Raw genomic sequence first — 60,948 nt, 5'->3', positions numbered from 1 at the left:
TTTATTTCTCTTATTTCTCTTTGCTATTTGGGCTTATTGGAACCTAATTAGAATAAAAACCTAAGTATCATTTTTTATATGATGTACTTCTAGAGAAAAATTATGTCCATATATGTGGACTCGTGGTCTGAATTTACATAAAACACTTTTTCCTGACTGTTTTAATGCATATTTAACATATACATATTTTCAGACTATCAGAGAGTAAAAACTATTTTTTTTTTGCCTATTTTGGACAGTTAAAAATAGTGTTTGGGACCTTTCATATGCTGCAAAACAGTTGCAGAATGACACTGTATGTCTGTAACACCATATCAAACATTCAAAGTATTTTAAATAGGCACTTAATAGCTAAAATGTGTTCTTATAATGGATGTCAATGGCTGCTTTATTCCAACATTTTTCAGAAAATATAGTTTTGTGCTCAACAGAAAAAAGAAACTCCTAAAACTTTATAACCACTTGAGTGTGAGGAAATGGTGAGGAAATGTATTTTCAGCCTTTAAATGTAATTGCTTTACTTCTTGAGCCGTCTAAATGAGATCCATGCCACGGCTTCCACATAAAATCAACTAATTAGAATGAGGCGGTGTTTTGGTATGTCCACACTCATGAAAATGTTAGGAATTCTTGGGATGTTTTACTTTTGTATTAATTATATTAAACAGCACAGCCACTATGACAAGTGTTTTGAGAGTGCAAATACCTTCAACTCAAGGAGGCAGTGAACTGAACTTTGGTGGTAAACTTCTCTCTGTTTACTTGAAGAATAAACAGATCTAGTCAGTCCTTTTCATCCCAGTGCCTTATTATCTGCAGCCTTTTGCAATTTAGAATGCTATAATTTATGACAGAATCACCACAACAGGCAGGAATTAATAAGATATGACGTAGTTTGTTCTGTGACTTACTGAAAAGTTCCACTTGTTTTTGTGGTGCGCATGGTTTAAGTGGTTCCAAATCTCAAATGTGGTTCAAGTGGTTCCAAATCTTTATGAGTTTGTTTCTTCAGCTGAACACAAAAGAAGATATTTCGAAAAATGTTGGAAACCTGTAACCATCCATAATATATAGAATACCATGAAGTACAATGGTTTTCAACATTTTTCAAAATATCTTATTTTGTGTACAACAGAAGAAACTTATAAAGGTTGGAAAAAAGTGAAGGGAGAGTAAATTATGACAAAACTTCATTTTTGGGTGAACTATACTTTTAAATACCTTAAAATCTACTCCTGACACAAATATGCTTGACATTATCTCATTTTTGTAGCTAATTTGAAAAAAAATATTGCTATGGATGGGACATTTTAACACAATCTAGCTCTGTTCACTCTATATTTGTTGTACTATTGTATAATATTTGCCTTCATATTTCAGATTTTGATTTAAGACCTGGGCCCAGTTTTTCAAAAGTAATTCAGTAGGATTTTGTATCTTAGATTGGATCAAATCTTGAAAATGGGTTTTCCAAAAGTAACAGAGAGATTCTGTATTAAGATCAGACCATGTAATCCAATCTTACATTTGATTTGGATCAAACCTGCCCTTTGGATTATTCATAACTTTGAACTCAGATTGGGATCTATTTGATCAGGGTGGGTTCAGTTGTGATTTTGTTTTTGAACCAAATAAAATAAAAAAAGGTTTATTTTTAAGTGACTGATCACAAACTTAATGGTTACTGGTGATATATAAATTCCTTTTTATTTGAAGCCTATATGAAGCTTGTCACATCCAATGAGACATGGTAAACAACAACAACAAATCATTATCATAGCAGCATTGTAGTCTACAGAACAAACTAAAAAGTGTATGTTAATTGCAGTATTTCTGTTTCTTACCATTAAAGTAACAATGGCTTTTTGTGGCCACTGGTATTTTGCATACCTGTTGTTCTTTGTCAAGCCAGTAGTCTACACTGTTGGTTCCATTTAAGACTCTAGTAAACAGGATTTGACAATCCTGAAACTTGGATCACAATGATCCAACCCAATGTACCTTTAAAGAACTGTCACAAAAGTAAACCCTGGAGTTTGTATGCATTGTTTCTATTGTGTCAAGATGGTAAAACTGAAATCAGAAACTACTGTAAAATCAGCTTCTTTCATAAACATTTGATGTCAATTTTTAGATACTTTTACTCTCCAAAAAATTTGCTGTTAGTTCAAACTACCTATTTATAATGAGCTGAATCAGTTTTTTAGGAAAACTTAATTGTTTTATGTTCAATGCACTCAAATTTGTAAAAATAAACAAGTTAACTTAATCGATTTCTGTTGGGACAACATGAAGGAATTGTTTGAAACCCAGCATTTTTTTTGTGTATACACTGTAAAAATGCTGGAATTCACACAATCGATTTGTGTTGGGACAACATTAAGGAATTAGGTTAACTTGTTTATTTTTACAAATTTAAGTGGATTGAACATAAAACAATTAAGTTGTTCCAACAAAAATCTCATGAATTGTTTTGTTTCAGTTTATTTTAAACAAGTAGTTTGAACAAGCAGCAAAAATATTTTTGAGTGTATACTTGCTCTGTTAGATAGAGGAAATGATAATCCCACAACAAGTATTAACAACACACCTCAAGAGCATTGTCGTGATGGCCAGCATGGTGTCAGGCTTGACGCCAGGACCTTGTTTAAAAAAATAAAGAGAGAGACAGAGGGAGAGAGAGAGATAGAGAGAGAGAGAGAGAGAGAGAGAGAGAGAGAGAGAGAGAGGGAGAGAGAGAGAGAAGCCCTGCATGTTAGCACCATCTAATTCTAAAAGAAATATTTCCACTTTATGTCAATTTAATATTAGTCATGTATTCTGACTGATTGCATCATTTAACATTATTATAACATTACAACATATTATACTAGATGCTTCACCATAATAAATGTGAAACTTACATATTTTCCCTTCTCTTCTTTTGATGTCACAGCTCAGGATAATTAGTAGTGACAGGACTGTGTGTTTTTGTGGTCAACAGCCCGTCAGTGTTTTTATGACATTATTTTTCCTACAGCTTTAGAGTGATTAGTCATAGCTTGGGTGACTGTCTGCCACTGAAAAACGGATTTTATTGCAGGTTTTTGTGTATGTGAAAATGTATGTAATATGTAAAAAAATGTTTTCACATGTAAAAGTGACATTTAAGGGAACATAATTGATTTCATCAGTAAATCAACATGTAAAAGTAGAAAATACAAAAACTTTTATTTTATTTCGTAACATATATATATATATATATATATATATATATATATATATATATATATATATATATATATATATATATATATATATATATACCGATTTTTTTTGCAAACATGTTCTTTTCAAAATGGTCTATTGCGTTCACAAATCCTTTGATCCAAATCAATACAGTAAATGAGGGAAGTTGTGTTTCTGCCTTTTTAGCTGAAAACACATGCAGCATATGTAACACAAGAAGCCTGTTTTTGCTATGGGATTTACAAAAAAGAAGAAAAGAAAGCAATCATCTCATAATTTTTATTTTTGTAAAGTCATGAGATGTAACCTCAGAAAGGTTATAAAATGTAATTCTGAGTATACATTCCAGGGTGTATCATAATTAGGAGATCTCTGTTATTGAAATCTATGAACTTTGAAATATTAAGGGTCTTATTTAATTTGCAATTTTAACTTTTCATCTTTGAGTTTGTTTTGCAATTTTGACTTTGTATGATACAGTTCTCACTTGCTATTGCTAATCTCTGTATCACAACTGAGAAAAAGTCAAATTTCTATGATATTTCCCACTTGAAAAAAAAAAACTAAATATAGTAATTTATAGTGAATATTATAGTGTTTTTCAACCATATTATAGTTATGTGGATCATACTGTATATAGTGGATCATTTAAGATCTTACAACACTTTGTTAATGAATGCTACAGCACACTGTAGTAGTATTAACTACAGTGAACTGATAAACTGTAAAAACACTGGAGTATACTTAAGTTTTTACTACAGTAAATTTGTTTTGTGGTATAATTTATTTGTACACTATTGGGTCATTTGTTTATATTTCTAATGTTGTATAACCATATAACTATGACATTACCTTAACAGAATTATTCAAGAACTTTGCTATAGTATGGTTCTAAAACACAAGTATTTACTATAAATTACTATATATTATTATTTTTTTCCTGTAGGTTGCGAGAAAAAAAGGCAGAAATGTCAGAAAGTAAATCAAGGAGTTTATGTCTCAAAAGTTTGATTTTTTTCTTAAAAAAAGTAAATTAAATATTATCTTTCAACTTCAAACAATCAAAATTGTAAAAAAATTAAAATTATATTTATTTATTTATTCATTCATTCATTTTCCTTCGGCTTAGTCTCATTATTCATCAGCCACTGAGCCACCGTGTCGCCTTTATTTATTTATTTGTTTATTTATTTAAATTTTTTCTTAATATTTATTATATATTATTGTTATTTAAATTACATATAATACAATTTGATTTCATCTATTTTAAGCATCAACATTTTTTATAGTCAGAACTGTGAAACAGAATCGGTTCTATACAAACAAGTTTATATTTTGCAAATCTGCCTTTTTTTTCTGTAAAAAAATAAAAACGAAATATAAAATCTATCACTCTTATCTCCACAGAATTTTAAAGTGCGTTCAAGCTTTGGGGAAGTGGAGCTTTTCAATAGCGCCCCTGATTAGAGTCAGCACACAAACAGACTGCAGTTTTGCGACTGTCCTATATCACTAGACAGCGACGAGCAGAATGAGAAGAATGTGCTGAGTCATTCATCCACCTTCTCTGCTCCCTCACTGAGTCATTCATAAACACTCCCTCTATAATCCAGTATCCGCTTGCAGCGGCCAATCAGTCCAGGCTCATTCATTAACCTCCATCACTTCACCAATATGAAGCACATGTCCTATCTCCCTCACAGGACCCCCTCTGTCTCACTCCGGGCTGTAAATTTCTGTCGCCTTTTATGTCTCCACAACAGCAGAGCTAGAATCAGCAGTAGAATGAGTCCCACCACTCCGCCAATAATGCCCAGTTTCAGGGCTAATCCAGAATCTGCATGCTTGGGTTCAAAGTTGGCACATGATTGATCGTCCTCTTCGCTGACGCCACCTTTATTCACCGCTTCTACACACACCACTGCTTGAGCCTCCACATCCTCCAACACCAACGCCCTCTTATGCTGCTCCACCTCCCTACTACTAATAACTCTGTCTTTGTTTTTCACCAGGACAATGTAGCTGTTGATGATAGAGGTGGGAGCACACCAGTGCACCACAACTCCTCTGCCACCCTGTTGAGTCAGATGGGAGATGCGTGGGGGGCTCGGGCGCGTGAAGAGATCACTCAAACCCGGGCAGAGGCAGTTTTCCACCTTTGCAAGATCCATGCAGGTTTGCTGCTGCTCCACACACATGTCGTAGTCACACGGGTTGAGATCCAGAGCGCTGGTGGAGGATGAGCTGGGGGATGCTGTGGGGGTTTCTTCATCATATTCATCAAAACTACTCATCACTTCAGAGTGGGTGGAACGGGGTTGAGTGGCATTCTGAGATGAGGATGAGGAAGATGATGACACAAAAGAAAAGTGGTGAAAGCTGACGAGGAAGAGAAGAGTGACGGGATATTCACACACCAACATGACTCCTGGTGAAACAAATGAATTGATCAGTCAGTCACTCGTATTAGAGTTATAGATGAAGCTACGGCTCAGAGAAGTCCACTTAAAGGAATCGATAGTTTCATAAAATATATAATAAATTAGTCAATTAATCATTTTAAGTGATTTCATTAACATTGTTTTATATATGCACTTAAAGGCATAACGATTTTGTTTTCATTACAGTTTTTTACAATGGCTATGACACTTTTTTCAATACATTTAACAAGTTTGCTAAAATCTTAACGCAGCAACACACCTAAAAGACACAATTGGCAAAAGTTAATTTTATGCTCAAAATCACACATTATAAACTAATCCTCTAAACTACTTATCAAAATACAATAATAAACGAACACACTACACCATGTCTAACAAAACACTGCAATCATGTTTCAAAATAAAATTATTGTTCAAAACACTAACACATGTTCTCTTCCAACATAAACATTCAGTCAATCAGAACACACTGACAATAAAAACACTTTCAACAGCTGACATTACAGAAACTCCATTAGTTTATGTGTCAGCTCTGCCCTTATATTTGAAGTCTCGTTACAGTTTTGTTTCGTTGGGTTAAGTAAATGCATGGATTTTCTTTCGTTTACTGCTGTTTCTCATTGGCAATTGAATAAAATAAAGGGAATAAACTTGTGTTTCAATTCACAATTAGAACAGCTGTTCACTTTGACTTTATCCTATATAATTTCTGTTTAGAACATGTTGTTATCTGTTCTGACATACTGTGCTAAAGCATTTGTAAATTTGACTGTAAAATTACATTGTTTTGTTCTTGGTTGTGCTTGTGTGTAAAAGAAGTTAAAGCATTTTAAATTTGTGTTAACTGGATGCATTTTGTGTCAAAACAACAAGAAATGTGTTACAGTTTTTCTCGATTGCTTGGATGTAGTTGTCAACTGAAACTCCACATTTTCAAAACAGTTAACACACAGGCCTAAACAGCGGCACTCATGGTCAAAATGACACATTTTGCTTGCAAAAGGCACATACCGTGTCAAAACATTTAACATATGCAACAAAAGCTAGTTTTACCTTCAAACAACACAACTTGCAAACAAGTATATAAGCTCTTTCAATTAATCATTACACAATGGACAACAAAATACAAAATACAGAACTCAGTGCACCACCATTGCTTGTCATTGTAGCCTATTGCCAATGCCATTTGTTGTCTTTCTATTTGGGCTGTCAAATTTGCCTTTTTGCAAAGAATTGCATCCAGAATAAGAAATGCTTTGATTACATTTATATCGAATTCATGACAATTTTTAAACTGTGGCTGAAAACTGAAATACTGTAAAAACAGACAAAAGTAATAAAATACTGTAAATATTAGAGAAAACACATGTAAACCAATATACAGTCAAATCTATTGTGAGTATAAGACATAGCCACTATTGACCTCCTCCATCCATGCTGTCACAGAATAACACAGACCTTCCACCGTTTTATAAGGTTTGCAGACTGATTGCTTTTTGAAGATTTGTGTGAAGTAGTGTCAAGCCGGTGCTTCACTGAATTCATATTGATGTTGGTAGTTTTTAATGGTTAGGAATAGATGGTTTCTGTTTAGTTACCATAACTAAAACAATGGAGTTTGGACTGCTTGAATGACATCCGTGTTAGCTGTTTTGAAAAATGGTGGGGAAAATGTGTCAACCCAATGAGAAAGAGTTTACACATTTGCAAGACCGGTCTTTTGCTCTGCTGGGATAGTGAAAATGAAAATGAAGTGGAACCTAGTTTCTTTAACCAGGTCAAAGCAAACTAGAAAAACTGTAATTGTATAGCCCACCAAGACGGATGTTGTGCTAACTGTGTTAAGAGTTTAGGAAACTTGTTAAATGTATTGATAAAAGTGTCATAGCAATTGTAAAAACTGTAATAAAGGGACTAAGACAAAAAGAACATGAATGAATGAATGAATGAATGAAAGAAGTGTTTGCCATTTGATGCAAATGCTTCATTCTGACATGTGTTTATGGTGTTTTAAATGCATAGTGTTACAAGGAGATTTGCAGACATTTTGCATTTTGTGTGCAGTTTTGAGAATTGTGTGTAAAGTAGGGTTGTAACAATATACCGGTATGACGGTTTACCATGATTTGAACGTGCACGATTATCATACCATGAACAATTGCATATCAACGGTTTTAACCCTTAAAGACCAAGACAGCCGCCCGCGGCTAAAAATAAGTATTGCTCTTAAATGTTTAATAACTTTTGATCCGCTGATCAGATTCATACAATTCAAATGTATCACATAACATTCGCGGACTTTCAGAGGCTCCGGAATCAGTGCGGTTACGTCATCAAAATTTGACAACGCTGATTTGACAAAGAAACGCTCGTCACTGTGTCTCCGGACAAACCAGACATGATACATTGATGCATTGTCCCTCCTCCATGCCCAGATTGGTTCAAACTCGCTAAATCACAACCAATAAGCATAGGTTTCACTTTTGTTTGTGGACCAACAATGAGCTTTTTGAACAACACGGAATGAGAGATAGGCTGTACATTTATGCGCGGCTAAATAAAACGCAAAAAAAAAAAAAAGTTTTGCATGAAATAATTCTCATACTAAGTACTTTTGCATGCACAGCAGCACAGAAACATGACAAAACAGTGACACAGCAAAGACAAACTGCTGCTCTTGCTGTTTTCAAAAGACGCAAATGAAGGTGCAGCTGTTTGTCTGCATTGCAGACAACCATATCCAAATCCATATCCACAGACAACCATATCCAAATCCATATCCACAGACAACCATATCCATGCTGGCACATAAAACCTAAGGATGTTCCATATTGAATCTAGTTTCGTTATGTAACTATTTATAGTATAGTAAATATTTATATCTATTTTTTTACTGAGGATTTGCACCATGTTTATTTGGACTTTGACACATTATTTATTATTTTCTTATTTTTTTATTTGTTCATTGTACAAGTGGACACATTCTCTCACCTCAGCGGTCAAGATTAAGTCCTGAAAATCTCAACATGCTAACATTTCTTTATCACAACCTAGACTGAAAAAAACAACGCTTTAAATGTTTACAGTCATAAACTTGGTATTGCACTTTTGGTCTCCCATTTATCCTGCTTATAAGGAAGGACAGTTTAAGTTTATTTTTGTCTAATCTTAAAAGACCTTGCTTGTTTATTCCTTCTAATTTAATTTATTAAAATGGTAAATTTTTCAGTTTATTTTTATAAAAGACTTCTATAGTTCTATTAAAATGGTTCTTTCACAAGTTTGGTGAAAAAAAACCTTTGTTCAGTCAGAAAACGTGTTCTTATTCTTTTCAGGGTCTTTGCTATGAGAATTACTATTTAATACCGTATACCGCGAAACCGTCAAACCGTGGTATTGTTTTAGACGATTATCATACTGTAAAAAATTCATACCGTTACAACCCTAGTGTAAAGTTATGAAAAATGGGGAAACTGTTTAAAAAATGTGTGTAAGCAGTTGGAAAAAAAGTAAATTGGTGTAAACTGTATGCATTTTGCACCAAAGCAACAAGAAATGTGTTAACTGTACAGGCTACAAATACGGATGTTGTACTAACTGTGTTAAGAGTTTAGGAAACTTATTAAATGAATTGACTGTCATAGCAATTAAAAAAAAAAAAACTTATATATATTTTTTATATTTTTGAACTGATATCATTGCAGAAGCAGAGGGGTTTTAAATGAATCTAAGGTTTGGAATATTGTTTTTGCTATTCTGAGGTGTTGTGTGTTAACATTTGTAAAATATTACAAAAACAATCCAATATTTTTTTGGGAAGCATATTGGACTGCATATTGGGTGAAAACAACATGAAATGTGTGAATGATATGGCCACAAAAGACAGATGCTGTGCTCATTGAGTTTAGAGTTTTAAAAATGTAACAACTGGTGGGACAAACGCTTAGTTAGCCAAAAAAAAAAAAGAAAAGAAAAAAAGAAAAAGTCATTTTTCTATCAATTTTCAATCAACTGATTTCATTATTCATGCTTGACTTAAGGCAAGATAATGCAGAGTTCAAAGATATAATTAAAGTTATTGCCATACTCCTGCAGCTAATTTTATTACTATTTAATTAAATTATTTCTTTAAATATGCATATTAGACATAATTTTATTAAATACTTGTTTATTTGTAGTTGCATTTGTACTTTTATATCTAAACATTAGATGAAGGCAGATTCAAATTTCTTTCTTTCTTTCTTTCTTTCTTTCTTTCTTTCTTTCTTTCTTTCTTTCAAAGAGTTTTGAATATCTCCTTTTACTATTCCATAATTCAAATAATTTCTGTGTACATTGTAAGTTTATTATGAAAATAAAAGAATTCCAAATATGTATTCTATTTTTACTATTTTTATTAAGTTTATTGGTATTTTATTTCTTTATTTTGTACTAAATTAAATGATCTCACATATTAATTCATGTTTAAGTGCAAATTATCAACATGTGCTAATTTCACTGTATATTATTCAGCTCGTTCTCAACATAATCACAGACTCTAGTCTTCACCACAGTCACAATTTAACACACCTCTTACAATATTATTACAAAACACTTATTTTAATTTTTCAACTTATAAATCTGACCTTGACTATGCTATAGTTTAAGTTTAACCCAGTAGAGTCAGATTTTGAGTTCATTAAATCTTTTATCTATTAAGACCAACTTTTTTTTATATATTTGAGTGGTGTGAACTATAATTTATTGATGCTATGAAAAAATAGGATTTAATCGCTTAATCAACCTTATAGTAACTTAGTCAACCTGACTACTTATAACAATAATTTAGAATTAGTATTATTTGCTTATTACTTTTTTTCCTCAGTGCTTTGTTTAACTGTAAATATATTTATATATTGTCACAACATTATCATCATTTTAGGTCATGGCTAGGGCCAGACAGAATCTGCGGACATTGTTTGCTATTTCTTTCAAGAATTTTGTGAGAAAAATAAATCTGGGGATTTATGCGGAATTGTTTTGGGAGTATCTTAAGTAAAATTGTAATATATCAAATAAAATAAAAACTTTTTAACTTTAATTTCATGTTTACAATGCAAATCCAGTGTTATCCACTTATTTGGTAAACAAAGCAAGTCATATAAAATATCTACTAAAAGACAGAAAACATTACTTTACAAAGAGTATTGTAAATAAATCAAATAAACATTTTCATATGTCAATAATATTACTGAAAAAAAAAACTAAATTAAAATAAATTTACACAAGCGAATGAATAGACTCAAGGATGGTCTAAAAATATTTTTGCTGTGTTTACTAACTAATGAGTTTTTTTTTTTTTTTTTGGTATTTTGTACTTCAAAATAATTGTACTTTAAACATAAATATAAAGTGTTATACATACAAGAAAGTTCACATGCATACTGTATCTCCTGCTACGTCTTTGACTAGGACATTTAAAAATACCAACCATAAAATACTACATTGAGTATGTTTATGAATAAACCAGAAAGGATGTAAATTAAATAACCTTAATAATAAATAAAACTGAATTCCACAAGACAGTAAGGTGAAAAAAAAAAGAAATATATGCTATAGACAGCAGAGCTTTAGAACCTGCTTAAAATTCCTCATGGGACATTCAACAGCTTTGAGAAAACAATTTACATTTACCAGACTGAATACAAACAGTTCAGCTGTCCATTGCAAAACAAATCAGTTAGCAAACTTCCACACACGAGTGTGAGTCCAGTATCTCTGTGTGTGTGTGTACCACGCAGTGTCAGCTGCCCTTGAATGCGATATTGATTAACATACTTTTGAATGGGTAAACTAGATTCCAGCTCATTTCACCATCACCATATTTTTTTTAGAGAAAATAAAACCAGCCAGCCACGTGGGAAAGGAATGCGAAGCTTCAGGATATTTTCATAAGTATAAAAGGCTTTTGATTGAGCCTGTCTTTGGCTTGCAGTCTCTCAATAACTTTAGAGACAAAATTACAAAAGTTGCAAGGTTAACATATCAAATAAAGCATTCAAACAAATATATAACAGTGAGAAACTTACCCATATTTACTCGGCAAGTCCAAGGAGTTTTATCTTACAATCTGTTATCCTCTTTCTTTTGCTCTCATTCTCTTGCTAAACAACTCTCTCTCAAACTCCCCTGCAATCACCTCCTTTTTCTTGCTAACCCCATCCCCCTCTTTCTCTCATCGCTCCACCTTTTCTCGGTTTCTGGCTGAGAGTTTGTGTGCAAAATGTGCACATGCTTTTAATGAATCACAGCAATTACTGCTGCATGAGCAGGTCTAATTCCTGAAGTGACACACATCATTCACAGCATCTAAACTCATGTTGAGTAACTGCTACTTCTGAACTCTCTGTCATGGCATTGCTAAAGAGAGAGCTATGCATTTGGTTGGTCTGCTGGAAAACATGCTCTTACAGTTTTATAGCAGCAGACAACATGTTTGAGTTCAATATCTGCTTTCAGTGAGCACAGTTCAGTCATAGTCCATCAGATTCATGCTGGTATGAAGCGAACAAAAGGCTCTTTCTTTCACCGAGAGATTTGCAGACATGCTTGCCACTGCCAGCATTCAGATTTAATGAAAAGCTTCACGAGACACACATTCAAATGAAAGAATTGAGGATTTGGTGTCGCATTGGAAGCATTTGCTAAATGTTCTGTAAACAGGCTTGTTTGTGTGTGTACTTGTTTATGTGGTTTACGGGGTCAAAACTGTATAATGACCTACACAAAAAATGTTGTTCCACACAATCGATTTGTATTGAGGTAACATGAAGGAATTAAGTTAACTTATTAGGTTTTACTAATTTAGGTGGATTGAACATAAAACAACTAAGTTGTCCTCAAAAAACCCTCAAAAAGTATGTTGATTCAGCTTATTTTAAATAAGTACACTGTAAAAAAAAAAGTATTTAATGCAGCCCCCACCCCCAGTAAATAAAGGCAGTTAAATTACATAAAATAACAGATGGTAAATTACAGAAATTTACTAGAAATTTAAATGTAAGGAAAAGTCTGTAATTTATGGACATTATTTGAGGTTTTTTTTCCGGCACCTCAACTGCCTGAAGTAATAGATTTTTTTTAGAGTGTAGTTTGAACAAACAACAAACAGTTTTTTGAGTGTCGGTGTAACATATTTAAGGTGGTTTATGAGACATGCATTGTGTCCTCGTAATTCTAAATGTTTGAAAATCATACTCAAGGGGGTCTATTGATGTTAAATTTTCTCAAAGGTTTCTTATGACGGTTTGGGAAAGGGGTAAGGCCATAGACTCAAAAAATGACGTTTCCTGTTTGTTCAAACTACTTATTTAAAATGAGCTGAAATAAGACAATTCTTGAGATTTTTGGGGAAAGTAATTGCTTTACGTTTAATCAACTTAAAATTTGTAACAACTAATAAGTTAACTTAATTTCTTCAAACTAATTGTGTGGAACCCAGCATTTTTTATGGTGTACAACATTTTTAAAGTATTAAAGACATAAAGACTATGGAGAGTCCTCATAAATCACACATACAAGCATGTGTGTGTGTGTGTGTGTGTGTGTGTGTGTGTGTGTGTGTGTGTGTGTGTGTGTGTGTGTGTGTGTGTGTGTGTGTGTGTGTGCAGCTGTTCTCTCCACAGAAAGGAAGTCTGTTTTTTTATGCTCTGAATGACAGAAAGAGTCAAAGATCATGTCATTCACAAACTTACACACTTCCGTGCACTGCCGTAACACGTTTGCCCGATCAAAGATGCTGTCATACCGTACTGTGGTCAAGGTTATTTCATCACAATATACTTTTCGTAATGAGTCACAGACTTTATTGTGTAAAGCTTCGGTGGAGACAGACTAACTTTAGACAGTCCCTAAAATACAGTGATGATTCACAGCTCATAATTGTAAAACTGTTGTTAAATGTTTTTCAGTTTTAAAATGCTATTCATATGTGTAAACAATAAACTAACCTGAAACTTAAACAGGAAAACCATTTGATGAAATGATATTGGAAACCGATGACCTCAAATTCTGAAGAGACTAACAATTTGTATTACTTTACGATCAAGTTATCAAGTTAGTATTTTGTTTCTTAATCTTGTACTAAACAAATAAATGATCTTTCACAAGTTACTAGTTCAGTTTTATTTAATTAATCTTCATTTCTTTAGTGCTTTTACTATGTAGATTGTGTCAAAGCAGCTTAACATAGAAGTTCTATTAAAATAAAACTGCATCAATTTAGCTTTCAGAGTTGAAGTTCAGTTTATTCAGTTCAGTTTTGGTTTTTACTGATGAAAATTCAAACACTGAAGAGAAAATTCATCGATGTGCAGGTCCACAAGTCCAAGACCAAGCAAGCCAGTGGCGACATTGGCAAGTTGAATTGGCTAGGAACCAATTCACCAATTCAACCAAGCTCAGTCGGACACAACCATTTCTCCTCTGAGACTTTCACTGGTAATGTGCACTTTTTGAGTACATTTAAAAATTTATACTTTTAATCTTACTCAAGTAAATTAATAGTGATAAATCACTACTCTTACTTCGTTACATTTCACGGCGTTCCTCCCTTACTGTCAAATGATAATAAATAGGATTTGTTAGAAAATAGGAATCAATTTTTTATATTTTTTTGTCTCTTTTACTTTTAATCAAGCAATTATTTGTATTGGTCATGTAAGGGTCATATATTAACTGAACTTCTTCTGTTGTGTGTGAGATGCTATGCATACTAATTAGCATTTTTGCAGAAGTAGATAAATGCTGGTCCGAAAATAAATTCAGCTCTGCAGAAACTTCCTGTGTGAAGAAAGGTGTTAAAACTGAACACAGAGCACAAAAAGTTTTATGCTTTTATTGTTGTGCAGAGAATTCGTAGAAAAAGAGGACTTATGTCTGGTGTTCGGCCAATGGAGGACTGGACAATGATTGACAAATGACGAATTTCACTGAACTCCACCTGTTAATATCAGCTGCCTATATAAGTTGAAGTCAGGAAAAGAAAGTTGTTGCGCACCTCCTTAATATAACTTTTGCATTCCATTGAGGATAGCAGAACTCTGTGAATCGAATTATTCAGTTGTATCCAATAAATTGTTAAAATTTTTGACATTAAATAAAAACCTCTCCTGACCTTTTTTTTCTTGAATACGCATGGAATTGATTGATATTCCAACAGATTCATAAAATTTGTTTGCAAATATCACAAGATGTCGCAGTGGAGAGGTTGTGTCACGAGAGGTCTCCCTCTTTTGGTTAGAGGGCGCGCGCTTATGGTTGAATGATGGTTGAAGTCGAGGAAGACGTGTTTAAACTGCGGTCAAGCCATGGCCTTTCAAGTGATGCTCACTGCAGGCCACTTGGGCAGAGCTGGGGTTCAGCAAGGGGGAGCTTGAGCTCCAGCTCCTCCTTCCTTGCACTTGTTCTACAAGTGATGTCACTGGGGGTTGGCATTAGGGTTGGGGTGGGTGTAAACAGCTTATAGGAGGAGGAGTTGGAGCTCAAGCTCCCCCTCGCTGAAGCTCAAGTGGCTCTGCAGCGAGCAGTGTCTCTGGCCTTCTGCGGTTCTAAGAGGACGGTCACGTTGTCTGTGTATAGTGACTTTATCAGGCCAGGTCACCCACGGCCTCAAGTTCAAGTTTAACTAATGGGCACTATAGGCACAGGCCCAGGGGCCTGAGCGCACTTGAGGCCCCTGCCAGGGGGGAAAAATGCTGATTTTGGATTGACTGTATGGGCAAAATGCAAATAGCGCACCGCGTTGGAATAAGCTAACTAAGTAATTCCTGCCCATAATCGTTTCACTGCAGAGACAACATAACTAAAGAGCGCGACACAAAGCAGTGTGAGTGGCGTAGCTCGTAAAGCGCATGGCAACTTGTTTTGACGCTATCATGAACCCAGTTCGAATCCGAGGAAGACTAGTAGGAATCATTAATAAGTGTGTGTATTAGAAAACTCAGATTCATAGAACTGGATTAGAGAGGTGTTACAGGTTTATCCAGATCATATGCATTATAACTGTGTAGAAGTTATACATTAGAAAATACTCTTAAATACCCTTATTTTTTACTGCTTCAGTGAACTTGAACAAGTATATTAAAATCCATTAATTTTCACCATTTTCACAAAGTGTGCTTTAAATGCTTTAAAACTTAGTTAAATCTCTGTAGACAAGAAATATATGTACTGTATATCATTTACTTTAAAAATGCGGGCAATACGTTATAGATTAATTTTATTTAAAAAATATTATGTAATTCTTATTTTTTAATTTAACAATTGGTGTGCGACCAGTTAGGGGGCCTACAACACATTGTGCCCAGGGGCCTCTGAATTCTTAATCTGGGTTCAATCTATGCTTTTACTCCAAGATGTCAACAAGAATGCTTTAATAATGCGATGCACGCTGTACTTTACATCGAACTGACATCGCAATATATAGGCTTCTTAAATTACAGCTACAACCTGAAAAAACACAGTGGTTGTAAGTGTCAAAATTATCCTAATTTCAACCTTATTAACTATGGGATAATTAAAGAAACTGCCGTTTAATTGATAGCTGATTAGCCCTGCACATATTAGTCATTCACACTGTTAACCATTAAAATATTATAAGATTTAAACATTTTTTTCAAGAAAAAATGGTGTTTATTTAGCCACCCTGTATATTTTTCTCAAATTTCTGATAAACAGAAAGAAGATTTTATCACAACACATATCTTTGCCATGATTACAGCACATAATATTTTACGAGATATTGTTCAAGATACTAGTATTCAGCTTAAAGTGACATTTAAAGGTTTAAGGTTAATTAGGCAAGTTGGGATGATTAGGCAAATCATTAACGATGGCTTGTTTTTTAGACAATTAAAAAAATTTGACTTAAGGGGGCTGATAATATTGACCTCAAAATGGTTTTTAAAAATATTAAAAACTGCTTTTATTTTAGCTGATATAAAACAAGACGTTTACCAGAGTAAAAAAAAAAAAAAGGAAATACCGCATACACTTCCTTGCTCTTTTAAACGTCATTTGTGAAATATTCGAAAAAGAAAAGTTGACCAACTGTATATAAAGAAAAGTAACTAGTACTATATGAGTAATTTTTTCATTAGATACTTTTTTACTCTTACTCAAGTAACTTTTAAGATTGTTACTTTTACATTACCTTGAGTAAAAATTTCTGCAAGAATTGTAATTTTACTTGAGTATAGATTTTGAATACTTCGTCTCCTCTGGTTGTACTGATTGAGTAGCTTTACATGGAAAAGGGAAATTTAAGACCTGTTTAAAAGTATGACTTACATACAACACCATATTTCAGTGAATTTACAACATTTTAGGGTCTAAATTTTTGTTTGTAAAATTTAGGACATTTTAAGATCCCTTAAATATATATACACATGTAAAAAAAAATGAACATTACTCTGTAGTTAAATGAATAGTTTCACTTTAACAAGGGCACCTTAAAATGAAGTGCAACCAAATTCAGTTTGACCTTTACATAGCAAAAAGAAGGTCAGGAGTTACCATGCTAGTTAATGGTAAACAGGTTTTAATAAACTTCTAGGACATATCTGTGCCTAATTTTGAGGAAACACAGTGACATTTACATGTACAGCTGACAAAAGAGTTAACAGGATATTAACAGATCATCTGTTGCCGGGAATGGGATCATCTGCAGAGGAAGAGTGTTCTGAAACACCGGACATAGACGATGACTTCTGCGGTATCAAATGTAATGATATTTTTGACAAAAATCTACATTGTAATCTTTCAGGTAAAGTTTTTTGCCTTCTTTGAAACAAGTGTTAGGAAAAAGAGAGATGTTTTCTGCATGTCTGTGCTGATCACTGGATGTGGGACAAGATTTTTACCAGTACGAGGTAGGCTACATTTAAAAACATCTGATGTAGCAACAGTATTTAGTTACAGAGCTTTCCGACAGATGTACAGGAATCAGGAGTGCTGGAGTTCTCGACCGAAGCTCTAAAATTCCCCAAACAAAGTTATATAAATAAAAGTGCATGTGTAAAGGATCATTGCAGTTAAACATGTCCTTTTCTTTGCTATTCCCTCTGAAAATTTGACCCACACGCACAATAAAAAAGAAGAAAAACACAGCATATCCAGTTCTTATCCCTGCTGAGCTGCTGACATGCTGCACATGATGGGGCTCATATTATACCGATATAAACCCCTAAATGTCCTTCCATTTCTGTACATGAAAGTTCTCTTGATTGCATTCACAAAAGATACATACTAAAAATACATGTTTTTAAATAACGAACACATGTTTTCCAGAGAAAATTGATCATGTGGGAATATATTTGTGTGGGAAAGCTGCACAAACGGGCATTTGGGACAGGGGGGTAAAGGAGGGGGGATTAGGACACATGTCAAAATGTTTTTTGATCATATACCAAAGTTCAAATCATTTCTGTTTTTTTTTTAAAAGCATGTGGTTGCTTTTTTAAAATTTGTTATGTTTGCTTATTTTATTTTGTACAGTACAAAAAAATTAGGAGACCATTTAAAAGATATTATCAATATCATGTTCTCTGTATTTGCCAGGTACAAGTTTGAGTAAAACGTTTTTATAAAACACCTGTGTTTTATTTACAAAGTAATATTAATGTCAAAATTTCAAACGTGAACATTATTGTAACAATGGTGTGACGTTGACAACAGGGGTGTGGATCCAAATGCAGGTTTATTGAGCAGAATGGTCAGGAAAGCAACAATCAACACGGGGGCAAACAGATGTATACAGGCGAATCCAGATTAGTAGTCAAAATAACAGGCGAGCGGTCAGAAAGCAGGCAGCAGACAGGAATAAACAATAAAACAAGCAAAACAAAGCGAGGGCCAAAACCAGGCAAGACAACGCAAGGAAAATGCGATGTAATGTCATATAAACCGATAACAAGACTCAGCATCTTGTGTGAGAAACAGAGGGGTATAAATAATCCATCAATGATCATCAGCTGTGTATTTGCAATCAGTCAGGATCAGAAACTGGTTGTGTGTGTGTGTGGTGCATGACTGGTTCTTGTAGTCCTCTTACCAGCAGATTTGTAGTCCTATGTGATCAGTGTGTTTACCAGCAATCTGCACAGGCTGGATCGTTAGTGATCATGACAATTATTAGGGACATGTCATGAACATGAATTAAATTTTATGCATGCTTAGCAAGTGTCACTCAGTTATGTCATTTGAAAAACAAATATGATTATTTAAGATGTCTGTGTCATGACAACTTGACATTAAAAGACAGTATAACTTGTCATAACTCTGTCATAAACATGACTTTACAATTGTGCCATGAATAGTTTCATGATCACTGTTTTCAGTGGAACAAACTGAATTTGTCATTAAAATTCCTCAGTAAAAATGTTTCAGTGTCAATATTCTTATCAAATAATTTTATAACAGTGTCATTAATGTTTAATGTTTGACATTTCAATTTCAACGTGCACCTTTGTATTTGTCACAAGAAGGGACTGAACCAGCGATGCAAGTATAACAACAGATTATTATGTAGGATGGCAGGTAAACAGAACTCAATAAAACTTATATGCAGGATGGAGATGGATGACCAGATGGACCAGGGGGACCGGAGGATAAAGCAGAGAATCCAGGCACACAGATATGCGGATAGAGGATCGACGACAACCACAGGAGGGACCAGGAGAAACCAGGAGGGAGAGATGCAGACACTGGAAATCGAGAGAAGGAAGTAAATCTAGAACTAGATAAAAAAAATACTGACCATAGAGATAGTGCTGTCTTCCGTAATAGCAAAGAGGCAGGACACTGAGTGAGGGCTGGTGATTGTTCTTATGGTGCGGGAGTGATGATTGGGAATGACGTGTTTATGATTAGAATTCAGATGACAGTGATCGAGGTGACTGGGAGTAGGGATAACCTGGCCTGGCTGTGGCAGTATTAAAGTGAAGAAAGATATTATTAAAGCTGTCATGGCTGCATGGCAATCATGTTTATGTCAGATTTATGACAAGGTATGCTGTCTTTATAATGTCAAGTTGTCATAACAAAGGTAATTCCAGGTTGTGATGTTTTTTAAGTCACGTTATCATAATAAAGACATCTCACATTTGCATTTAAAATGTCATAACAGGGTGAATGACATTTAATGACAGTTGTCATAAGCATGCATAAAATCTCATGGCATGTCACATGCTGATTATAAAGGTGTCATTATAGTCTTATGAACACCCCTTCAAATAAAGTTTTAGAATTTAGATCATGAATTAGCAAAAATACTCATTTAGTGTGTGTTACATTAAATATAAACCCAGATATGTTATCCTTAACTAGACACACGGGTGTGTTTCAACACATTAATTTTAAGAGCTATAAAGTCCACAAGATGTTATATGTAATAAATAAAATATCACAAGGCTGTTTTCATAATGTTTCTAAATGCTTCATTCTGGACAAAGACATTGTAATCAGGCGAAATTTCATGAAGATTAAAGCTTTGTGACATTTAAAAGAATGAATTATTATCTAGGTCTGACTGAAACATCTTGAAGTGTATGTAATACAGTGTATTTTTCTTCACACTTCATGTTTTCACCTTTGTTCTCTTTTAAATGAACAACCAAGCATTTATATCTTGATACTTAACTTCCTTCCTCCTCTGTCATCCTCCTGTCTTTATCTTCCTCTCCTTTTTGTCTGTCACACACATCTGCTCCTCATCCTCTTGCTCTCTCTCCATTACATCTGGTGGTGATTTACTGGTGTGTTGAAAACAGCTGGTAAAAGGAGCAGCTGCAAAGAAAACAAGCATGCATGTCATGTGGCCAGCCAGCCCTTGGGTGTGTTTAATGGGGAAATGATTTCAGAGTGTTGCTGCTGTGTATATGTGTGTGTTTTAATCACAGTTTGTGTGTTATAGAGTTAAAATGGACGTAATCTGGGCCAGCGCTTTCAGAATGACTACATGCTTAGTTTTCTATGAGGGTGTGTTTACTAAATGACCTGCTGTTTAACATTTTATTTCTGTTGGTTTATAAAGTACATCCTGTCTCCGTTATGCAACACTTTACAAGTGTTAAACTGGAATTGCGCTCTGTGTCATCAGAGGTCTGAAATAATTTAGCAGGCTACTTTCTGACCACTACATTCCATAAAATCTCATTTCTTATATGTGAGTGCAGTAATTCTGAGTTCATTTTCTATATATGGCAATCAATTTTAAACAGCACACATCATATTTTGAGAGGTTGTGAATCAATCTTTTAGTTGATGCGATCAGCCCATATTATTCAGTTGTACTTAAGTTTAACAGTGTTGTTGAGAACAATGGTGCTGAGAATAATGAACATGTACATTAACAAAGATTCTAAAAATAAATGAATAAATAAATAAAGAGAAATTCTGATTAAAACAAGCTAGTTTTACAAATAATTATTTTGATGTACAAGAGCAGCAAATGCCAGAATTATACACAGTCTTTCTACATTCTCAAAGTGATACATTTGAATTAAAATAGAATTAAAATTAAGTTTTTAAGATGTCAGTATCAGTATTTTTAGTTTTTAGGATATCTATAAGCGAGTGTGCTTCAAAACAATGACAAAATTTGCGTTTAGAAAATATAAAACTTTTCAATTTTTTAATAAAAAAAAAAAATATTATTGGAAATACAAAATCCACAAAATGGCATTTAACTTTACAAATTATGTATCACACATAAAAGGCTCAACACAAAATAATATACAAAAATACAAAAAATGTCAATTACAAAAATCATCCAAACTAAAGTAATAAATAAATAAACAAAAAGCATAAAAAAGAAATCAATATAAACAGATATTGGCTATAGCAAGTTCTATGATACAAATAAATTAAACCTTTTTAAGGCTAACATTTTTAAGGCAGTTTTTGTTTTCCTTTTAGCCAGGGCATCCGAAAAGATTTTAAGTTCTTTTATAAAGTCACTGTGTAGTTGAGGGGTTTTGAAATATCTGCTTTTATGAGTAAAATATTTGGCCAATGCAATGATAACATTTATCAAATCGTGCAAAACAGAACAATCTTTAGTAATTCCATATAGTACATCTTGTAATGTGAAAGTCAAACCCTCAGCATCCACAAATGCAAAACTGATATAAACATGTAAAGCTTGTAGTTTGTCACTTCCACCTAAAGGGACCAATGGTTTTATTCACGTCAGGACATACTACAGTTTCTTATCAAATCTTGTCCAATCAAATGCTCTCTAGTATCTGACATGACTTTCCTTTTCAAGACACATCTTTTTTGCTTTGCATTTCAGTTCTACCACTCTCACTGGCAGAGCTGTGATAAAAGAAAATGCTATTGGCTGTTTTTTTAAAGGGGAGGAGCAACACTATGTCCCACCCTCTCTTCGTGTTTCGGTTGAGATTACTACAAACGTCAAATTAAAATTAATGTTTCAAAGCACTTCATGGGAAAAAACTGTACAAAATGTCTGTAAAACTACATTTAACAGCACGGTGGCGCAGTGGGTAGCACAATAGCCTCACAGCAAGACAGTCGCTGGTTCCAGCCTTGGCTGGGTCAGTTGGCATTTCTGTGTGGAGTTTGCATGTTCTCCCTGTGTTCGCATGGGCTTTTTCCGGGTGCTCTGGTTTCCCCCACAAGTTCAAAAACATGGGGTATAGATGAATTGGGTAAGCTAAAATTGTCCGTAGAGTATGTGTGTGAATGAGTGTGTATGTATGTTTCTCATTGTTGGGTTGAAGCTGGAAGGGCATCTGCTGCGTAAAACATATGCTGGATAAGTTGGCGGTTCATTCCGCTGTGGCAACCTCTGATTAATAAAGGAACTAAGTCGGAAAGAAAATTAATGAATGAACTCAACCTAAATCAAAAATTGTTGTTCATAAAAAGTAAATATTAAATACATATGATTTCCCATTTTAAAATGCATTTTGATTTATTATTTGATCGTTTGAGCGTTTGATTCATCATTTGGGTAGTTGTTTTGAAAGTTTAATAAGTTTTTATTTGATCTTTTTAAGCATTTGAATTTTCATTAGAATTTTGTTAGGAAAAAAACATATTTATATATAAACAGTTACAAATTAACAGTTCACATGCGCTAAGCGTTCCTTTTTGTAGAGCAAACTAGGTAAATGTGAGATGCCATTTAATATTCACAAAGTCTTTCTGCATTCCACCAAAAAAAGATAAATTACTAATGAATAAAAATGTAAAATTATGTTAGCATTATTGCAGTAGCATTTTGTTGTTGTTAATAATAATGGCATTAATGCTATTATTGGTGTTACCACTATTTTTGTGGTTGTTAGGGTTAGAAATACTTCAACCTTTATTTTTTCAAGTGAGGAGGTCTGAGATTAACCAAGTAATTTCAACTTTTTTCAAGTTGGATTTTTACATATATGTGATTTAAATGTGATATAATATACATTAAATCAATAATAGTATCCTCCGCTTTGTATTTGATTATAGAATTGTTCTTGCTTCCAGCTAAGTTCTTTGCATTTTTGTCAGATTTTCAAATACTTTTCGTCTTTAATCAAACTTTGTAATGTTTTGGTTCACCTTTTTTCCTGATTAGCTTGGGTTATTATGTCTATAAATGGAGACTTTTTAAAAGCTTGTTTGGAAAAAGGCTTCCAGAGCCAATGCAGCTAAAAGTGTAGCCAAAATAACATCTGAAAACTTCAAGTTTAGTATTTATTTTAAAATCTTTTGCTTCTGCAATATTGTTTCGTAATATTGCTTAACGTCAGAGACCCAAGTTGCTGTCTTGGTTTATTTTGCAATAATGACCAGCTTTATGTTCTTTTTCTATACATAAAAAGCACTTTGTTTTGTTCAATAAGCTATGCTTGGTTGGGCTCAAGCAGAGGATGTGGTTGTGTAAGAAATGATTACGCTGGTCTTAGTTCAGTGAATTGAGCAATATAATTCCTGAAAGTTATCAGCATAGAAACTGTAATCTGATCAAATTTGCGAGCATGTCCAGACTCTATTAAGGAGGCTGTCAGACAGTCTGAAGAGAGGGTGTGTGAGTTCATGAGTTCTCTGCTGTTTAGTCATATAAAAATCAACCAGAAATGAAATTTAAAATGCATCTTGTGGTTCTCAGTTGTTGTAAGTAATGTTGCTTTTAATCTAACAAACTGGATATCAAGATCATTTCAATGAATTTTAAATATTTATAGTATTTATGAGCTCACGAGGATTCAGTTAGCTAACTCTCCCATTATCATACTGTAGTCAGAGATAGGGAGTGAAAGGAGGATGGTACGGAAAAGAGGTAAGCAAATCTGTGCAGATTCTAACAGCTGCTGTTTGACTGGAACAGGTCTCTTCTAAACACAAGCTGAACTGAAGAGAAATGATCTAATGTTCTTATCAATGCACTGAGTCTTTGGGGAATATGAGTCAGGAGAGGCTAATTATAAAAAATAGACAAGTGCAGGGTTTAGACAGGAGTGATAATCAAGAGTTATTTCAGTCAGACGGACAGTGCAAACACACACACAGATACAGACAGACGCACACAGACATGCGCAGACGAGCAGACAGATGCACAGGAATTTGCATTTGCACACAGACACACAAAAAGACAGACAGACATGCACACACAGGCAGACAGACATACATGCACACACACTGACAGATATACACACAGACAGATGCACAGACACACACACAGACAGATACACACAGATACATACACACATAAGACAAACATACACTGATGCAAACACACAAAGATACACACAGACACATGCATACACAGACACACACACGCACGCACACACTGATACAGACACAGACAGACACACCCACACACACACGCACACAGGCACGCACGCACGTACTCTCACACACACACACACACACACGCACACATTCAAACACAGCCGGATGCACAGACACACACACACACACGCACACACACACACACACACACACACACAAACACACACACACACACACACACACACACACACACACACACACACACACACACACTAACAGATATACACACAGACAGACATACACACACACACAGATTTAAACACAGCCAGAAGCACACATACACACACACACACACTGACAGACATACACACAGACAAACAGACAGACAGACAGACACACACACACAGATTATAATAGATTCAAGCAGACAGACACACACACCCACACAGACCACACTGACAGATATACAGTTAGACAGACATACAAACACACATACACACACACACACACACACACACACACACACACACGCATGCACGCATCCACACAGTTCAGTCACTCTCAGTCCTGGTTCACTGCTCTTCAGTCTCAGTCTTTGTATCAGGTACCATATGAAGTGCTTCTTAAATGACCCAAAATACTTTGAGTGGTGTTGATTAGAGTATTGAGGAAACATGTTCTAGCCTATAGGGCTTTTAAAGGGATAGCTTTTTTCAAGCAAAAAGGACATTTTATTGTCCCTGTCTTAAATAGTTTTTTGCCTTAGCAAGTTGATTTTCATCAGTTGAACATATTTTCCAGCATAATATTTAGAAGAATGCTGTCAAAGACGGCCGAATAATTTCTGCAATAAGAAAAATGCAGACAGAATGCATAACATTAAAACGCAATTAGCAATATATCAATGTCACAGAACTTTTGGATAAATAAATCAAATGTAGTGTTGTATACCAAATCAAATGTGGATTATTGCATCTGTGAAGATTATTTAAATATAAAGTTAGTTTTTCTTGGCTCAAGGTGAGGTGAGGTGGTGACTTATGAACAAAGGCTGAAAGACTGAAGCAAACACTTTGTTGAGGCTGTGCGATCTGGCTGTTGTAATAATCTAGTCTGTTGTAAAATCTAACTGCTGAACATCAATTTAATACAATATAACAGCTAAAGAGACAAGAAAACACGAAATACGGTCATTAACCCTTTAAAGACAAGGGGAATATAATCTGAGAAAATAACAAAATTTTAGGAGGTTGAAAACAAGGACTTTAAAAAGTTTGTGTATGTCTGTCTGTGGTGTGAAATTATGAAACAGTCTAGATCAGGCTCTCAAACAATGTCAGGATAATAATCAACTTAAAAAGTTGTATAAATATACATTATTAAAGGAATATAATGATGGTGATTGAAAAAGGATAAAATGAGAAAGGTATGATGACATTTTAATTAATGGCTATTTGCAGTAATATCTATTTTTATTTTTGGGTCTATGTTACAAAATGTAAACGTACTAATGGAACCAAACATATAATTTGTCAAAGATGCCAAAAGGATAAAACATGTCCCATATAAAAAGAAGAGATAAGTAAAAGAAGAAATAAGTTTAAGTATTAGACAAATGATGTATGTTGTAATGGGCTGGGAAAATTATAAGCTTGTGCTGTATCCCACTCCATTTTCGACCATGTTGATTGTATTTTTTGTTTTAAATAATGGGTTACTATGAAATGAAATAATGGTTTCATTATTGGTTTACAAAAAATAAAAAATAAAAAAATCAAACAAACATAGTCCTATTGCACTACACGGGACTTTGGTTTTATTTTGTAAAAAAAAAATGTGTTAAATGACTATCTGAAATATTTTATGGCATACTTCAAAAAATAATGATGATTTAGCGTTCAAAAATGTTTTACACTTAATATATTTTTTGATTATTCAAAGTGTATCTATTAAACCGACATAACAACCATTTGTTAGATGGTGATACTATAGAAATGATATGATGCGTTGGGGAAAAAAAGCATTGAGTGCGTTAACTAGCGACATTAAGAAGTTAAGAAATGCAATCCAATTTTTTTTCTTGGAGGGGCAGTTAAAAGGTTAAAGCAGTATAGCAAAATTAAACATTTCTTGCATTATATTGAAAGAATACAATGTGAAATTCAATCACAGCAGGATCACAGGTGACGACCAGGCTAGTTTCCATCACAAAACACAAGACAGCTTACTGATATTACATTTAATCAAAAACTATATGAAAAAGAAAACACTTTTATTCAAGTCACTTTAGAATAACAGTTTGCACCAGTGTAATTTGGATTTTGTACATATTGTATTGCTGAAATATAATATTTGTATGTGTTAATCTTAATAAGCTGTTGCTATAAACAGTACGTTTTATGAACTCAATTGTACATTAATTTTCCTTTTGCAAATTTAGTGAGCATTACCGACAGAAATAAATACGAACTCAGAAAAAAAGTCAAATTAAATAAATTGTATAGTTCCCTGTTGGGTCGACAAACAGTATTAGACCCATTGCCTTCTATTTTAGTCTTTTTGCTTTCCATGCCATGGAAGTCAGTACACCGCTGTTTGGTAAACTCTCTTCAAAATATCTTATTTTACTGAAGCTAAAAAAAACAACAACAACAAAAAACAAGGCCATGGTAAGTAAATTACTAAATTGTAATTTTAGGATGAAGTATTGATTTAGTTTAACCCCGGGAGAGCTATTTAGATTTATTAACAGGAGAAAGAGCTTCACCATACACATGCTAATAATTTGCTGGATGTCTGTTCATTAATGCTAACTACTTATCGAATTCTTTTATGAGGGTCACTTACTGTGAGAAGTCGCCAGGTTGTTCTGTGTGGGTATTAACGACAAGAGCAGGGATAACTCATATTTTACAGTCTATGGATAACTCCCACTTTTGATTTTTCGGCACTTCTGGTGTCCTTTTGACTAGCAACATGCAGTTCCATCCTTGGCCACCAGATGGCAATTAGTCATTAGGTGAGGAAGACAGCTAATGTTCTGCTCTTTGCTTAATTAGATATTAGCACTGCTAATTATCAACATCCCACTTGCAAACACATCAAAGAGTGATACTCGGGGAAAGGCAGGGCTTCTGGGAAAAAAAGGACGACCAGCTAAATGCACACATCTAACGCCAGATTTCTTGAGCATTATTAGGGGAAAATCCCAATGGAGAAAACTGATCAGCCAATAAAATATTAATTTAACTTTTCAGCTGTATGTTAAATATATTTTAGAAATGTTATTACGTAGTAAGCATAATAACGTAACAGCTGTGTAAAATGTGTACTTAGAAATGATTTTAGATGTTTTTGAAACAAGGTATTTCATGCTCTTCTGAAGAAAATATTAAAAATATTATTCCAATTATTCTCCGCACATAATGGAGGTTCAGATGCAATTCATTTCTGTGATGATACATCTTACACTGTAAAAGCCAACAGTCAATTTTATTAACAAAAAAATGTGTAGTTAACTCAAAATTAACTGAAAGTTAATTCTACTCAAAAGAGTACTATTCTACTTCAAAAGAGTTTTAAACTCAGCTTTGAAGGTAATGAGTTAATTAAATACCTCATTACTTCAATTTAAATAAGTAATAAGTAAGTTCACAGTACTCGTATAGATTAGTTTTTAACTTAAATGGTTTGTAGCAATCAGTTTCCTCAAACGATTTGAGTTGTCTTAACTTATTGGGTTTTACAGTACTCAGTTGGTTTGAGTTCTCTTCATTTATTATGTTTTACAGTGCTCAAATTGCTTCGTTTACTCAAACGGATTAAGTTCACAGTAATCGGTTTCCTCAAACAGGTTGAGTTACCTTCACTTTTTGGGTTTTACAGTGTACTTCTGTGTCATTGTGGAGTTTCTAAAAAAACGTTTATTTTTTGTAACATGACTATGATATCATTCATTCATTTTCCTTCGGCTTGGTTCCTTTCATCAGAGGTTGATCGCCACAGCGGAACGAACCACCAACTTTGACTATGATATCACTTAAATGAATTTAATCCACCCTTGCTGAATAATAACAAAATCATACTAAACTCAAATTTTTAATGGTAGTGTATATCACAGACAATAGATTAAGACCAAAACAGCTTCGATGGATTCTGGTATGGCAATGAACATTGGAATTCAAGTCAATCTATAACCTAGTCTATAGTCAAATCTGTATGTAAGAAATGAAGTGAGAGAACAGGGTTAATGTAGAAAATCAAACTATGTGACTTTGATTAGAGCACAAACTTAATGTAAATAGTAAACACGGTATGGTCCACACAGAGCACTTCAGAGAGGAATTGAATCAATGAAAGAAATCAGAAATATTTGAATTTCTAAAACCAAAAGCAATCTAATATGTGTTGAAGAATGTAGGCCTTACCAATTTGCCAAGAAGAAATGCATTTAAATTCCATTGAACTTGTTAAATGTTTTTGAAGTTAGAGAACAAAAAGCAGCTTCCTTCACTGTAAAAAAAAAAAATGCTTGGTTCCACACAATCTTTTTGTGTTACGACAACATGAAGGAATAAAGTTAACTTGTTTGTTTTTACAAATTTATGTGGATTGAAAAAAACATTTAAGTTGTGCCCAAAAACCTCAAGAACTGTTGTGTCAGTTCATTTTAAATAAGTAGTTAAAACAAACAGATCAGAGTGTTTTATTTTTATGCAAGCTCTAATGCTATTTTTTATCTTGAATGTCCGATTCTTCCAGTGTCATGTGCTTCCATTTAAATCTAGCTGTTCAAAATTGCCTTATTTCTTCATTATATTGAAAAAGTATTTCATATTACCTTACATTTATGTATAATGTTGCACATTAACAAAACATTAATGGATTGGTTTGTAGCATAAATTGCTTTAGCGTTGGTGTTTCCTTCACTTTGTTCTTCTAGTTATTTACCAGTAGTGACTCACGCTTTAGAAGTCTCACACATTTGCAGAAAATAGCTCACCTCTGTGCTGCAACATAAGTCTATTCTTTCGGTATGGTAGTCATGGAAATGTAGAAAGAGTTGAAGGATTGTGCAGGAAAGTCAGCGAGAGTTGAGTTCATTGATGCCCTCTTGTTATTGTTCATCATATTAGTTCCTTCACCTTCATTTTTAACAAGCTCATCGTCTTTAAATGAATGCTATAAATGTGTGATGAACAATAGTACAGCTTGAGGGTCTGGATGTGGTTATTACATAGTGTTAGAGGGATAGTTCTCTGAAAAAATTTAAATGTGCGGTTAATTTACTGACCCTCAAGTGGTGTTTGATGATTCATAATAATGGCAGTCAATGGGAACAATTTTGGCCAAAAATTTGCATCTTCGCTTTTTTGGTTCAACCCTGCCAGTCCTACTGCACCCAACCCGCTCCGAGCTGGTATCGAGGTTTACCTGCACAGCACTAACTAGCTGGCCTCCATTACATTGGCACTTGTGCATAAGATATCAAGTGACAGGAATCTTGCACTTGGGCACGTGCCAAGAACTGTTTGCCCTGACTGTAGATCCTTATTGTAAATAATATTCAGTTTCTTGCATAGATCAATCATTTTGCTTTACAAGACCTGCATTTTCAGGAGTCACATAGACGATTTGAACTTGTCTGAATGCTCTTATTTTTAAATAAACAAAATGACAAATTCACCAATTATCCAAAAAACAAAAATGTAAGCAAAATGTGTTAAGATTATTGTCTCTTATGTTATTTTATTTGCCTGTTTGGTGCTTTTTTCTGCAGTAAAGAATAAACTCAGATCTCAGACAGCTCAAGCCGACAATCTGTCAGCAGCGCACATGTCTGTCAGAACATCTGACAAGGAAAACTGCCTCAAACTATGTGATAACTACATCTTACAAGATATTTTAAAGCACATGACTCATGTTTAAGGCAAACTGGATTATGCTCTTTCCCTGCAGCAGCTCACTCAGTGTCTGCTATTTTTCAGATCAAAATATATTGTATATCGATAAGTTTTAATGCCTCATAGCACAAAAAAAAAAAAACCACAGATATATCATACAAACTCAATACACTGCCCAACACTAACACTGAAATGAACAGTGTTTATTTGAGACTATAGCCATTTCAAGAGTTCACACTTAGCTGATGATTTACAAAGCTTATTTGGCATGCTGTCCCGGGAGAGAGCCCCGAGCTCAAGGGCTCCTCGAGCCCGGGGCTTCCTCCCGTTGGCAGAGCAAGAAGGGAGCCTGAGCTCGGTGGATCTCAGAACTCCCCTGCCGCTGTAGCTAAGGGAACGTAAGGAATTAGACAAGCTTGATTGTTAAGTATGTTGAATGTCTTTGGATGGTGGGAGGAAACCGGAGAGCCCGGGGAAAACCCACGCGGACACGGGAAGGACATACAAACTCCCCACAGAAACACTCACCGGTCCTATCGAACTAGGACCGGCAGTATTCTTGCTGTGTGGTTCACAGTGCTAACCACTGGACCGCCGTGCCGCCCAATTGCAGGTAAAGGAGGAGAATAGGGGAGGAGGGGGGTTTTCTTCCAAACGAAGATAAAGTGAACTGAAAACTTAGACTATTTATGGTGCCTTAGGGCTCATATGATTGGAAGATTAGTGATTAGCAAATACGAGACTGGACGTGATAAATCATAAGCACGTGATCCTCTCGAAATTAGTTTATGAATAAACTTCACTTCAAGAGTTCACACTTAGCTGATGATTTACAAAGCTTATTTGGCATGCTGTCCCGGGAGAGAGCCCCGAGCTCAAGGGCTCCTCGAGCCCGGGGCTTCCTCCCGTTGGCAGAGCAAGAAGGGAGCCTGAGCTCGGTGGATCTCAGAACTCCCCAAAATGCAGAAATTAATCGCTCGGGACAGCAGCCGCGTATTCGAAGAAAAAACCCCCCAAAAGGCAGGAAATTTAGAGCTATATCCGGCTGCTGGATATAATAGAAGGAAAGAGGTTAAATGCATGGGCATTAATTAGATAGGATTAATAAGGGTGAAAAGAGGATTCTAATAACTCTTGCTGGAGTTAGAGTTTGAAGGAACCCCTGCGGGGGTCATGGTTTTCGGGGTTGAGAAGAAGGGGAGAATAGGTGGTTTGAAGCAGTGAAAAGAGAACTTTGAGTGAATCTTGTGGGAGTTGGAGCTCTAAGTGACCCCTGCGGGGGCCAGAGTAGAGTGAAGGTATGGAGCAGTGAGTGGAGGAGAGTAGCTCTTACGAAAGATGGAGCTTTTGTGAGAGTTTGAGTTTAGAGCGGCCTCTGCGGAGGTTAGAGCTTGAGGGTAGGGTGTAGATAGGAGTGACCTCTGCGGAGGTTAGAGCTTGAGGGTAGGGTGTAGATAGGAGCGACCTCTGCGGAGGTTTGAGCTTGAAGGTAGGGTGTAGATAGGAGCGACCTCTGCGGAGGTTTGAGCTTGAGGGTAGGGTGTAGATAGGAGCGACCTCTGCGGAGGTTTGAGCTTGAAGGTAGGGTGTAGATAGGAGTGACCTCTGCGGAGGTTTGAGCTTGAGGGTAGGGTGTAGATAGGAGTGACCTCTGCGGAGGTTTGAGCTTGAGGGTAGAGTGTAGATAAGAGTGACCTCTGCGGAGGTTTGAGCTTGAGGGTAGAGTGTAGCTAGGAGCGACCTCTGCGGAGGTTTGAGCTTGAAGGTAGGGTGTAGATAGGAGTGACCTCTGCGGAGGTTTGAGCTTGAGGGTAGGGTGTAGATAGGAGTGACCTCTGCGGAGGTTTGAGCTTGAGGGTAGGGTGTAGATAGGAGTGACCTCTGCGGAGGTTTGAGCTTGAGGGTAGAGTGTAGCTGGGAGGAGCAATGAGTGGAAGAGAGTAACTCTTGCGAGAGTTGGAGCTTGAAGCGACCTCTGTGGAGGTCAGAGCTTGGGGGTAGAGTGTAGATAGGGGGAGATAGGTAGCAGTGAGTGGAAGAGAGTAACTCTTGTGAGAGTTGGAGCTCTGAGCGACCTTTGTGGAGGTCAGAGCTTGAGGGTAGATTGCGGATAGGAGGAGATAGATATCAGTGAGTGGGAAAGAGGATTTGGATAACTCTTGCGAGAGATTGGGGCTCGGAGCGACCCCTGTGGGGGTCAGAGCTAGAGGGTGAGTCATAAGGAGAAGAGAGGGTAGTTGAAGTAGAGTGAAGAAGTTTTAGCTTGAGCGGACCCCTGCGGGGTTTGGAGCTTGGAGAAAGAGTCTAGGCGGAAAAAGAATAGGTAACTTCGTGAAGAAGAAAGGACTGTGGCCGCTATGGCCGAATCCTGCGAGAGTTGGAGCTCAAGGGGGCCCCTTCGGGTGTCTGAAGAGTCTAGACAGGAGAAACAAGATCATTAGAGGTAGAGTGTAAAATAGATTAGTTGGGAGTGGAGTGTAGAGAAGAAAGGAACGAGAGGCTGAAAAGTAGGGTTATAAGGATAAAAGATTTGGAAAAGTTGGAAGAAGGGAACAAGCACAAATATAATACATATGTACAAACGCAGTAAATGCGCAAAGAACATGTGGATACAAACGTCTGCATCTGTAAATAGCTATTGGTGATTGCAGAAGATGCTAACTGCAATGGCCCTTGAGGGAGTCCTTGGCAAACATGTAAGGGTGCCATGGGTGGACAATTGGGCTTCTGCGGGGTTTGGTTTGGATGACTCTTGCGAGAGTCGAGGCTCTGTTAGACACCTTTTTGAGTTGGAGCCGTGTGAGGAGGTGCTTGGGGGTTGGTTAAAGCCTGTTGGGCTTTCTTGAGGTGGTATTTACTGAGACGTATATAAGATTTGAAAACTTCAGAAGACCAGTGACCAAGGGTCTGGATCTGATGGTGTGAGAGCCCGTTGTAGTGGCTGCGCTAATCCTGAATGAGTGGCTGGAAAAGGGCTCTGGGAAAAAACCTGATAGGCGAAAGATTTCTTTAAGGTGTTTTTGAAACCAGAATCGAGATACTGGACGGCTAGTGTCATCAGTAAAAAACGGGGCCAGTGGGTTAGCCTCTTGAGATTTTCTAGGCTAAGAGGGTTTGGAATGGGCGTGTAGGTGAAGGAATATTGAAGATGAGGATAGAGTGTCCTCTCTGGAATTAATCTGTTTTGCTTTGTTTGATAAGGAAAGAGATAGTTTCCCTGTCTTGCAAAGCTAGATCTGAGATGGTGGGGTGGAGTAGAGGGTTAAATTTGGATGTAACTGTTAATTCAGAACATTTAAGAAACCCCCCCAAAAAATGCTGGATTGAACATAGCATCTAAGGTGCGGGCTGTATGGGAGGAAATGTAACCTTTACAGAGGGTGTAGATGCATGAGGTAAGGATTTTGAGTGTAATGGGTTGTATAGCATGGTATGGAATTGTTTGAACGAATTCCATGCTGTGAGGTATGCATTGAGGGTTCTGGGAGCTATTGCTTGTAGGATAAGAGATAGAGAAGTTTGATAAAGATTATGAAGTGGGTGGTTTATGGAAATATCGTTACTGAATAAGGAGGGACCGGCGTTGGGTGAGGGTCTGCTTCCGGGGCTAGTTGCCAGAATATCTGCAAAGAGAAATGAGAGAGAGAGTCAGCGATTTGGTTTTTGCAACCAGGTACATGTTCAGCAATCATGATAAATTGTTTTTTAGCAGATATCCAGATAAGGTGTCTTAAAAATGGCATAAGCGATTGGGAGTGGGAGCGCCCTTTGTTAATGCAATGCACTGTAGCTTCGTTATCGCAGTGAAAGAGAATGTTAGATGTAGACCATTCGTCCCCCCACAGGATGGCTGCTGCGATGATAGGGTAGAATTTGAAGAGGGCTGAAAAACATTGGTCTTTGGAATGGAATTACAATTGGGTTGGCCATGTTGAGACAAACCAGTGTCCTTTATATTAGCCACTGTAACCTATTGGAGGGGCAGCGTCTGTGTATGTGTTGATGTCAATAGGGGATGCAATCAAGTCGCTGTAGAAAAAGGAACAGCCGTTCCATTGCTTAAGGAAAGAGATCCATAAGCAAAGTTCATCGCGACTGGGTTTGGAGAGAAAAATTGTTTCTTCTAAACCATGAACTGTGGTGGATAATTGAAGGAGGTGGGAAATGAAAGGAATAATGCGCATAGCGAAATTTAGATGGCCGAGAATTGGTAGGAGTTCTCGTTGTGTGCACATCTGTTTTTCAAGGAAAATTTGGGATAGAGAAATTATTCGATTGATTTTCTCTTTAGGAAGGGATGCTTGGAATTAATGCGAGTCTAGATTAATACCCAGAAATTCGATTGAAGTACTGGGTCCTTCCGAGATCAGCGAAAACCTGCTGGGTGATCGCTAGGTGTTTGGCTGGAGGAGATGACGGGGGGGAAATAAGAAAATCGTCTAGAAGGTGAATGAGGTATGGTATTTCGTAAATATTAGACAGAATCCAGCATAAAGCTTCTGACATCATGTCAAATATTTTTTGGGCTGCTTTTGCATCCGAAAAATAGAATTGATTTCGCCAATAAATGCCAAAAGGTGCCAGAAGTCTGGGTGGATTGGCATGATTTTAAAGGTAGGGGAAATGTCTTCTTTGGCTAGCCAGGTGTTACGACTGGCTATCTTTATGAGAGAGATCTCTTGATCAATGTCGTGGTAGTTAAGTAAATATTCGTCCAATGGGATAGTGCTGTTAATGCTAGGAAAGGAGCAATTGTGTTGGGACGAAAGGTCGACTACAAGGCGTTTTTGCCAGAACATTTTTGAGTAGCGACACCAATGGGGCTAATGCGCGAGATATTAAAAGGAGGAGCCTTGGAGTTCCAATCATGAAGTTGTTGTCGATTTCTTTTTAATAAGATAATCGACGGTTTCAGGTTCGGAGGTTGCAGACTGCAGGTTAGGACAGATTGGATAAAGTGAAAAATGGAATGTATCCTTTGTGAAGAGGATGTGGAGTGTAATAGGTTGGATGAGGGTCAGCTTCTGGAGCCAGCAGTCATGATCTCTAAAATAGAAAAAACAAAGAGAATCAGAAATTAAATCTTTGCAAAATAATACAAGTATGGCAGACATGAAAATTGTTTTAGTTTATATCCATGCGAGGCATCTTAATAAGGGCATGGGCGGCTGTAAATGGAAGCGCTTTTGATAATGCATGGTCCGATGACTTCATTGATACGATGTGCAAGGATGGTAGGGGTGGGTGTTCGTCTCCTAACGGGATGACAGATGAATGGAGAGCTGAGGACATGGGATATGGCTAGTCTGGTGGTCCTGGAAAACTGGTACCCCTTGAAGACTGAGCATGTGAAGTGATAGTGAAGTTTAAATTTGTATTTATAACAGTCAAGTGGGAAGTTTGTTTCTTTGCCGTTTTCACATCCGACTGACTTGCTATATAATCTTATATGACGCTTGTAAATCAACACATGAGTCGCTGGCGTATTACAATTGGACTTCTGTGCTTGATGGCATAATGTTTTTCAATAGCTTGTTAATATTTACTGGTTGGGTAATAATCTTTTTAGAAGTTAAATGTCAAATGGAATTTTATTTATTTATTTATTTTTTTTTAACTAAATTTACAAGCGTGTCTGGCCTATTCATTCATAAGGTCTTTGCAACAGAGTCAAGAGAGAGGGCGGGACCATCTCCAGTCTTTTAGCTCATTGGATGGAGACGCTTATCTTTACAGCTATTGGCTTAAGGAGTTTCAGTCAGGCCATGCAAAAGGTGCAAAAAGCCTGGCGGCCATTTTGTTGATCAAATTCGACATTGTTTGTGGCTGGAGCTGCTGCTCTGCTGAACACATTCCAGCAAACAATCTGTTAAACGATGGATAGCATGTGTACTGCTAGGAGAAGGTGAGGGTTCCGTTTTATTGCAATAGCTTTGGAGTTTTGGCTTATATCTTGCTGGGAAATAAGGTTGAAGACACAGCAGATGCGTTGTGGAGGCTCTTTGAAGTGGAAGGTTTTGGTGTTGTTGTTTAAGCTGTTGATGAAATTGTTGGAGTTGTAGTTGTTTGAAATGGTAGCAATAGTAGTTGTTGTTGTTGTTGTTGCTGTAGCTTGTATATTGTAGCTTGTAGATTGAAGCTTTTAGGTTGTATATTGTAGATTGTAGCTTGAAGCTTTTGTAGCTTGTAGCACTTGTAGCTTTTGTAGTTGATGAGCAGAGCAGAGCGTTCTTCCAAATGAAGATCCTGCAGATTGTAGCTTGTTGCTGCTTTAGTTGTCCATGCTGGTTTAGAGTTGGTTCTTCAACGGAGCTAGCTACGGTGAAGCTGCTTCTTCCAAACGAAGATAAAGTGAACTGAAAACTTAGACTATTTATGGTGCCTTAGGGCTCATATGATTGGAAGATTAGTGATTAGCAAATACGAGACTGGACGTGATAAATCATAAGCACGTGATCCTCTCGAAATTAGTTTATGAATAAACTTCACATAGTCAGGTGAAAAAAGTGATAAAGTTGTCTAAAATAAAAATCTATTAGTCAGAAACTGTACAAAATGGCATTTGTAGCATAATTAGCAATGAAAGTATCTGTTCCAATTTTAATCCTAGTTATCTATACCAGTCTGGCCAGACCTCTGATTAAAAGGGTTAATTTGATGGTTGGCATGCCCTTGTCACAAACATTAGCTCACTCCATGCCCAGTTAGTGTGTGAATAATGTAAAATGATTTGGCCAGGGACAGGATGACTGCCAGCACAGTGAAGCAATGACAAGAGTCTCCTCAGCCAATCAGAGATGAGAATAGAGTTGCCTCATACACACCAGGGTTTCAATTTAGGTTGAAAAGGGAAGAACAATGCGAGCTGGAGCTTCAGTTATAAAGAAAAAAATATGCAGGATGAGGACATGATGTGGTATGAAGACATTGACAAGATTTCTGTGTTTGTGAGTCATCGTGTGACTGCAGTTAAAGCCGTCTCTTACTTCCAGAAAACAAGAATCTGTAGAAAAAACGAAAACAGACTGAGCAGATTTGATTTTACAATTTAATTTACAACAATATTTGTCAGTCCTGTGGGGGTAATAGGGGAGCTGTTAAATAGTTGAATTCAAGCATGTTTGGGGTAGCTTTGGGATAGTTTTAAAGGCTTAGTTCACCCAAAAAAAGTTTGATTCTTTTATTAATTACCCTGATGTTGTTCCAATCCTCCGAGAAATGTCTTCAGAACAAAATTAAATTGATAGTTTACACAAAAATTTAAATGTACTCACTATTTGCTCACCCTCAAGTGGTTCCAATCCTTTATGAGATATAGATATTTTAAAGAAAGCTGAAAACATGTAACTAATGACTTTCATTGTAAGAAAAACAAATGCTATGGAAGATAACAGTTACCGGTTGTCAGTTTTGTTTAACAGAAGAAAGAAAATCTGAAAAATTTAAAACAAGTAAAGGGTGAACCCTCATTTACACCATGAGTGATTGCAGCGGAGAATGAGTGACTTCCAGCGACCTCCGTCTACGTGAGCAACAGCGACTGTTGGTGACAAGGTAAGCGTGTCGAGCAACGCAACAAAGTTGAGAATCTTTCAATTTTATGCAAATGAAGAGCATCTTTCTTGAGTGACAGTGAAAAGTGTTCACTAGTAGAGCTCACTTGATCCTCTCTGAGATCCTGCAGAGGCCGGCGGTTGTATTCTTCGTGCTGTAGACCTATACAGACCTGCACCAGATTGCCACACAGAATGACAGGCAGCTACAAAGCTGCTGCTAGTGTGATTGAGGCATTAGTAATGACAGAATTTGCATTTTTGGCTGAACTAAGCCTTTAAAGGGCATCTATGATGAAAATGATCTTCTGTAAGCTGTTTGGACAGAACAGCGGTTTCCCCACCCACCAATTTGATTAACAGCCACGTATTACCATGTCTCTGTACTAATAAAAGATCTGTTGAGCTCTCTGTGATCATCAATCATCATCAAATGTGATCAAGAATGAGTTTTACAAGTTTGAAATGTTTTTAAAATACTGCATGTTTGTAATGAATTACAGTAATTTACCGTCTTCATCACCACAGCCACATGTCAGTACAATTATAAAAGAAAACGCTTCAATCCTGGTTTGTGGAAGTTAAATCAGGTTTATTTTGTACATTAAAATAACAATATCTATACAGCAGTGGATATTAGCGTGTAGCCTGTCACACTTGCCGTGCAAAAACAGCACAAAGTTAACTGCGCACACTGTGTGTGTGTCCGCTGCATGAACTTTGTAACAACATTGTGTGTGAATCATCATTGCAGAAAGGCTTGAATAAACTCCACAACAAAAACATCAAATAATCATTGGGAAAGTTCTTACTGTAGTATTTTCACAAATGTTATGTGAGATCTGCTTCCTTCATGTCTGTAACTGTGCTGTTTATCTGACCCACACAGCCGAAGATTGAGGCACACTCTGACAGGCACGCGGAAACGATGGGCAGGGAGAACTAGCATTAAAGGCACAGGCAACAAAAACAGCTACAATGTGTTCAGAGCAGAAATTCCAATATTCTGAAAAGTATAATAAATAATCTGATGGGTGTTTTGAGCTGAAACTTTAAAGACACATTCTGGACTAGAGACACAAAATACTCATCTTAAATCTTGAAAAAGGGGTAAAATAGGTGACCTTTAAGATATTTTAGATGAAATCTGAGAGCTTTCTCATCCTCCATAGACAGCAACAGTCAAGACACATTTAAAGTCCAGAAAAAGAACCAAAAACATTGTCAAAACATTCCATGTGGCTTTAGTATTTCAGCTTTGTTAATACGAAGCTACAAGAACTCTTTTGTGCATTAAAAACAAACTGTAAATACAACTCTGTTCGCTTATACCTTCTCTCCTGCGTCAGGTCATCAGGGTGCACATTTATTACAGGCATCATGGCATTGCAATACAAGAGTCATATTGTTTGAAGTAAATGCTCACCCTAATCTGATACACACGGGGTTATGTTGCCTCATATAATTACAGTTGGGTCAGCATGGTGGCACAATGGGTAGCACAATCGCCTCACAGCAAGAAGCTTGCTAGTTTAAGCCCCGGCTGGGTCAGTTGGCGTTTCTGTGTGGAGTTTGCATGTTCTCCCCGTGTTCGCGTGGGTTTCCTCTGGGTGCTCCAGTTTCCTCCATAGTTCAAAGACATGAGCTATAGGTGAATTCACCAGGCTAAATTGGTCATAGTGTATGTGAGTGTGTGTGAGTTTTTTCCAGTGTTGGGTTCAGCTGGAAGGGCATCCACTACTTAAAGCACATGCTGGATAAGTTGCTGGTTCATTCTGCTGTGGTGACCCCTGATCAATAAAAGGACTAAGACAAAAAAGAATGAATGATTACAGTTGAACTACTGAATCACGTGTAACATTTTGACAACTTTTTGGTTCCTTTTTTGGGTATGTTGCTGTCTATAATAAGCAAGCTCTCAGATTTATTCTAAAATATCTTAATTTGTGTTCTGAAGATGAATGGAAGTCTCAAGGGATTGGAACAACACAAGGCTGAGTAATTAATATGATGACCTGGCAACCATTTCAAGGGGTCTGGATATAGACTCAGTGCATTTGCAAGCTAAGCTGCATGCAATGCTTTTAATACCCAACCCCACCCATCACTAGCTCCATTGTGTGCATTGTGTCTGACATTGCATCTCTGAAATTTGCAGTCTTAGCTTGAAAATCAAAGTCTAGATACTATTGACCATGTCGTGCAAATCAAAAGGTTTATGAGTGACTATTTAAAAGTTAACGCATTTCTGTTTTAAAGACTGCGCCGCCTACACTTACCCTTACCATAAACCTAGTTGAAAGTGTATTTGCTCAGAGAATCATTTCATTTACCAGGTTTTTTGCAGGGCTTCAGGCTGTTTGTAAAATTGTGGATTCATTCCCTTCACCTAGATCAATTTCAGAGGGCTTCACATCTCAAGTTCAACACTGTATCTCAAGCAGGTGAGCTACAGAGCAACTGCTGTGAGTTTGTACGTGTTTTGCAAAAAAAAATGTTGGTCGAGGTATGTTTTTCCAACCAAATAGAAGAAAGTTTGACATCTTTTTGCTGCTTTCTAAGGCTCATAGGAAGCGTTTTGTGTTTGCCCAGGATTTGAACTCAGCTGTAGTCTGTCTGGAGTTGAGTTTAGGCCTGAGGTGAGCACATCTGCTGCTCTTCTACGCATCTCTCTTACCCACACTCACACTTTACACAGTTCAAAAGTTCACGCCATTAGAAAGAATCATGCCATTAATCAGCACATAAGTGGATACTGAAGATTTGGCTGTCTAATGGGAAAAATGACAAGATTTGTACGATCACCCGAAGGCCTGTCAGCATATCTGTTAAAGGTGAATAAATAACTAGTGAGCTCCTGTGGCGTTTCTCATAGACAGAGTTCAGGACAACAGATACATCAACTTCACCTCTAAACAATATTTACATGTCAGGTTTTATCACGGTGTCAGCTGATATAAACTGTCATGTCACATGTCAAAACATGTTTGTATCACAGTGGTATAGTCAACACACCCGGGGCACAATTTCCATTTTCACTTCAGCTCGTTTGGCTTCCTCAGTGACAGCTTATGACAAGAAGCATAAAATTATAGGCATCCATAATAAGAAAAACACGGTGTGTGTGTGTGTGTGTTCAAACTCATTGGTTTCTAGAAACTTTTTGACTTGTTCCTCTTTTCACCATGTTTCTGAAATACGTACTAATATTGAATTCTTTAAAAAATGTTTGTTACAGAATATATTTAGGAATATTTCTAGTTATAAAATGCAGTATACTGTAAATGTGTCTCTACTAGTTGATAGTTTATACATTAGTCATTGGGGTTGTTAACCATCCTGTCATGTTCACATCCCACCACTTACTTTAGTGTTCCCAGTCAAAATTGATTGATCTGTTTGAACTTTTTAACTCTTATACTAACAAAAAAAACATTTTTCACCACCAAATTTTATTCAACATTTTTCTGTGTGTGAGATCAAATTTTTATTGAGCAGTTAAAAAAATGTTTGCATACATAGTTACAGACAAAGATATCAACCAACTGCATTTTCTGTTATTAGCCCTCCCCACCCACTCCTGACGAAAACAATAATTAACAAAAAAATAAAAAAATAATGAGAGTAAAAAACAAAAAGAGATGTATATATATGTATGTATGTATACTGTACACACACACACACACACACACACACACACACACACACATATATATATATATATATATATATACATACATACATACATACATACATACATACATACATACATATATACATACAGCTGAAGTCATTATTAGCCCCCTTCAAATTTTTTTTCTTCTTTTTTAAATATTTTCCAAATGATGTTTAACAGAGCAAGGAAATTTTCACAGTATGTCTGATATTTTTTTTCTTCTGGTGAAAGTCTTATTAGTTTTATTTTTTCTAGAATAAAAGTAGTTATTAATTTTTTAAACACCATTTTAGGGACAAAATTATTAGCCCCTTTAAGCTATATTTTTTCTAGATAATCTACAAAACAAACCACTGTTATACAATTACTTGCCTAATTACCCTAACCTGCCTAGTTACCCCAATTAACCCAGTTAAGCCTTTAAATGTCACTTTAAGCTGTATGGAAGTGTCTTGGAAAATATCTAGTAAAATATTATTTACTGTCATCATCGTAAAGATAAAAGAAATCACTTATTAGAAATGAGTTCTTAAAACTATTATGTGTAAAAATGTGTTGAAAAAATATTTCTCTCCATTAAACAGAAATTGAGGATATAAAATTAATAAATAAGCGGTCTAATATTTCAGGGGGGCTAATAGTTCTGACTTCAACTGTATATATATATATATATATATATATATATATATATATATATATATATATATATATATAAATGTGTGTGTGTGTGTGTGTGTGTGTGTGTGTGTGTGTGTGTGTGTGTGTGTGTGTGTATAAAAAGTAAAAACAAAAATTAGTTTTTTAACCTCTGCATTTAACATCTTGTAAGAATTATTTAACCTCTGCATTTAACATCTTGTAAGAACACTTTTAACAAAGGTAGATACATTGGAGTTTTACACATAGATCAAATAAAATACAAAGAAAAAATTTACAATAGCACATTTTTTATCTTAGTTATTGCACATATCCATGAAGTAATAGTTTTTGTAGAAGCGCCATGCATCCTTGCCACAGATCCATATTTTCGATGTCCAAGAACATATAGATCTAGTGTTTCTGGTCCAGGGAGTGTGGAGGAAAAGTCAAAGGAGGAATCATAATTTAAAGGGAAAAGCTTAGGGCAACATGGTATGTCTGATTCCAGTATGTCCTTCAAGGTCAGTGACACATTATGCCAAAAGTTATTTACTTCAGGACATTCCCAAAAAATATGTTCCTATGACATCCTCTGAGCAGGAATTACAATTGGGAGATGATGTTAGCTTCATTAAGTGACGTTTCCTAGGAGGAGTGAGGTCAATTCTATGAATCATTTTGTATAAAATTAGCTGATGATTAGTATTCTTTGAGGTAAGTTTAAAGTTAGTCCATATAGAGTCTCATCAGTATTTGTAGAAGAGTTTGTGTCACAATTCTTTATGCCAGATGTTCATAATTTATTCAAAATTCTTTAGCTGTGAACAATGTCTCAAAGTAGTGTTTAACATGAATTAGACATAAAATAAATAACTGCAGTGAAAATACAAACAGGCAGTGAAAGTGTATTATAAAATGAACAATAGATGATAGAAAAATAAATAGTTTTGTTTTATTACCAATAGACAGCTCGCTAAAATATCCATCACAGGGTCTGACCAAAGAAATGTACATTTTAATTCATCTGAATGATTTATCAACCAGCAAAGCACAAACGGTATCATTTGCACTACAGTTTGGTCATTTTTAAGCAAGATAACAGTGGTCTAATCCAATAAAATTGGTATAAAAGTGCTCCTGCTAGACCCAGAGATAGGCTCAAAGAAAGAAAGAAAGAAAGAAAGAAAGAAAGAAAGAAAGAAAGAAAGAAAGAAAGAAAGAAAGGAACACACACAGATGGGTTCTTATAAAACACACCTGTCTAGTCTGTGTGAAGATATGATACATTATTTCATCAGGAAGCTGATTCACACTGGAGGATCCAATACTATCTCAATTAATAACTTATTGGTATCTAGACTACAGTATATTCATTCATCAGACAGAAAGCATTCCCCATACACACTACCACTCCATACTTACACACACACATTTCAGACTGAACATTTTCTTTTGCCAGGACGTCATCTCTTTTCTGCGCTTATGTGCTGATCCTCCAGCCTAATCTCACAAGGAAACGTAACTATTTTACATTTTGTCAGTTTTGTGGTTAAATTGTATGACCAGTTGTACAAAAACTGTACAATTTTTAAAAGTAGACGTGAAACCTTGTCCTCACCCCTAAACCTGTTATTGGACATAGGAAAATTGTACTGAATTGTATGAATGAGATTATACAAATTCATATGGATTAGCCACTAAATCCATTCATTTCCTATGGTGGTCACTTTTGTCCGGGAACACCAGAGGTGTACCGAGGTTTAATAAAACACTCAAAATCCATTAAAAGAGGTGATCACACTTTTATATGTTCAAGTGCATAGTGTGGAGGATATCATAAGGTCTTGAGACAATCAGATGTAAAACACAATATTTAGGAGTGTTTTAAGTTGTAATCTGATCAGATTTGACCGGAACATGACAGGAATGATATTTGCCTTTTAATCAGTAATATTTAAGCATGTCTAAGAATACTATTGATAATTACATGTACAGTCTGCTTCAAAAAGCATCTGCATGACGATAGCATTTGCAAATGAAACAACATGTAACAGCTGTCAAACAAACAACATAACTGTCATTATCTCGCAGGTAGGATGTTTTTCAGTACATACATTTATTCATTCGTTTTCCTTCAAGGTAGTCCCTTTATTTATATGGGTTCACCACAGAAGAATGAACCACCAATTTATTCAGCATATGTTTTACACAGCGGATGCCCTTCCAACTGCAAACCAGTACTGGGAAACACCCATACACACACATACACTACGGCCAATTTAGTTTATTCAATTCACATGTACCGCATGTCTTTGGACTGTGGGGGAAACCGGAGCACCTGGAGGAAACCCACGCCAACAGGAAGAACATGCAAACTCCACACAGAAACACCAACTGATCCAGCCAAGACTTGAACCATGCAGCGACCTTTTTCTAGTACATACATATTGTAACGACTGGGTGGAGTGACAGAGGACAACAGGAAGTAAGATCCAATATGCAGGTTTATTCAGCGTCAGGCAAGCAGTGGTCAAATCAGGTTCAAACAGGTATATTAAGGCAGTCCAGAATCATTAACGGTAAACAGGCAAAAGGTCGAAAGGCAGGCGGCTACACAGGATAACTAGGTTACAAGGCTAGGTTCAAACACGGAGAAACAAGACAGGGAAACGCATTGTAATGTCACTGGTGTAGTAAACAAGACTCAGCAAACTGGCAGCGTGAATGTGTGGCTTAAGTATGGTGTGATATCAGTCTGTGACAAGGTTCAGCTGGTGATTGCAATCAGGATAGGTGAATGACCAGGCGTGCGTGTTTAGAAGAAGTGCATGTATGAAAATGTAGTCCTGGGATATATGGAAGTGTAGTTCAAGTATAGTGGAAACCAGCGATCTCCGGAGAATGATCGCTGGTTATCATAACACATGAACTGAAACTACTAAAATTGGGTTAAGAACTGTCCAACACGTTATTAAAAACTGTAAGGACAGTGAGAACCATCATCTGTCATATGGAAGGACAGTGGGAACCATCATCATCACGATTTGAACTCTTGAGAAATGGAAAAAGGTCTCGTGATCTGATGAGTCAAGATTTACCCTGTTTCAGAGTGAAGGTAGGAAGAGAGGCAGATTAAGGGATGCCTACTTCCTATCATACAACCTCAGTGATATGTGGTTGCTGCTGTTGGCAAGGCCTAGGTTTAACAATGTTATGTGCCCAAAGACTGAGGTCAGCGGACTATCTGAATATATTAAATGACCAGACTATTCTATCAATGGATTTTTTTCCCTTCCCTGGTGGCACGTGCCAGGATTTATCTGGCTTAAATTTTAAAAGAGAGGTTCAGGGAGGATGAAAAAGTAATATTATTAATAATATTACAACTATTATTATTAAATAATTTTTACACATGGATTGGCCACCACAGAGTCCAGACCTTAACCCTACTGAGAATCTTTGGGATGTGCTGGAACAGACTGTGTGAGGAGGTCAGACTCTCTTATTATCAATACAAGATCCTGGCAAAAAATTAATGCAACTTTGGATGGGAATAATGTTGAGTGTTGCAGAAACAGATTAAAGAGATGCCATGTGTGTTGTAATCAAAACTAAAGCTGGTTCATTTAAATATTAGAAAGTGAATTTTTTTTTAGATAGACAGTGTATATAATTTTCAAGATTGAACTCACAAAGTGGTGTGACATTAAAGGCATTTGTTCTGACTGATTTATTATGGCTTTTCATATTGTTCTTAATGCCAAGCTACTCTTATTCTAACCAACACTTTTAACCTGGGCTAAAGGAAAGTTAAACAAACACATTAAATGAACTGGACTTTCATAATTTAAAAAGTGACTGATTCTTAAATACAAAGTGTAAAGGGTCAATTTGGAAATACAAATTAATGGCCACTGTCTGTATATAATATGAGGATGCACATGCACAGCACTAAAGCCTTTATATAAATAGATTGAGTGTCACATTTGTCCAGTCAATAAAACAGACATCAAATATGTAAATAAGGAGGTCAATCCAACGTTTGTAATGTACACTATGAAACAACACTGTACAAATGGCCTTCGTTATTTGTTAACCATGACTAAATTATAAGCAGTGTGAAGTGAGATTAGCCAATATTCTGTTTACTCTGGGTTTAAAATGACCCGGGTTAAAAATTTCAAGTGTGAAACCACTGAGACAAAGTCACGATCAGGATGTTGTTTTAAGTGGCCATGTCTTTTCCGAATGTCTCCATCGGGCCTGTGAGTATGTGTGGAGGAGCAGAGAGTGTTTTGTGTCTCTGCCCAGAGGCATGGAGATGCATTATCATGGGAAGCTCAGCGGAGCACATCACCCCACCAGTGCTCTGTCACCGCAGGGCAGTCCCAAACATACAACACAGGTCACGCAACCACAAAAATAGTGCGTGAGAGAACAATGAAGACAGATGAAAGTCTTCATATGTCTGTGATGATGCTAGGACTGAATGTCTGAAGGGTGAAAAAGCTAAAAGCATGGCTATTACGAACACGTACAGCAAAATGTATTAAGAAGCTGGAACCTTTCTGTTCCACAAATAGATCTTTATGGTGAGATTGGGTTTTTAAATTATCAAAATGTTCTTCACACTAAAAAATTGGGTTCTTTGTTGGCACTGATACAATTTCGGCAGAATATCAGCATGCAGTACCATTGTTTTGGAATCAAATTTGCGTTCTGTATTGCTTTACCTGTTTCAATCCCCCATTTTTCTCTAGCTTCACTTCCTGTCTAAAATACTGTCCTTTTTTAAATGGCAAAATAAAAAAATAAATAAAAAACTTTAAAAAAGGGGGTTATTTCAGGAACTGTTCCCTAAATAGTTCTTCGGGGACCCAGAAATGGTTCTATTGTCACTGCAAAAAAAAAGAAGAAAAACAACAACAACAACGACAAATGCAACAAACAAACAAAATTTAAACAGCAAACAAACAAAAAACAATATGTGAATGCGGAAACTGAGTGTGATGATTATGTATGTTTGTTTACAATGGTGTGAAAAAGTGTTTGCCCCTTACTGATTACATTTTGCATGTTTGTCACAATTGAATGTCTCAGATCTTTAAACAAATGTAAACATTAGTGAAAGATAACACAAGTAAACACATCATGCCATTTTTAAATAAAGTATTTATTACTGAGGGAAAACAAAATCCAAAACGACATAGCCCTGTGTGAAAGAGAGTTTGGCAGCAACAACTGCAATCAAGCATTTTCAATAACATGTCTGTTACAGCTCTGAGGAGGAATTCTGGCCCACTCGTCTTTGCAGCATTATTGTAATTCAACCACATTGGAGGGCGTTTGAGCATGAACCACCTTTTTAAGGTCATACCACAGCATCTCAATTGAATTCAGATTAGGACTTTGACTACACTGTAAAAAAAATTACAGGTGAAATATACAGTAAAATACAGGCAGCTGTGGTCGCCAGAACTTCACCATAACATACAAGATTACAATGTGCAGCACTTTTCAGAATACTTTTTGATAAACCATAAATTTTACAGTTGAGAACTGCTGTTTGTTTACAGTAAAGTTCTGTTGAATAAAACAGATGTATTATAAAAATGTTTACAGTAATTTACTTTAAAAATAGCAGCTGCGAATGTAAATTTCTTTACAGTAAACTACTGTCTATAATAAATATACCGTAAACCTAACTACATACTAATACAGCTGTATGAAATCTAACAGTTATTGTAATGTTCAGTTTTACGGAAAATGACCAGCAGCTGTGGTTGCCAGAACTTTATTGTAAAAAATATGGTAAAACCCAAAAAGACCTTACAGTGGCTTGCCGCAGATTTTACAACAATCAGTCAGATTATTGAAATTGCTAAATGAACTAATAAAAACAGTCTAGAGTAAACCAAGCAAAAACTGTTAATATTAGATTTTAAAGACATATTTTCTTCATACAGGCAGTGATAAAAAAACTGTTTAAACTGTTCCAATAACTTGATGAGCGTACTCACAAAGATGTGTTGATGTTGAAAATAAAATGTGACCATATAAAAGTAAAAATAATCAATGATGACATAAACATCCATAAGAGCCGTGTGTGTTTGTTAACTTTTTGAAAGTTTTACACTGTAAATTTTATAGTACACCTCAACAAAATGTGTTTTAACACAGAATTATACTGTTGCTTTTAGGGTAATTGCTTGCTTGGGAAGTTACAGTATTTTTTTTATTAATTTCACTAAAAATATATATTTTCACAGTAACAAGTTGTCTTTTTTAAGAAAGTAAAAATGAAAGTTGTTGACTTTTTCTTAATTTACGGTGATTTAATGTATGTAATGCAGTGATATATTACTTTGGTTTATATAGTCTTTTACCGTTGCTGCATGCTGTTGTTTTTACAGACATTTTTTACACTGTAGGCCACTCTAGAGTCTTCATTTTGTGAATGAGACATTTTGTGAGTGATTAATGTTTGACCATTAGTCCATTTTAATCGCAGAATAATGCTATAAATGCAGACAAAAACAAAGCAGCAGATAAACAATTGATAAAGATTTTTCCTGGGCATCAATAGTTGTGTGAGACTTTTAACACCATGCCAAAAAAAAGATTCTTAACAATGGCATCCTTTAGATCAATGAAATGTTTTTCTCACCAAGAAAAACAATCTCCTTTGGAGAAGTAACAATGATGATTCTTCTATATGGCATCACTGCAGAAACACTGTTTTGGAACCTTTATTTTTTGGAGTCTATATCTGGGTCACTGGTTGATCTGAGAGTTCTAGGAGAAAACAGAAGCCACTTCACAGACAGCAAATGATGTGATGTGATGTTTCTGATGACAGTCACTCTGAATCACTTGGTAATACGGTTGCATTTGAAGGATGACAGGCTGAAAGAAAGAACAAGTGTATATGTCTGGGGAAACTCCAAATCTTGCCTCAGTCTCTCTCTTTGGATTGCTGGATTTCTGGACTCAAAGCAAGCAACTCATTAAAAACAGGAACACAAAGATTTGTGGAGGGTGGCTGTCTGGCTTTTTCTGCCCTTTAAGCAAAAATTCTGAGACAGTCGCATCGTTCATCTTGGAAACAGAAGACAGCGTTTTAATTTTAGTCTAATTCGTAGAATTCATTAGCTGTTCGACTGACACAAAAGCAAAAAAGTGCTTACAAAAGACGTGGCTCTAAGGCTTCCAAGCAAGTGATGACAGAATTTTTAAATAGAAAACACGATACATTGTATCAAGCGTAATACAGCATGTCTAAAATATACAAAATTTTATTAATCAAATGACTTTAAATCAAATATTTTTTAAGTGTCTTGTGCTCACCAAGGCATCATTCAGTTGACAACAAAAACTGTAATTACAACCACCTTTCCAGACACTTTCAACTAATTAAATTCAACCTTGCAGAATAATAAAAAACAGATTTAGCATTTAGATGGCAAGAATATATCAGAACGCAAGGAACAGCACGACTTAAGCCAAAAATCATTTCAATTACTCTTATTGTAAAATGTTACAGTTCCCTTTCATTTATAATTATTACATTCAGAAGCATTTAATTAACCAGTCATGTGTATTTGCATATTCAGTGATCATTTTACTAATAAGCCATTGAATGCATTCTAATTGGCGATTTATTACGACAACGTGAATACTAAATGTTTAACAGCTCCAAGCTACAAGCAATCAAGGAAATATCAAACAGTAAATGGCAATCAATCTCTCCCACCCCAATGAATAAAACAAAAAAACAACCTAATATTAGCATACCACCAGCTGCGAGACACATCAATGGCACAGACTACAAGAATGGGCTCAATCCATGCAAAAATACATCAGCGTAATACTCATTCATCAGGAATGAGGGCATGTACAGAGTAATAACGCACCGTTCATCATTCTTTCCATTGACCTTGGCACGAGTCTGAGGTCGCGGCACCTTAATCTTATTCATTTTGCAATAAAAGGTCAAGGCTGTCTATTTCATGCTTCATATACTATGATTTACAACATTCATGTAGCATCGTACAGATGAACGCATCACGATTTCAGTCGTTGGATGACCGTCAACAAATAAAGCATTCATATTAAATGAGTGAATCTATTATTTATTGCATCATGCATTTTTAATGATATAACAGTGTCTTCAGCTTAGTAGGTCAATCGCTATGCACATTTGCAACCCCCTTTAAGGTACAGTCTATGAACACTGAACTGCATACTGAAGCAGACATTAACCCTTTCAAGACAGGCGCTGCAGAAGTACCACTGCAGGACTTGGTTGTCCATTTGCAACAAACAGTTTCCACACTTGCTCACCAGTTGAGACACACAAAAAAAAGTTTCTTGGAGTACCACATGACAAAGAGACTTGGAAACATGACCTACTCAATGAGGATTTGAGATATTGGATTTGGATCCCATATTGTTTTTGTTGTTGTTCTGCCACTAAGAAAGCAATTTGTTACATTGTTTGAAAAGATGTACATAAAAAGGTATTTTTCTTATCATATTTAGTCGTCAGTGTCTAATTACCACACTGAGCCAATGTTGCAAATCTGCAACATCCCAGAACGCCTTGCATGTGAAGGTCTCTCTAAAAAAAAAGTCATATGATAATTTTCCCCAAATATCAGATTTTTCCTGTTTCTAAAAATTAAACCCTGAAAGGGTTAATTGAACCACATAGCTTCAAAATTCAAAACAAGAAAGAAAGAACACTGTAAAAAGTGAAAACTTCAACAAATTACTTTGAATGGTTACAATTAAATGAATTAAGTTCGACAAACTTAATTTAGAACAGTTTTCAGTAAAAGATTAAGCGAGTTGTTTTAGGTGTAACAAGTTTTAGTAATTTATTTTATGGCAGGTATAAGTATTGTTGGCTATTAATGAGCAATACTTGTACTTGCCACAAAACATTTAAGTATTATATTAACATGGGAAGGAAATTATTTGTACTGTAATAAAAGTATTTTTTACTAATATTGTTATATAAACATATTGAATGATTTATACTTTATGTACTGTTTCTTTCTTGTTTTCTTAAATAAATTAAAACTTGTTACACCTAAAATAACTAACTTAATTTTTTACTGAAAACTGTTCTAAATTAAGTTTGTCAAACTTAATTCATGTAATTGTAACAGGGCGAAGTAATTTGTTTAAGTTTTCACTTTTTACAGTGAAAGAAAGAAAGAAAGAAAGAAAGAAAGAAATGAACTAATGTGAGAGTTCAAAAGCAGCTTGGCAAGTGAAGTTTCTATAAAAGTTTGGTTCACTATTGTACCACTGTTGGTTTGGGCATTTACATGTGTTTCTGTGGCCTTTTTGATGTGTAAATCTTTTCGTGATTGGTTTGCTCTTTTCATGAAGATCAGTGGCCTGTTGCATCAAGCTAGCTGAACAAACTATGAATTTCAGATTATTGAGTTGAAAAAGTACAAACACGGTCTCATGTTGATTTGTGATCTCTAAGCCACATTACAACATGGCTCTTTGGAATACTTGTTTCTGATTGGTCAGTCGTGACATCTATTTAATATAAATTCCCTGAAGCAGGTTATCTGTATAGAGAAAGTTATAAATAAACATGAACTTAAACTTCTTTTTCTTTTACACATTTTTTTTCTATTAATTTAGCCAATATTCTGTATAAAATGCTAGAATATAGAATGCCAAAGAGCGAAGCAGTGGCACACTAGGTAGTGCTGTTGCCTCACAGCAAGAAGGTCGCTGGTTCGAGCCATGACATGCGGCACAGGTGAATTGGTTAGGCTAAATTGTCCGTAGAGCGTGTTTGTGAATGAGTGTGTATGTATGTTTCCCAGAGATGGGTTGCAGCTGGAAGGGCATTTGCTGCGTATAACATATGCTGGATAAGTTGGCAATTCATTCTGCTGTGGCGACCCCAGATTAATATAAATAAAGGGACTAAGCCGAAAAGAAAATGAATGAATGGAATGTCTAACTGCAGCTCTTGTGCAAACGTCTACAAAGATATGATCAGATGCCTTCTTAACTGCTGTTTTCTTACTGTTGTAACTGCAGCTGTATGTTTATTGTGTTAAGGAAAATGCACAGCACATTTTTTGCATATTAATTTAATCATCACTTCATTAGTGTAGGCACCACTAGGATGCTTACTGCATATTGCTAATGAATGGCAAATCTATTAACCCTGAAAACAAACAAAAAAAGATATAAAACACATTCACTTTGAGTATGAGGGGTTTAAGTTTATTTTTTTATATTAAGTTGATATTTTTTAATCCAGACACAAGTGTACACTTAACTCTGCTGAGCTCAAGAATACTGTAGTCTGAGCAGATTAATATATCATTATTTATAAGGTTTTTATACACACACACACACACCACTCACCGGCTACTTTATTAGGTACATCGTACTAGGTTGGACACTGTTTTTCAGAACTGCCTTAATCCTTCATGGCATAAATACAACAAGCTACTGGAAATATTCCTCTGAGATTTTGTCCACACTGACATGACAGCATCACGCAGTTGCTGCAGATTTGTCAGCTGCACATCCATGATGCGAATCTCCTGTTCCACCACATCCCAAAGGTGCTCTATTGGATTGAGAACTGGTGACTGTGGAGGCCATTTGAGTACATTGAACTCATTGTCATGTTAAAGAAACCAGTGATGATTTGCACTTTATGACATGGCGCATTCTCCTGCTGGAAGTAGCCATCAGAAGATGGGTATACTGGGGTCATAAAGGGATTGACATGGTCAGCAACAATACTTAGGTAGGCTGTGGCATTGACACAATGATCAATTGGTACTAATGGGACCAAAGTGTTCCAAGAAAATATCCCCCACACCATTAAACCACCAGCCTGAACTGTTTATACAAGGCAGCATGGATCCATGATTTCATGTTTTAGGCATCAAATTCTGACTCTACCATCTCAATGTTGCAGCAGAAATGGAGACTCGGGCTACAAAAATCAGACCAGACAACATTTTTCTAACTTCTATTGTAGAATTTCGGCCTGTGCAAATGTAGCCTCAGTGTCCTGTTCTTAGCTGACAGTAGTGACACCCGGTATGGTCTTCTGCTGCTGTAGCCCATCTTACTGTCTTCTGACCTCTGGCATCAACAAGCCATTTGTGCCCACAGAATTGCTGCTGACTGGATATTTTTTCTTTTTCGGACCATTCTCTGTAAACCCTACAGATGGTTGTGTGTGAAAATGCCAGTAGATCAGCAGTTTTTGAAATACTCAGACCAGGCCATTTGGCACCAACAACCATGCCACGTTCAAAGTCACTTAAATCCCCTTTCTTCCTCATTCTGATGCTTAGTTTGACAGCAGCAGACAGGTGAACCTAATAAAGTGGCCAGTGAGTGTATATATGTTTTTGGTCAGAATAATAAAATGAAAATTGCTTGTAAAAATATTTATATTCATAAGTGAACACACTTTAAAGTTTCTTTTTTTGAGTGCAAATTGTCTCTGCTCAAGAATATGACTTCCTTTCAGATGAAATGAAAAGATTTATTAAATAAATCCATCTCAGTGAGTCCATAATGAATGTCAAATCAAGTAACCTGTATTTCTACAGAGCTTTATACAATGCAGATTGTGTCAAAGCCATTTAATAAAGATGAACAGGCAAATAATAAAAGTCAGATCAAATAGAAGCAGCGGCACAATAGTGACTGAATGCTGGTGTAGTTTTATTTAGTTCAAAATGATTCAGTTCAGTTCAAAATGAATGCCACTGTTAAAGAACGAGCTGTTCTTCAGTGTATCGTCCTTTAAAAGGGACATTCATATTGAAGTAGAACCACTGTGACTGGCTTTACACAATCTACATTCTATAAAGCAATGTAGAAAGAAACTTGACTTGATTTGACTTTGATTAGTGTAAGGGACCTCTAAAGTTACCATTTTATAAAAACACAAAGCCTCAGTCAGTGCTCATCTGAACCAGTAGTATGAGCCTTAGTTGTTTTTGTTACCAAGAACCCGCTTATGCATATAGACAGTATAATAAGCTTGATTCCACTGTTTTCAGAAAGTCTGGAGTTCAAATGGAGAACAACTATATCGCCTTAAAAATGTTTTTGAAATGTTTACGTTTTTAGGACGCCTGAAAAAGGCAAAATCAGTGAATAAATTCATAAGTGTTCTTGGAGCTTCATATGAATACTGTTGAACCACTGAAGTTGTTGAACGTTTTAATAATGTTTTTAATTTCTGTTTAGGATTAGGGGCCATCGCTTTCTAGGATGAGAGAGTTGTCAGATTTAATGCAAAATCATCATTTGTGTTCCAAAGATGAACAAAGGTTTCAAGGGATTGGGGTGACATGTGGGTAATTAATAACAGAATTTTCACTTTTAGATGAACTAAACCTTTAATGACCAAACAATTTAAAAAAGTATTACCACCACCACCACCACCAAAAAAAAAAAAAGTATGACAAAACATTAAACACAACAATGAACCAGAACTTCTTTTGTCCTCTGAAGCACAGCAACAACTGCAATTATTGCTTCTGATCAGAACTGATATGCAGGTTCATGAGCTCATGCTTGATGTATTGATCATACTTTATTTGGAATTGCAGAAATGTATTCTTCTCATCTGAAAAAACAAGGTAATGTATTCGAGATGTATTGTTGTTTTTGGTGCGCTGTTTTTATCTTAGTTTTAGTCTAGTCTTTGTGTGAAGGTGACTTTTTTGTTTTTATTGGATTTAGTCACATTAATACTGTTTTAAGTCCAGTCAGGTTTTAGTCAACTAAAATTCTGAGCATTTTAGTTATTCCATGAATAGTTTCATCCAGTTTTAGTTAACAAAAAATTGTTATTTTAGTCTAGTTTTAGTCAACGAAAACTGATGACATTTTAGCTTTAAGTGACAATTGGTCTTTAGTTAACAAAAACTGATGTTTTTTTTTTGTTTTGTCTAGTTTTAGCTGAAAACTGATGACATTTTAGTTTTGTTTTAGTCTATGAGAACTGATGTTATTTTAGTCTAGTTTTAGCTAATGAAAACTGACGACATTTGGTCTTTAGTTAACAAAAACTGACATTATTTCTAGTTGAGAACTGACAACATTTTGGCTAGTTTAGGTCAACAAAAACTGATGTTATTTTAGTCTAGTTTTATTTGACAAAAATTGATGACATTTAGTCTTTAGTCAACAAAAACTGTAATTTTAGTCTAGTTTTAGCAGATGAAACCTGATGACATTTGGTCTTTAGTTAACAAAAACTAATGAAATGTTAGTCTAATTTTAGCCAACGAACACTGATGACATTAGTCTAGTTAACAAAAACTGATGACATGTTAGTCTAGTTTTAGTCAATAAAACTCATGTTACTTTTGTCTAGTTTTAGCTGACGAAAACTGATGACATTTGGTCTAGTTTTAGTCCATGAAAATTGTATGTTAGTAATTTTATTTCAATTCTATTTAACCTTTTTAAAGTTCCCATTTAAAAAAAAAGACGTGTGGAACAATGAAAGCTAAATATGGTGTCCTACATCCCTTACAGTCTTACCACCCGCAGTTTTGGAGGTCAGCAGGGATTACGGGTGCACACAGTCCTGAAAGCGTCCCCTGTGGAGCTGCATTTATCAGAGACGAGAAGTGCACTTTAGAAACAGCCCTTATTCTAATACTAACAGCATTATAGTCCACGCACACACTCCTGAGGCTCTCATCTGATGCGCCCTTGACCCTGCACTTAGTCCTGTTTTCCCATGATGCTTTAATGCAATTCAGAACAACCAATGCCGCCCAGGGCCAAAACACCAACCAGGCCAGAACGTCTGCATGTAGTTGCAAATCAAATTTAAAAACGAATGCCTGTGAATGATGCACACAGACAAAACTCATTGGTCAAGAGTCCATTAAATTTGGGTAACCGGATCACAGTGATCTGTTGCTTTAAAAGTTATTAGCCAATATGAAAAATGGATTTGATTGTGCCCCACAGGGTGGCAGAGCGAGTATGGGTCGAGCCCTGCGCCTCATTAAATTGTAATAGATTAGTGAGCATATGTCTCGTCGGGAGGCCACACACACTCACACAGATGGCGGTTCACCTGGGCACCAGCAGCTCCACAACATCTGCCTGAGATGGAGGAAAAACAAGCAGAGCTACAGCACATTTCACTGGACTGAACATCCACAGTAATGACATTGAGAAAAACTGCTTATAGGCAACATGGGATTATTCGTAATGTAAGATATCATATGTAAAACTACTTTATAATATCACTTTAATGTAGAGCCATTTTTTCCCATTTTTCATGGATTGATTATACCAAATTCCATTCCTTCAGTTTTAGGCCCAATACCAATTCTATTTAACCCCTACTCCTTCCCCTTAAAAAAGAGTGTGAAGGGAAAGGGCTTCAAAATGTACCCCTAAGAAATGGGACAGCACTACAACACCTGCACATGTCATCACAATCTCTTACTTCATACGAGACTGACAATGGTGGCTGCTGTAGTTATTCAGTTGCGTTATTTGTTAGTGTTTATCTTCAGGAAAGCCCTGAAGGCATATATCATATTATCATGACAATCTAATGTGCCAATAAGATCGTAACTGTACTGTATATTTACACCGTGGCCATATTCATCTATGCAAATGCAAAAACAACATTAACATTATAGCAGACACTGTAAAAAGCCCATTCTCAGCCACTAGACTTTTCTCACTGTATTCGAGTTACAGATGTGAAAGTATGTTGTGGGACTGCAATGCAAGAGTTATTAATAATAGATAGTACATTTTAACGTTTTTTTATTGTTTAAGCATGACCGTATAACACAAACAGGGCAAACATAAATGTATTAAAACATGCTTGTTTGTTCTAAAAATTCAAAATAATGCCAAAGGTACTAACTTGTGCATCTCCTGACATGGCGTATGCAGCCATGTTGCCCTTACAGCTGGTGTAATCTGGAAAAATGTTCATACCCCTTGGTTTCGAGAGTGGTCCTGGAAAATCTCAGTTTCAAGGGCTATCTAGCCCTTCCCCTTAGCCCTACGCCTTCAAGATAAAGAGAATTGGGACTCCCTTACTCTTACACGTGTATGCGCAAAATGAGGGATGGGGTAAGGGGAAGGAGTAGGGTTAAGGGGTAGAATTGAGATTGGGGCTTAATTGCCTTTTTGTATTTCTGTAGATTTTAATTACGCTCAAATGACGCTATATCAAACAGCATATCAAATAACTGACATCATGACAAATTTTAACTGCAACTTATTTAATTTGATTGGTTTAATTGCATTTTAGTAGCTAATTTAAATCATAACACTTAATTTGTGCAGGTTTTTTGTTCTTTCAGAAATTCTTAGGTGTTTATTTACACTTTCTTATAATCAAATGAACACTTTAAACATTAATAACATTTCTGAAAGAAATATGAGTTATTAATAATGTAATGTAACGTCCTGACAACTGGCAACGTGTAGTACCTGGCTACACGTCATGAGTATCAGCACACCGGTATAAGAATAACTTGGTCACACTTTACAATAAGGTTCATTAGTTAATGTTATTAATTTACTAACATTAACAAACAATGAACAACACATTTACTACTGTATTTGTTCATGTTAGTCGACGTTAGTTAATGAACAGTAGTTCATTGCTAGTTCATGTTAACTCATGGTGCATTAACTAATGTTAACAAGCATAGACTTGGATGTTAATAATGCATTAGTAAATGTTCAATTATGATTAATAAATGCTGTATATGTGTTGCTCATGATTAGTTCATGTTAGTAAATGCATTAACTAATGAACCTTATTGTAAAGCGTTACCAATAACTTTAAATCTGGCTAATAAAAAAAGGATAATTCAAGATTATAAAAAAATAGATTATTTATTAACGCGATTCTACCAAGTTCTTGGGTTAGGTGAAGCAGAAAAGGTTGGAACAGTGATGATCAGCCTGATATAAATTTCTAAAGATATGTTTGATTTGATCTAGAAGGCTCCGATGTGTGTTCTACAACCTCGTGAGTTGTGACATTCTACCTTTAAATGGCTCACATTACCAGATAATCTGTGCTGAGAATTAAAGCTGTACGAAGTCCTCAAAATTTTATGTCAGATCAGATTTCAGGCTTTAAACAAACATTAGATCTAAAAATGACCAACAAACTTTGATAAGACTTTGTGTGAGAATTAGTTCTTATTTTCTTATTGAATTTTATGAAAAAAAAGAAGAAATATATATATATATATATATATATATATATATATATATATATATATATATATATATATATATATATATATATATAATGTATACATGCATACATATATATTTTAAAAACATTAATTTAAAATTATATTATATTATATTACTAAAGTTCCATGTACGCAACAGGATCTTTAGACCATGCCATCATTGATCATTGTAAGAAACTTTGCAGCTTATGTTACTTTTCTATCATATATATTTATGTGTGTGTGTGTGTGTGTGTGTGTGTGTGTGTAGTTGACCAATTTTTTTGTAAATCACATTATTGAAGATAAAAAAATTGTATGTAGGTTGAAATCAGATGCTTTTAAAAATGTAAGGTGTCATGAACTTTGTCAATTCTTTTTAATTTTTATAAACCATACCTTAAATGTCCTATGATGTGACATGGCAAAAAAAAGAATTACGAATATTCAAATAGAGTAAGAGTGATTTATTGTCATTTTTGGACATTTTTCTTAATATAGTCTGTCTATTTTATATTAAATTATAAATAATATTTTTAGGTCCATGGCAGATAAATAAATAAAAGTTTACCCACTTACAGTAATTTAAATCACGCCAATACTTATAATTTTCACTTTTGTTGCCATGTGTTAGAGTGAAAATGCAAAGTCCCATCACCGTCCCATCAATATATTTGTGTAAAACAATGCATTTAACATATCGATACCCATTTAAATATACAAGCACCAGAATGACATTGTGTACAACTACATTGTAAGGCTCTGCACACACTTGCATTCTTCAAAATCTCTTTAGCACTTACAGGAAATACATTGTGCTAATGTGTACAATAAAATGGTATGTATAAGTTTACAGTTAAAATGCAAAAAAAAAAAAAAAAAAAAAAAAAAAAAATATATATATATATATATATATATATATATATATATATATATATATATATATATATATATATATATATATATATATATATATACATATATTATGGTCGCACAATATATTTTGAACTGAATCAAAATCTTCAGGAAGCCTTGGTGCCCCTGTGTGGTCCACTCAAGCCCAATAGAAGCCAGACCCTTATAATAACAGTTGAAGTGAGTTGTTGATTATAAAATGCATTATTCAGGTCCTGAATGCTGATTGGTCTGCAAGGCTGTTGAAATACACAAGTGTGCAGCAAGCTTTGAAAACAAACAATGTGACACTCAAGGCCATTCTGCATTTTGAATAACAAGCCACGTGAATATAAAACCAAAATCAAAAGAGCACAATGACATTTCTTTTTCTCAAAATCTCGTTTATTAAATTTAGAAAACACAATTCTGTTAATGGTTCATAACAACAGCAGGAGTAGAGAAATGAAGTTTCAGTTAGGCAGGGAGGGATGGGGGGCAGGTCAACCCCTGAGTTTAAAAACTGTTTTCCTCATCCTGTGGTCAAAGGTCAACTAACCCCCTGAGAGAGACAAGAGAATGAGGGTAAAAAACCTGGGCAGAGGGTGAAAGATGAGCAGGCATAACGGAGGGAGAGAACAGTGAGGGGGCAGGAGTCCTCAGAATAGGTGGGATTGGGGGGGAAATGTACAGTCTTCATAGCAAAACTCTGGAGACCTCAGGTAGAAAAGTTGAATTGCAAAGTCATTTGTTGTTCAAGTCAAAGTTATTCCTGCCAAAAAAGACTAAACAAAGCCCCCGAAATGCAGTGTTAACATGTAGTTACGCCCAACCCTGGGAGTGCTTCCATTTTTCTTTCTCATCGAGGTGGCGACGGGGGGTGGAAGGACCTTCAGCATCGGCTCTCAGGAGGGATGAGGAAGAGAAGTGGAATCGTTTGAGGGAAGGGACGAGGTTTCACCACAGACACCAGTAAAACGTATATCAGTGGGGAGTGCAAACATTGTCTTTTCCTGTGGGGACAGAGAGAGAGAGAGAGAAGAGAAAGAAAGAGAGAGAACGAGAGAGACTGGGGTGCGATTCAACAACACATCTGTCTGTCAATCAATCAAGCAATTAATCCGTCCATTTTATTCCTCGGTCTCTCTCACTCTCCCTCCATCATTCTCAAGGAGCCGACAGCGGAGACTCTCGGCTGGGTGACCCAGCAAGAGAAAGGTCCTCTGGGGGAAACACTGTCAGCGTGCAGGCCCTGATGCCGCCCAAAGATTCAGGCAGGTCAAACACTTTGTGCCATTCGTCCTTCTCGGGGTCATACTTCTGGACTATCTCAACCATACAGCGGTTATTCCACGAATATCCACCTACTACGTAGATCTTGTTCTCGAACACTGCCACACCGACGTCACTCTGACCACGAAGCATGGCTGCGATTGGCGTCCACAGGTCCAGAGCGGGACTGTAATACTCGCAGCTCAGCACGTCATCGTAGTCGCTGGTGCCCCGGAAGTGGTTTCCGCCAATGACGTAGAGCCGGTCGCCCACTGTGCACATGCAGTGCAGGCCACG

The 60,948-nt window shown here is 35.9% G+C and overlaps 2 protein-coding genes across 12 annotated transcripts in view; both read right to left on the bottom strand.

Annotated features, from left to right (window-relative positions):
• Positions 1 to 4,844: 4,844 nt before the first annotated feature.
• On the bottom strand, positions 4,845 to 19,600 carry LOC564748 (LRRN4 C-terminal-like protein). Of its 2 annotated transcripts, none has more exons than XM_068221462.2 (2): positions 19,465 to 19,600; positions 4,845 to 5,656 (listed from the first exon to the last, which is right to left on the bottom strand). In XM_068221462.2, the coding sequence occupies exon 2, from the start codon at positions 5,649 to 5,651 to the stop codon at positions 4,926 to 4,928; it is 726 nt and encodes a 241-aa protein (XP_068077563.1). In that variant the 5' UTR covers positions 5,652 to 5,656; positions 19,465 to 19,600; the 3' UTR covers positions 4,845 to 4,925. The 2 variants fall into 2 exon arrangements, with proteins under 2 accessions (XP_068077563.1, XP_693173.5); XM_688081.11 differs by lacking the exon at positions 19,465 to 19,600 and adding an exon at positions 11,738 to 11,829.
• A 40,162-nt stretch (positions 19,601 to 59,762) lies between these two features.
• Positions 59,763 to 60,948, bottom strand: part of klhl13 (kelch-like family member 13) — a 97,583-nt gene continuing 96,397 nt past the window's right edge. For all 10 annotated transcript variants that reach the window (XM_017356040.4, XM_068221099.2, XM_073949831.1 and 7 more), the window contains 1 exon segment: positions 59,763 to 60,948. This exon segment is cut by the window's right edge and continues 92 nt beyond it. In XM_017356040.4, coding sequence (XP_017211529.1) covers positions 60,547 to 60,948 — 402 coding nt within the window. In that variant the 3' untranslated portion in view covers positions 59,763 to 60,546.

The sequence above is a fragment of the Danio rerio genome, chromosome 5, assembly GCF_049306965.1.
Source record: "Danio rerio strain Tuebingen ecotype United States chromosome 5, GRCz12tu, whole genome shotgun sequence".
Taxonomy (NCBI): domain Eukaryota; kingdom Metazoa; phylum Chordata; class Actinopteri; order Cypriniformes; family Danionidae; genus Danio; species Danio rerio.
This window is presented reverse-complemented; position numbering and strand designations above follow the sequence as displayed.